Source organism: Ruditapes philippinarum, unplaced genomic scaffold, assembly GCF_026571515.1.
Source record: "Ruditapes philippinarum isolate M1 unplaced genomic scaffold, ASM2657151v2 ctg1698_1_1_1_1, whole genome shotgun sequence".
Lineage (NCBI taxonomy): Eukaryota > Metazoa > Mollusca > Bivalvia > Venerida > Veneridae > Ruditapes > Ruditapes philippinarum.
This window is the reverse complement of record NW_026859092.1, coordinates 1-66,313: the sequence shown is the minus strand read 5'-3', so window position 1 is coordinate 66,313 and position 66,313 is coordinate 1. Positions and strand designations below refer to the sequence as shown.

At 33.3% G+C, this 66,313-nt stretch overlaps 4 protein-coding genes across 6 annotated transcripts; 2 read left to right on the top strand and 2 right to left on the bottom strand.

Annotated features, from left to right (window-relative positions):
- The first annotated feature begins 715 nt into the window (after window positions 1-715).
- LOC132755177 (WW domain-containing adapter protein with coiled-coil-like) lies at window positions 716-31,329 on the top strand. Of its 2 annotated transcripts, none has more exons than XM_060745983.1 (13): window positions 716-885; window positions 1,051-1,084; window positions 3,502-3,658; window positions 7,554-7,681; window positions 8,701-8,828; window positions 9,287-9,354; window positions 9,749-10,060; window positions 22,562-22,630; window positions 25,201-25,269; window positions 25,989-26,451; window positions 27,064-27,238; window positions 27,985-28,112; window positions 28,522-31,329. In XM_060745983.1, exons 1-13 carry the CDS (start codon window positions 845-847, stop codon window positions 28,619-28,621), a joined length of 1,872 nt encoding a protein of 623 aa, XP_060601966.1. In that variant the 5' UTR covers window positions 716-844; the 3' UTR covers window positions 28,622-31,329. The 2 variants fall into 2 exon arrangements, with proteins under 2 accessions (XP_060601966.1, XP_060601965.1); XM_060745982.1 differs by having other exon boundaries at window positions 22,562-22,741.
- On the bottom strand, window positions 13,215-14,833 carry LOC132755178 (uncharacterized). The gene is made up of 3 exons (XM_060745984.1): window positions 14,477-14,833; window positions 13,636-13,923; window positions 13,215-13,404 (listed from the first exon to the last, which is right to left on the bottom strand). The coding sequence occupies exons 2-3, from the start codon at window positions 13,898-13,900 to the stop codon at window positions 13,220-13,222; spliced, it is 450 nt and encodes a 149-aa protein (XP_060601967.1). The 5' UTR covers window positions 13,901-13,923; window positions 14,477-14,833; the 3' UTR covers window positions 13,215-13,219.
- A 5,346-nt stretch (window positions 31,330-36,675) lies between the features above and the next one.
- Window positions 36,676-46,864, bottom strand: LOC132755175 (LETM1 domain-containing protein 1-like). Of its 2 annotated transcripts, XM_060745980.1 has the most exons (9): window positions 46,748-46,864; window positions 43,045-43,199; window positions 42,422-42,534; window positions 41,549-41,631; window positions 40,548-40,734; window positions 40,053-40,154; window positions 39,269-39,403; window positions 37,500-37,596; window positions 36,677-36,883 (listed from the first exon to the last, which is right to left on the bottom strand). In XM_060745980.1, exons 1-9 carry the CDS (start codon window positions 46,798-46,800, stop codon window positions 36,711-36,713), a joined length of 1,098 nt encoding a protein of 365 aa, XP_060601963.1. In that variant the 5' UTR covers window positions 46,801-46,864; the 3' UTR covers window positions 36,677-36,710. The 2 variants fall into 2 exon arrangements, with proteins under 2 accessions (XP_060601964.1, XP_060601963.1); XM_060745981.1 differs by lacking the exon at window positions 43,045-43,199 and having other exon boundaries at window positions 36,676-36,883; window positions 46,748-46,860.
- A 1,911-nt stretch (window positions 46,865-48,775) lies between these two features.
- On the top strand, window positions 48,776-51,634 carry LOC132755174 (protein transport protein Sec61 subunit beta-like). The gene is made up of 4 exons (XM_060745979.1): window positions 48,776-48,915; window positions 49,737-49,834; window positions 50,214-50,315; window positions 50,886-51,634. Exons 1-4 carry the CDS (start codon window positions 48,913-48,915, stop codon window positions 50,971-50,973), a joined length of 291 nt encoding a protein of 96 aa, XP_060601962.1. The 5' UTR covers window positions 48,776-48,912; the 3' UTR covers window positions 50,974-51,634.
- Window positions 51,635-66,313: the final 14,679 nt, after the last annotated feature.

Below are 66,313 nucleotides of genomic sequence, written 5' to 3'. Positions count from 1 at the left end.
ACGGATTTATATTACAATAATAATTATCCGTGATAACATCTATGTCTCTGAAAATGCTCAAAATTAATATCCATTTTCAAATATAAAGAGACATGCAAAATTGTACATAAATGGTAAATGAATAAGTAGATCTACTATATCTTGTTCTCTCACAGAAGTAGAAGGCTGGCTTATATAGTATAGAATAGTATATACATGTAGTAGAAGAAATCTTATTTCCAATCACGAGCCTTTAAATTACAGGCTATCTATCTATCTCTGGATACTGCGAGGATTTCCTGGATTTCTTACCATATCATATCATATTATAATAAGATATTGTATAAGATGTAAAGAACTAAAAAAACATATTCCGGACCTCAGTAGTTTATTTGGCTTAACATATTATAATAAAACTGCTTAATTGGGTAATGTACAGTATAGCTTTTGAAACGTATACAATACATATACGTTGTACAATTAATGAATCCCTATGACGTTAACAAATGATTTAACGTGTACATCCTTGTACAGTGATGATTGGTGTCCTTGTTCTATTTTAAGAATCAATGTGACCTTGATTATTATTTTTTTCACAATTCATTTTATTTCGATTAAAGCACTTTCTCCGAATTATATTGTGTAACAAAGAATTGATAGCAAATAAATTAAAAGAATTTTTAGTTTTTGAATAAAAATAATATGAAAACGTACATTACCGGAAACGTACGAACAGAGCAAGTGCCCGGATAGAATATGGCGTCGACTGAACTGACCCAGAACTGCTAACAGTCACAAATTTCAATCCAAAACAGGTCCATTTTAGCGCTAAATTGCGTTAAATCAATCCCAAACGAATGCATTAATGGTAATGCATGCAAGGAAACACCCCAGAATCGATGATGGGTAAGATATATATAGAAATCCCGTTTTCCAATGTAGCAAAAGTAAGCCGCCATTTTTGTTGTTAATTTCAGAATTTTGTTACTTTTTCAACGTAGTTACTACGATATAAAATAAAGAAATACAACATGTAACACAAATCTTATGGTTTGTTTTATCTGATTTCAGGTATCCTGACAAGCGAGAGGCCCAGTCATACCAGGTACACAGCTGTCTCACTTTGAAAGCTCTGAAAATTTTGCAAGACTGAAGGGTTGAAGAAGTGTTTTGCAACAGTGACAAGATAGCAATCACATCAATTTACAATTCTTATTGATAATTGATAATCAGAAGTTTAAGCATATCCTATTTTAATGTCTATTTTTTTTATTTTTTAAGTGTTGCGGTCATCTAGACTAAGGGCTATATACTGGATAAGACCCCGGGGTCTAAACCAGGAATATATATTGTCGGCTCATTCTGTATTAGTAGTTTTTATTATATAACATATAGACATCATCAGAGTCTATTCTAAAAGATTGCCTTTATAATTATTGGTTCTCATTACAGGAGAGTAGAGTCTAAATAACGTACAAAATTAATACTGGGACATCAAACGCGGGCCCAGGCTTTCGCTTGCCCGGCAAAAGACTACATTTGTAAACATAATGATAGAAACTATACTAAAAAAAATAAAAAATATATAGAGTACTATACTTGACAGTGAAAATTTCTGCCAACTTTTCGGCTTAATATAATCATTGAGGTGTTTGTATTGAAAAGGGAAGTGGTGCATGAAATACCAAATGACACCTTAAAAAACGAAAATTGTACAATGAAAATTAACAATTTTTTTTTATCTCACCTTCCCGTTCACAGGCTTTGCCTCTTTCCTGTTCATAGGCTTTGCCTACTTTCATATTAGAAAATTGATATAGTTATATCAAAAGTAATGATAACTATTTTTGTAAACCAGATAAATTATTTTTTACAAAGACAACCACAAATAATGTATACATTAATAGCATGTAACTTAATTTTACTTGGAAGAACAACAATAAAAGTTATGAAATACCTGTAATGTCTTCATAAATATTGCCTTATTAAATTTAAATATTCATTAATATATTATCTCAACTGTCAGTACTGTCAAGTCTGTATAAACTGCATATCCTTGCAAAATCATTGTTAGATACTAAAGAAATTACTCAAAATTGAATAAAATCACTTGGGAATGCTTCATCACCAGCAACTGTGAGTGTTTCCTTTCAAAAGCACTGATTGCAACTAAAAATAAAATTGTGGGGGTATTATATAATTATTTAAATTTTATATCCATATGATATTTTAATGATACTGTACTGACAATAGTTAATACATGACTGTTTAATAAATCCATTTATACAATTGAAATTCACTTACTTCTACCTCAATTTCAGTCCCATAAAAAATGTATCTTCAGCCTGCTGGCTTTGATCAAAACCATAATTTATTTAACCATACTTGTATTAGTGTCATGTTTGCTGTGAATAGAGCTGTCATCCATACAAACAATATTGATGCATCATTGGTATTTTTGTTGTTGATCAGTGATCTTAGACTCTATATACATTTGAAAAATTTGATAATGTTGACTAATTAAAAAAGAAATGAATTTTCACCAAAAAACATATACAGAAGTGGGTATCCTTGTCTAAAACTGTGCTGTTGTTAAGTAATGAACATATTTTATAGCAGTGATGAGGAGAAAAATCATACCATTGACATTTATTAACAAGATACATCATAATTGTATGAACCATTTTTTTTTCTAAAATCATTTAAACAGGTATGAAATTGAATAATAGACAAGTAATAAGTTATTATTGATACATAAGTGTATGGTTGATACCTTTTTATCCCCTTTTGATATATTGTTGATATGCTTTGAACTAGATCAATGACAGCTTAAGCTATGGAAGATATAATGTAATAAATGAATATTGCACATTTATTTGAACAGAGGGCTTAAGTATCAAGACTAAACTCTTATTTTATGTTGAAGGCTCTTTATTTTGGCAAAAGACTGAACATTATTTTTTCTTTTAGTACATGATACTACATCCAGGGTTGTCAAGAGACTATTCGATTAACAATCATGAAAAATTGTTGATTTTCATTAAATTGCTGTCAGTTTTAATCTGCAAATTACTGTTCAGTTTTAATCTGCAAATGACCATTCAGTTAAGTGATAAGAAAATAAATTGTGAATTACACAAGTTGCTTAATGATGGACATTTCTTGAAGCTGATTTATGTGATATTGGTGTAATGCACTGTATTATGTATATGGTTTGAGTTGTGTTACATAGTACATAGCATTTCTGTTATTTTCACAACAATAGAATGTTTTATGTCAAACTTTAAAGAATTTTATGCATTTCTTTGTACTTTATGCATAGAGTCCTCAGTGTATAGATTTTAAATCGCATCATAAGTTTATATACAAAGTTGATTTCCCATTTTGAGATAACATTGTTTTTTCACCTAGATCCTTGAAGAAGTTACAAAGTTTGAACAAGTATCACAGTAAAATTACTGACTTTATTGTTATGACACCATATGAAAGGTTTAGTGCAACTATTTAAAATGCATATTTCAGTCCTCCCAATACCCATCAAAGACCGGTTACAGTAACCATAACGACAGATATGAGAGACGTCGGTCACCAGGGAGAGACAGTCCCGCATCTCGTGATAGTCCCAGATATATCAACAAATCTTCATATATTGAGAGAAATAAAGAGAAATATGAAAGGGGTAAGTAATATATTTTTTTAAACATTAACTTATTTCTTTGCTTTAGGACTTGGTAACCAATGTATTCCCCTCAACGTTTGACTGGCAAGGGGTTTGTAATCTTGGCTGTTGTAAATTAATACTTAGTAAACAGGCCATCTGTTTGGCATGCATGTTGGGCATTTTTATTAATTGTCAGCTCAATTTTACCATTACCTTGCTGGTGAAGGCTGTATTTATCCATGACTATCAATACTGTCTGACCATTGTTTGCACCGGTCTCTATTCTGTCAGTACATATTTTTAAATTTTTCCTAAAAATGATAATGATTTTGTCAGAATTAAAAGATGGGACAAGACCATTTCTGATACTTAACAGGGTAAAAGTTATGGTGTAGAATTTTGGATTTTTTCCGCTTGCCACGGACAAGTTGAACTAAAATTTCTTCCTGTCTGCAGTTGAAGTTCACCTGCCAAAATATTGAAAAACAGGTTTATTACAATGGCTTTATTTAACCAGTGAGTCTTTGTTACTTGGGTTTTTGCCAAAACTTGTACTAGGACACGCGTGACACCTTTGGACAACATCTAAATTCTAATGCTACGTAAGACTTGTCCTTTGACTCCTTTCTTAGTAATGTGTAGCAGATTTTCCTATGGAAAGGGCCGCGGTCGTTTCCATGGTTTGCTTGAAGATTCAACAGTAATCACTGTTTGCTGGAAGATTCAACAGTAATTTTAAAAGTAAAATCTGTAAACCAGCTTTCTTTAAACACACTCATGAGTTTGTGGACACATTCTTTGCCTCTCTGTGCTTAAGCTTTACGCAAATCAGGTTCTTTGGGTGTTTCAGGCAGCTTTGCACCTTCGGACCTTACAACAAATTTTGTATCCAAACAATTTACAACACACTCGTCACTGTCATACTGTGCATTATTTACTGAAGCACAAGTCGGTTGCCTCAAAACGACCATACGCCAAGCTTGTTGTTTTTAGCTCACCTGTCACAAAGTGACAGGGTGAGCTTTTGTGATCACTTTTCGTCCGGTGTCCGTCCGTCGTCTGTCCGTCGTCCGTAAACTTTTATTTAAATGACATCTTCTCATAAACCACTAAGCCAATTTCAACCAAACTTCACAGGAATGTTCCTATGGTGGTCACCTTTGAAAATTGTTCAAAGAATTTAATTCCATGCAGAACTCTGGTTGCCATGGCAACCAAAAGAAAAAAACTTTAAATATCTTCTTCTAAAAAACCCAAAGAGCTAGAGCTTAGATATTTGGCATGAAACATCTTCTAGTGAGTGTCTACCAAGTTTGTTCAAATAAAAGCCCTGGGGTCAAAATTGGCCCCGCCCCAGGGGGTCATTGATTTTCCCTATATGCATTTAGTAAAAACTTAAAAAATCTTCTTTTAAAGAACTCAAAGATCTAGAGCTAAGATATTTAGCATGAAACATCCTCTAATGGGTGTCTACCAAGTTTGTTCAAATAAAAGCCCTGGGGTCAAAATTGGCCCCGCCCCAGGGGGTCATTGATTTTCCCTATATGTATATAGTAAAAACTTATATAATCTTCTTTTAAAGAACCAAAGAGCTAGAGCTAAGATATTTAGCATGAAACATCCTCTAATGGGTGTCTACCAAGTTTGTTCAAATAAAAGCCCTGGGGTCAAAACTGGGCCCCGCCCCAGGGGGTCATTGATTTTCCCTATATGTATATAGTAAAAACTTATAAAATCTTCTTTTAAAGAACCCAAAGAGCTAGAGCTAAGATATTTAGCATGAAACATCCTCTAATGGGTGTTTACCAAGTTTGTTCAAATAAAAGCCCTGGGGTCAAAATTGGCCCGCCCCAGGGGGTCATTGATTTTCCCTATATGCATATAGTAAAAACTTAAAAAAAATCTTCTGTTAAAGAACCCAAAGAGCTAGAGCTAAGATATTTAGCATGAAACATATTCTAATGGATGTCTACCAAGTTTGTTTTAAATAAAAGCCCTGGGTCAAAATTGGCCCGCCCCAGGGGTCATTGATTTTCCTTATATGTGTATAGCAAAAACTTAAAAAAGTCTTCTTGAAAAAAAAAAAAAGCTAGAGTTTAGATACTAAGCATGAAACATCTTCTAGTGAGTGTCTACCAAGTTTGTTCTTATAAAAGCGCTGGGGTTAAAATTGGTCCCGCCTCGGGGGTCATTTTTTCCTTATATGTGTATAACAAAAAATTTTCTTTAAAAAAACTCAAATAGCTAGAGTTTAGATATTAGCATGAAGCATCTTCTAGTGAGTGTCTACAAAGTTTGTTCAAATGAAAGCCCTTGGGTCAAAATTGGCCCCGCCCCGGGGACATTCATTTTCCTTATATGTGTATAGCAAAAACTTAAAAAATCTTCTTTGAAAAAACCCGAATAGCTAGAGTTTAGATATTTAGCATGAAACATTTTCTAGTAAGTGTTTACAAAGATTGTTCAAACAAAAGCCCTTGGGTCAAAAACTGGCCCTGCACCAGGTGTGTCATTGTTTTTAACTATATGTGTAAAAGAAAAAACTTGACCAGCTAGACCTTAGATGTTTAGCATGAAACATCTTCTAATGGGTGTCTACCAAGTTTGTTCAAATAAAAGCCCTGGGATTTAAACTGGCCCCGCTCCGGGGGCCTATATACAGGTGAGCGACTTCAGGGCCATCATGGCCCTCTTGTTTCAATAGAAGCAAGAGGCCTTGTACACGTTGAAATGGCTTTGTATAGTATCGATTTATTTGTGCTGCTGGAGATGGTTTATTAATGAGATTTACATATGTAAACACAGATTAAACAACAGCGGTAAAAAATATAACGTTCACGATTAAGTACGGTTAAAATAAAAACAAAATCGCTTCTTTCCTGAAAGAAAAATATTCTTTTTTTTCCCTGTTTATTATGTGAAAGTACAAAGATGTTTAATGCAAATTGCAGAATAGTGACTTTGTATTTATAATGACTACATAAAAGGCACAAAAAATCTTATATGTCTTCAGTCTATACTACCCTCTTGATTCCGATACATGATTTAGTTGTAAGTGTTATGATTACAAAGAATTTCCTTAAAATGAGAAATTTTACATGATCTTTTATCACTGTTAACTGAATGCATGATTTTGTAATCTGACTCGTGTGATCATACATGGCAGTGATTTTTTTTCCAATTTTCAAAACAACCTGTGGCTTTCTGCAGGGGAAAATATAGCGCGATAAATCAGAAAAGGGGGAAATCAAATTCCAACAACTGAGAGTGGAATACCCACACATTTTATAAAAATTTTAATTTCAATTCAATTTATCATGCATGGTACATAGCAGAGGCTATAGGGATTCTAGCTGATATAATAAGTCAGATGCTGTTATATAATGGTTCTGGTGAAGTGCACAGGGCATTACAGGGGAAAATATTAGCTTTTTTAGGGGGAAATATACCTATTTTTAGCTAGGGGAAACAGCCTTTTTTTTCGGCTGTAAAATACAGGAAAAAAAATCACTGCATGGGTTCGAATAAGATGGAAATAAATAATTGAACAGAATGAAAAAGGTCATATAATGATAAAGTAGTAAATTAATGATCAATACTGGTAGACAAAGTTTATTACTTTATCCTCTTAATAACAAAAAAAGGAAGGAGTCGGGGACTTCTTATATCTGACAGGGACTTCTGAATTTTAAAACAGATGTCTCGTCAGTATTTCTGACTGAAAAGTTAGTGTCAACCCCTGGTCTGTTTTGTCCTTTGATCAATTGTTGTCCTGTCCTGGCATAGTACCAAACATTTTAAGTCAGATTTATTTACTTGATTTAGTTGCGAGTTTTTTGAAGATTATTCAATGTATGATGATACTGAATTTCTTTTAGGATTTCAACTAAATTAATTTCTTTGATGTTAATAGGGAACGAAAATTCCCCTGGGGGAAAGAAAGCCAACCATAACTATGCAGGAGGGAGTAGTAATACAAATGGTGGAAGCCATGACAGACCAACAACAAGGAACACCTCAAATGCCAAGGACAAAACAGAGGTATGTACTTAAGTTTTCATCCAACTTTGTGTAATTTATTAAGTATGATGTTACTTAACATGGATATTATTGTGACTTGAGAAGGGTTTTCATTATTAACAGATTCGTCTGTTAAAATGCTATAGAAATTCATTGGTTTTTTTTAGCCTGTAGATAAAAATATCCACCTTGACTAATGGGAAAATTGGTTGTTTTAGTTATCACTTCTGTAGCCTCAGATAAAAATGAAAACCCTGCTTTTAAAAGTGTATATGAAATTGTATGTAATTTACAGATATTGATAGGGCCTAAAAAAAAAAATATTGACAATATGATCCGCCATTTTGTAACTAAGAGCGGCGATAAAACCTGTACCGTACCTCAATAATACGGTATTTTTTTTTTTTTTTTTTTTTGGACACGAAAAAAACGGTAGGGTCGGCGTATATTATTAGGTAGGGTCGGGTGACCCGAACAAAACAATTTTTTTTTTTAGGCCTAGATACCCAGGTTACTTATTGAACTTTCCTTGTCTAATTGCAAAATAGATGACACAAAATATATGAATTATTCCATCCTTTGAGCATTTCCCATCTTTTGAGGCATATAAAATTGTTAAGGAGTGAAGTAGATAGCATTGATTAAGGTGGAAGTGTTGAAATTTAGAAATTCTGGAAAGGGGATATTTCCTAGTGAAGTAAAAAATAAGAAGTTTACTCTGTTCGTGAGATTAAATGGAAAGTGCAATATTGCCAATGAGCACTAGCATTGGTTTTCAATCCTAAGCAAAAATAAGAGATCCTGAAGAAGCAGAAAAGTGTAAATTATGTATAGAGCAACATATTTTATAGCTGCTATATACTGCATGTAAAAACCTACTGTTGAGAATATGAAATAATTTATTATAAATCATAAAAAAGCCTCAAGTGCAATGAAAAAAAACCCACCAAATAAAGTAGTTCAAATGCTCTTATTTGAAAGTTAATGGATATAAATTTATCCAAGCTGTTTAAACATATATATTTTCTATGACTGAATAGGTGCAAAAAACTGCAATACGTTCATGTGGAGAGTGGTCAGAGCACCTCAGTTCCACGGGGAAGAAGTACTACTATAACATCAAGACGGAGGTGTCCCAATGGGAGAGACCTAGAGAGTGGAGTGACTCGTAAGTTTTATTGCTTTCATTCTAGAATGTAGTTTGTATTCAATAATTCTGAAGAAGTAAAAGACATGTTTAAAAATTTGTAAAGCAACCTTCCTTTAAATGTTGTAGATTTTAGCAATCTTGCATTGACTGCTTTTTTTCTACTCCAAAATTGTTAACTTTTTGCTGACTAGAAATATGTGAATAAGTGGTCTGACTTGTTTCTAAATGATCAAGAAAAAATACAGGCCTTCTAGCAAGATTTAACTGAATAAGTTATAATTTTGTCACTTGGAAATGTTAGCCATTTTTTGCAAGTTCATAAAAATCATGAAAATTTCTTCAACCCAAATCCTTATGTCTTTCAAGATTTGTGAGCATTTCCATTCTGGAAATGTCTTAAAACTTCTTAAATAGTGATATCTTTGTCCTTTTGATTTCATACAATATTAATAGTGGAGGTTATCATTATATTTCAGATCGGCAGTTCGACCAGACAGACATTCAACAGACTCACGAACCAATAGTGAAAAACACATTTCTAAAGGTAGCTTTTTTTATAAACGCTAAATTTATGAAATTATGTCCTGTTTAAGAGATGTCCCTGTCAAAAGTGTATACTGAATTTTAATTTCTGTTTCTAAATCTCTGAATATTATTAACATTCTGTTCATGATTTTAGTTAATTTCAAAGTCTTTTAAATGGTAGCATCATCTTAAGCTAATCATCTTAAGTATTTACGGTAAGTGTAATTAAAGAGTTGGAATATTCTGAAGCTCGTATTTCGTTTAAAAAAAATTGTGTTTTGTGTCTATAGCGAGTATAGCTAATTTAATTGAAAAGAAATATAGAATAACTTATCTTGTCCTGTGGTTCTCTTAAACTCTTAAAAAGTCATAGACTTGTATTGGAGAAATGTAAAATGTTTCGCCTGTTTCAGATGTTAAAAATAGACATTCTAGTGGTGGAATTGAAAAACGTGAAAAACATTTGGGTGACTTACGGCACATGGTTGCGGATGGCAACCCAAAGCCAGACAAAATGTACTTGTTTGAAAAACTGCAACAAAGTCAGTCGAAATTGCAAGCGGAAATGCGTGCAAACAAACAGCTACACTCATCGGATACGAAAGATATACATAGACGTAGTGATGACAATTCAACTAACGATTATCCAAATTCTTCAAACTCTAGTCGGAGTCGAAGGGATAGTGAGAGCTCACGGACGTTGGCGAGACAGACTTCAAGAAACGGTGAGTTTAAATAAAAAAAATGGGTATAGAGCTCTTAATGTAGCTCTTATATAATGAGAGAAAAAAATAAGTGTTGTTGAAAGTGATAAAAAATGTGGATTAAACACATAATGATATGTGGATTAATGGAAGAGGATTATTGCGGTGGTGAGTAGAAGTTGGTTTTTGAATTACCGTATTGATTCCTAAATAACACCCATCCTGTAAAAAGTGTCCCCATGATATGTTTAGAGATAGTAATGTTCCAGACATCGTGAATCTAAATTTTTATCTAAATGTATGTTACCATTTTGCATTTAATTCCACCATGTTCATCAATATTAAGTCATTATTTGTTTATGACCATAAAGGGCTGTTATATATGTCTTTTCTGCTAAGATATGTCCTATGATCCATTTGAAGTTGTAAAGACAAAGTGCAGATGACCTGTCTTATATTTGTGAATGATATACTTCAACAGCATAATGCATTGTCTACATTCAACAACTGTTCATTTAATTGGACACAAATAATCTTAATCCTTTGTTGAAATTGTGTCATAATTGACCTGTTGTAAGCCCCTGAAAATCAGGAAATGCACACATATAACTTGTCAAAAGTCAATTTGCCACAGTGAGGAGGTTTCCACAATGATGTCTGCTGCTTCATACATAGCCCTGATGGGGTCTTGGCTCAAAACTGGTTAGTAATGAAACAGACGATTTTATGGCAGGATTAAAATTGTTTTTGTCCAATTGAGTAAACGTTATAGATGCAGACAACACACAGACTTCTGTTGAAGTATATCCAGTATACAGTGACTAAAACTTATATAGATTATTGATGATTTGTCTTTACAAATTTAAAATGGGCCAAACACATAGCTTATCGGTCTGTTATTACATAAATAGCATTGTTTACTTGTAGTGATAACCACAGGGAATCTTAGGAAATTTCCACAGACTGAGGCTTTGGCCAAGAGCTTGCTTATAAAATTCATGTTAAGAATGTGTTGTATGGACTGTAGTTTGAAAACCAATTTAGAATAAACAAGCAATGCTGAAAAATACATGGATTTTACATTGTGATTCATAGTAATTAATGATGATAATATTGGCTTCATTAAGCAGTTTCATTATTTTAAATATACAGGTGTTTAGCAAACCAATTTGTGCATCGTTCTTCTGAATCTTGTCACTTGCTGGGAGATTCACAGCACTATTTTGCATGTAGCATTGTCCAATAGTCCTCTAATGTGAGCAATCTAGGGCCCTTCATGGCACTCTTGTCCTCCCTTTTGAATTACTCAAGTTATTATTAAATTGAATGAAAGATTTAAGATTGAAAAATGTTATTAGAATAAAATTTGTATGTATATTTATTTATGAAAAATTTAGTTCAGATTATGTTGCAATTTTTTCCGCTATATAGAGTAGTGGAAAAAGTAGCAGGCTGCCTTAGAAAAAAAGAAAAAAAAGAAGCTTTTGCTATATATTGATATATCTAAATGCCCTACCTTAATCTGTAGCATTGTCTTGTGGACCTCTACAAACGTTACAGGTGTAAGGATGAAAATGCCTTTAAGGATATTTTTGGCTTATTTTATAGCAGATATTCGGTCATATTTCCAATTGAAAATAGTATGTTATTTTCCCAATCCACAGAAAAAAAAATCCCAATTGAAAGTTACAAAATAAAAATAGTGAACAAGGTGTTTACTAGCCATGATATCCTGAGGGTCATTTTGACTAATTTTTACCGACTACAAGGTCAAATCCCCATGATTTAAACAAAATTTGACCCTCCAGTTAAAATCCTGAGGGTCAAATCAGGCCTTTTGGAAATTTGAAGGGTGTGTCAAAGAGTCATTTCAAGGGTGAAATGGTCACCCTGATTGAATAACAAATTCTAAAAATCTTTGAAAATAAGGGCCTCTTCACTGTTGTGGCGCTTAAATGTTTGAAGATGCCATCCTAGACATTGATTCTTTGCATTCATTTAATCACTGCAAAAATAAAGTCATGCATTTTTTCCCCAATTTTTAACAAAACATCACTGAAGTTCATATGGGTCATGTTCCCAAAATCCTGGGAAAAAAGCCTGGCCCTGAAAAGCAATACAACGGTTATAGAAATCATGCCCTGAGTGTAAAGAATGGCCTCACTCCTTGGGTCACATAGTTTATATAGACATAGCAAAATCAGTGATAACGATATAAGATATTGTAAAATCAGTGCTTTTCAAATCCTACAGTGCAACATCTGGGACAACTCTTAAACCATTTCAAAAAACAGCTGGCAATAAACAGTATTAAAGTTAGTTGAGGAGGACAAGTCTAATTTGGACAGATTCTTATCTCTGATAACTATTTATTCCATCCCACACAGCATGGTGCATCTGTAATTTACACTTGATGCAGGGAATTCCCCAGGATTTTTTTTAAGTGCTACATTTTTTTAATTAGACGGGGGTGGGTGCGGGAGGGGGTCTTGACCCCCATACCGCGTGTCGAAAATTTTTGCCATTTTAGGTGTCGCGATACTGCTGTGGGCTGTTTTAAAACAAATAATGAAAGCTTTTCACATGATAAACATTTTCTTAATTTTTATTATTTACTTTTTCCATTTCCAACAATTCAAATAAATAAACAGTTATATATAAACACAAGATCACAACATGTGATCAACATTTATATGTATGTGTGTGTCCCATTTAGAGCTGTCATTGATTCAGTGCAAAGCATATCAACGATATATCGATATCAAGTGACTAAAATCAACGATACACCGATATATCGATAATATCCTATACTCACTTGTTTGTCATTCACTTTCATACCTGTTTCAATGATTTCAGTCAAAAACATGTTCTGTACAGTGTCTTGTCCACTGCATGATTTTTTCCAGACAATATTTTTTGTCACCATTGCTATGAAATAATTCCACTATATAACAAAAGCATACCATTAGATATAAATAACTGCTTCTGTATATATTTTGGGTGAATTGTATAATTTCTAGACATTTAATATATTAGTCAAAAGTATCGATTTTTTAAAATGTGTATCGATTATTGATCGGCAAAAAAATATCAACGATACATCGATATTGTCGATATCGATGACAGCTCTTGTCCCATTTAAATGAGTATATTTCAGTTGTTTTTTCTTCATTAACATCATTAAAAGTGGGCCTGTCTTCTAGGTTTTTTGTCCTTCCATGCCTTGACTGCCTTCTCAAAGTTGAAAGATTCTAATGGGGGTCCTTGAAGGGAGACGGCAAGAAGATAGTTTAGAACTTTAACAGAGAGACAATTCCTGTTTTCAGTCTTAACTCTCTTCAGGCAGCTGAATCCTCGCTCACAATCTGATATTAATAAATGAAAGTAATCATTTATGTTAACCTCATGTCTTTTATTTATATTGTTTGTTTGCTGTGAATATTTGAAAATTTAAAACTTCCAGCCTGTTTAAACTTAACTAAGTAAAAAGATTTATATTTGAAATGTTGAAAAACTTCTAGCAAAGTGTTGCACATCTGCAACTGTCATTGGAATTTCATTTATGTTCAAGAATGAATGAATTTAATAATAATTACCTGCAGTAGTGGTTGGGAGGAGGAGACCCACAGCAGCAATTCTGTAAAGAGCTGGATGACTGGTAGAAAGGTTGCCAGTAATCCAGGTCATGGTCTGGTCGGCTGACTGATCAGTCCCCTCTAGACTGGCATGTACCTGGTGCCAGTGGCTGCGGCACTGCTCCATATCTACACCAAAGTGCCTGGCCAGCTCCTGTATGTCCTGACAAACAAATGCTAAGCCTAACGGGTAGGACAGTACATTGCACTTCACAAAGCTGTCCATGAACAGGCTCGATTAAAGAGGGCCTGCAAAATTAATATTTTTTTCATTTTGGGGATTCAGTGAACAGAGACAGATTACAAGATATTTTTAATTAAAAAAGAAAATGACCAATTGGCTGTCACTAAGTGGGATTGTTGATGTCAAGTTTTCGTTGTTGTTTTCACTCAGTTGCAAGTTGATAATGAACAGTCGTAAATGTTTTCAATGTTAAAGTAGCCATCAACCAAATTTATTTCTGAATATCTATGCAGTTTAATCCAAGTAAAATACGATTATCATGTATATATTAAAAAGCAAAATGATCCTGAGACAGTTGCAACGACATTGCTCACAAAAAAACTCTTAAAATTGATAGTGAACTAGGCTTCCCTTATTCATGTTAGACTTATTATTTTTTTAAATCTTAATACTACAGTACTGTTTAGACGTAACGATCATAAGAAAGTGAAAGATGAAATTGAACATTACACTTATATCAAGACAATTAACCCATTCATCCCTAAATATCAAACTGTTATATCGCATGTCAATTAATGCCAATTATATTATCAAAACAATAAAAGTTATTACACCTACCTGAAACATGTAAATATCACACATGCCGCGGTTAAATTGCACCCATCTCAATACACTGTAATTGACAACACCTGAAAGTGCGCTAACAGTCGTCTGCAGACATCGATGACAGGTGTCTGTGACGTCACACAGTCTAAAGGCAATCAGTGTATCGGGTTGTGTATACGCCTCGGGTAATTATCTACACAGGACATGTATATTGGCTTGTTTATTTGGCTAATTGGGGTTAACTTATAGACACAATAGAAAGGAATATCGGTCATTTTTAAAGCGCTATGATAATTTTAAGCGCATCGGGATTTCTTGTTCTGAAATTTTAGCGCATCGGTGCCGATGCGCTAAAAGCGCCTGGGGAATTCCCTGCTTGATGAAATCAATTTCAGCAATCTGTAGGCTGATATGATTTGCATTGCCCAGGAAATAAATAGTGATAAAACACATTTGTCAACACTTTTAAGACATTGTCCAACATTATTACAACTAATTAGTCACAGACTTTGATTGAAAATGATACAGTTGCTGATCAACCTCCAATGAAAGGCCTTGAGTCATGCTTGAGTGTCAGGGATTTATAGGTGCACTGGTGGTTTTTCTATGAAAAAGCAGAGTTATTGTCATGACCCACTTCACCTTATTGATTAAGTTTTTTGTTTATGGTCATAAATTGCAATACTAATCAAGCTATTTTATTGAAACTTTTATATGTGGATGCACCTTGATGAGTTTCACTTGCAAACCTAATATCAGGTCAAAAGGTCATGTTCACAGGCACCTGTTAAAAAAATAAATATATAATTGGCCATTAAAGCAAAGTGCAATGATATTGGACTTGAACCTTTGAATTAAGATGTACCTTAATGAGGTAAAGTTTACCTGGACCTTTAATAATAAACATTGAAATTTAAGCTAAGCGTATTGACTTAAGAACTACAAACTTTTAAGCTCACCTGAGCAGGTCACATTTTTGTCAGAATGTTTGTCCAAGTAATTGCTCGGACGTTGTTGGATGACATGGGTCATCTTGGATGAAAAACGTCATAGGAGCAAAAAATAGAAAAATCTTGTTAACGCTCTAGAGGCTATTGTTTTGGTAGAGGTAACATTTTCAGCTTATATATTCAGAGAATTGGTCAGAAAGGTTGTTTTGCTGATTCTTAGCTCAAGTTTGAATATGGGTCACCTGGGGTAAAAAACTAGGTCACACTGCCCAAATGGAAAAACCTTGTTAACACTTTAGGGGCTACTGTTTCTGCTCAAATACCGAAACTGGTTGTTTAGATAATTTCTAGGTCAAGTTAGAATATGTGTCATCTTTGGTCAAAAACTAGATCACACAGCCCAAATAAGGAAAAACTTTGTTAACACTGTAGAGGCTACTATTTTTGGTCCAAATGTTTTGGAAATTGTTCAGATGATTTTTAGGTCAAGTTTTGCAACACTCATCAAAAAGGTAAAGGAATTAATACCTGTAGTTTTTAAGCATTAAACTGGCAATTCAATCAAAGTGCATTGACTGAGAAGCTTCTAACTTTGTGTGTAGGTGCACCTTTTATGAGTTCTATCTGCTGTAAAAAAGTCAAGGTCAAAATGACCTTTGTTTACATTTTGGATAATGTTTTAACTGTTTTTGTTGTGGTCAGTGGCTTGAATTTTGACTGAAACTTTATATGAGGATCCATCTTGATAAGTTCCGCCTCCATCACCCACTTTTTGTGTCGCCTTGAAAAAGGCAACATATAGGGGCTACTTTTGTTGTTGGCGTCACAGTCGTCGTCGGCGTCTCTTTAAGCTTGTCCGGAGCATAAGTCAGTCATTATAAGTCGGATTGACTTAAACTTGGTATGCATGCTTCTTTTAATGACCTGAAGTGCAGTGCACAAGAACCGGTACTCTGCATTTCTTATTTTTTGAGTTATTGCCCTTTGTTAATTTTCATACTTTATTTTTGTCCAGGCCATTTCTCATAAAGTATAAAAGCTATTGACTTGAAACTTCATAGGTTGATAGATCTCATTAAGAAGAAGTGCAGTGCACAAGAACCGGTACTCTGCATTTCTTATTTTTTTGAGTTATTGCCCTTTGTTTTTCATACTTTATTTTTGTCCAGGCCATTTCTCCTAAAGTATAAAAGCTATGGTCTTTAAACTTCATAGGATGATAGATCTCATTAAGAAAAAGTGCAGTGCACAAGAACCAGTACTCTGCACTTCGGTTGTTTTGATGATTTCTAGGTCAAATTCAAATATTTGTCACCTGGGGTCAAAAACTAGGTTACACAGGCCAAATATGGAAAAACCTTGCTAAGACTCTAGAGACTACTGTTTTGATCCAAATATCTTGGAAATTGGTCAGAAAGGCTGTTTTGATGATCTCTAGGTCAAGTTTGAATATTGGTCACCTGGTGTCAAAAATAGGTCACATAGTCCAAATATGGAAAAACCTTAAGACTCTAGAGGCTTCTGCTTTGATCCAAATATCTTGGAAATTGGTCAGAAAGGCTGTTTTGATGATCTCTAGGTCAAGTTTGAATATTGGTCACCTGGTGTCAAAAATAGGTCATATAGTCCAAATATGGAAAAACATTGTTAACACTCTAGAGGCTACTGTTTTGATTCAAAATCGAAATTTTTAAAAAAAAATTGGTGATTTGAATATATATGGGTCATCTGTGGTCTTAAACTAGGTCACACAGCCCGAATATGAAAAACACTCTAGAGTTCAAATATACTTAAAATTGCTCAGAAAGGTTGATTTGATGATTTCTAGCTCAAATTCAAATATTTGTCACCTGGGGTCAAAAACTAGGTTACACAGGCCAAATATGGAAAAAAACCTTAAGACTCTAGAGGCTTCTGCTTTGATCCAGATATCCTGGAAATTGGTCAGAAAAGCTGTTTTGATGATCTCTAGGTCAAGTTGGAATATTGGTCACCTGGTGTCAAAAATAGGTCACACAGCCCAAATATGGAAAAACATTGTTAACACTATAGAGGCTGTACAGACACGTGAAGATTTTCAAGAATTAACTATGTAAATATCATACGGACAAGTTAAAAAATACTTCATATAAAAAGGACAAGTGAGTCAAAATCAGATTTTGCCGGCCCTGATTAGCTTGTGTTTTAGGTTATGTATAAGTCGCGCACTTTATAGAGTATTGTCAGACACATTCCAGTCACACCCGTATCCAATTAACAATGCGTTCAGAGCTTTATAAAGTGCGCAAATTATACACAAGGTTTGTATCTGGTTTTCCACAAACTGATTTTAAGAATTCTAGCTTTCTATTACATTGGCAAATTTCCACTCGTCCTGAGCAAACAAGTGGAATTTTCGGACCCTTGGTTATAATCTAGGCAGGGCCTTTTTACCCTTCTTTTATGTAGCTGGTATCCGGCTACTTCCCCAAGCAGACTTACTACCTTTTTTCCCCAAAAACAGTCTAAAATTCCCCTTCTTGCGAAGATTTCCCCTTTCAAAGAAATGTTAAATTGAAGAAAAAAATTTTCTTGTTTAAAAATAGATCTTTGTTTTTGTCCAATGAAAGCTAATTAATTACCCACTAGAGGGATACCTAATGATTCAATACAATTGATGTTAACTCACAGCCTAGGTCTGAGTTTGCAACTTTCTAAAAGCAACATGGGAAAACCCCGCTGCCTTATTTTTAGCTCACCCAGGGTGAGCTTTTGTGATCGCTTTTCGTACGTCCGTAGTCTGTCCGTCCAGCGTCCGTAAACTTTTACTTTAAATGACATCTCCTCATAAACCACTAAGCCAATTTCATCCAAACTTCACAGGATTGTTCCTTTGGTGGTCACCTTTGAAAATTGTTCAAAGAATTTAATTCCATGCTGAACTCTGGTTGCCATGGCAACCAAAAGAAAAAACTTTAAATTTCTTCTTCTAAAAAACCCAAAGAGCTAGAGCTTAGATATTTGGCATGAAATATCTTCTAGTGAGTGTCTACCAAGTTTGTTCAAATAAAAGCCCTGGGTTCAAAATTGGCCCCGCCCAAGGGGGTCATTGATTTTCCCTATATGTATATAGTAAAAATCTTCTGTTAAAGAACCCAAAAAGCTAGAGCTAAGATATTTAGCATGAAACATCTTCTAATGGGTGTCTACCAAGTTTGTTCAAATAAGAGCCCTTGGGTCAAAATTGGCCCCGCCCCAGGGGACATTGATTTTCCTTATATGTGTATAGCAAAAACTTAAAAATCTTCTTCGAAAAAACCCGAATAGCTAGAGTTAAGATATTAAGCATGAAACATCTTCTAGTAAGTGTCTACAAAGATTGTTCAAATAAAAGCCCTGGGGTCAAAACTGGCCCTGCCCCAGGGATGTAATTGTTTATAAATATATGTGTAAAGAAAAAACTTAAAAATCTTCTTTTTAAAAACCCAACGAGCTAGACCTTAGATGTTTAGCATGAAACATCTTCTAATGGGTGTCTACCAAGTTTGTTCAAATAAAAGCCCTGGAGTTTAAACTGGACCCGCTCCGTGGGGCCTATATACAGGTGAGCGACTTCAGGGCCATCATGGCCCTCTTGTTTATTGCACACGTGATTTTTGTGTCGCCTCTACTAAGTAGTGGCGACATATAGGGATCACTTCTCCGTAGTCTGTCTGTCAGTCAGTCCGTCACAAAACTTGTCCGGACTACTCCTAATAAACTACTGGTGCAATTTCATCCAAATTTACAGGAATGATCAGTACCAAGTCTAGTTGTGCATATTGTCAGCATTTTCCAGTTCAATGATTTTTGTAAGAGTTATGGCCCTTTAATAATTTTTATTCTTAAAGTTTGTCCGAACTACTTCTCTTATACCACTAATGCAATTTCAGTGAAACTTTACAGGATTGATCTGTAGCTCAAGTCCTTGCGCATATTGCACGGGTTTTCCAGTTGAATGATTTTTGGCCGAGTTATGGCCCTTTGATAAAAAGGTGTTTTTTTCTGTGTGTTGCCAGATACACAAAAGCTTGTCCGGACTACTCCTCATAAACTATTGGTGCAATTTCATCCAAACTTTACAGGAATGATCAGTACCAAGTCTAGTTGTGCATATTGTCAGAATTTTCCAGTTCAATGATTTTTGTCAGAGTTATGGACCTTTAATAATTTTTATTTTTAAAGTTTGTCCGGACTACTTCTCTTATACGACTAATGCAGTTTCAGTGAAACTTTAAAAAGGTGTTTTTTTCTGTGTGTTGCCAGATACACAAAAGCTTGTCCGAACTTCTCCTCATAAACTACTGGTGCAATTTTATCCAAACTTTACAGGAATGATCAGTACCAAGTCTAGTTGTGCACTGTCCGTCTGTCTATCCGTCTGTCACAAAACTTGGCCATCATGAGGCGACACATGTGATCACTGATCTCTCTTGTTTACAACAATACGGCGACCAATTTACGATGTCGCAAATGTAAACAATGTCACAGAACAAGAAGAAAATACAATTGAGTGATGTTTGTAATTGTTTTCTAAAATTTGACGAATATTTGACCTTCCGGTAAGTGCAAGAGAATCCAATACATGTATCCCATTGTGAGTTTGTGTGCCCGAGAAGCACAACATGGCCAAGTGTGGGAAATGTTTTACACTTGGGAAATAGTGAGCCTAGCACAACAGTGCCAGTAATAGTGATACAGTGGTAACTGATTATAATGTTCCCTCTGAATCAAATCAAGAACCCTCACATGTCCTACGTAAATTTTCTATAATTAGGAAAATATGAGTCAATGTACTCTTGGGCAAATATAAAGTGGCAATAAAATGATCTGGAAAAAAATCCCTTTTACTATGTTAACTTATGTTGGACAGAAAGCTCCTTAAGTGTGTTTGGAAGAAAATATGCAAATATATTATGATATTTCCCCCAAATGTGTGATTTAAATAAGTATTTAATATATAATATATCTGGTTATAGAACCACACACCGACTGCCTGTGGAAAATACATTTTCCCCAAAAGTATGAAAACCGCACATTTTTTCCCCACAAAAAGGGCTAGGGCGCCTTCCCCAAAACTAGTGAAAAGGCCCTGCTAGGTCATACAGCCCCACTATGGTAAAACTTTAATGACTCTATAGAGGCTACTGTTGCGGCAAATGTAAAACGTAATTTAATCATAGTCACCATCCGTGTTATTTAAATGGTGAAAAATGGAAACATGCCACAAGTGACATGGAATGTTCCATGATAACAACCACTCTATGAACATCTGCATATGTTTCTTGATTCAAAACTTTGCTATTTTCATGTTTAAGTGTTGAATTGTTTTTAAGCCAGCTTTAGGGGATGTGGACATTGCTTTGCATTTATGATTTACCACTACTGTCCACGAACAGGCTCAGTCAAACCGAGCCTGCAACATTTTCAATTCCTTTCAAGGCACAAGTTGAAAGAAATGGGTCAAAGGTGTCAGAATTTTGTTTTGAGTTTTGGGTAAAATTTTAAACTGATAAGAAATTCATGACCCTTATATAGCAGATATGAGGGCCCACTGTGGCCGAGGTGCAATTGTCCAGATTCTCAGACTTAGAATCAATTGTCGCAAACCTCTGTATGTTCGATCCTTGTATGTATCTGAAATGTCAAGAGATTCTATTGAGGTGCCTCCTGGATTGAGGTTTTCCTTCAATAAAGATGGAAAATTGCAATTGGAAATATATATTGTCAGCATGAAGCACGCCCACACCCTTCTAGAACAAAAACACCCAAAATATTATGCAATACTGGACCATCAGGCCCTTCTACAAGAAAAAAATAAAATATTCAACCTTTATACTTTTTCAGCTAAGTAAACAAATTGGTAGATGTCCTCTGCTTGGTTGATGTTTAATTTTGCTCATGAATTTACCAATACTAAAGAGTTTAAAACATGAAAACCTTTCATTTTAACACTAAGAGATGGATTGTGTCCAAACTTGTTCTAGGGCATTGTTAAATTGACTTCCTCTGTGTTTGTAAATTGTTGAGATAAATTGGCTATGCTTATTTGACAACTACTGTCCCAAACCTTATGTGGAAAAAATGTCATCAAAAGATAAAATAACACAGGTTTTCGCACTTATATGAAATTAATTAACAAGATTATCATTATGTTTCTATCAGCTTATCTAAAATTTGCCACCTTAATCCTACTGCAGTTGAAAACCATTTATATGCCCCCATTTATATACAATATTCAATTATCTGTGGGTTTAGCACTTTCAGTTACTGCCACAACTAAAAATAGATTTGGAAACTGTCATTAAGACCTTTGTTGATGCCTAGAACTATAGACAAATGTTAATACAGCTTACATGGCTAAATTTAGCAATTTGATTTAAGTTCAGTTCTTTGGTTGCCAATAGGATTCCAAGGAAGTGAAAGCTAGGCACTGATTGAAAGGCCACTTAAGAACATGACCTGTATGGCAGATCATTAAATTGTAGCATTTTCAAGGGGATAATTCTAACTAGACTACTAAATTTAGATGTCTATAGTGTAATTTGTAAGTTACAGTACTTATTTTGATGTTTTAGTGAAAATACTACATATCAGGTTTTTTCGCAAGAATCTAATTTTCACAATTTTGGTGTGCAATGAATATCCCTAAAAACTATTTTTTAAATTTTCCATCAATTCCTGGTTTCACGCAGAAAAAATGACAAGTACAGCAAAATCACTAAAATTAGATTACGGCCAAAATCACGAAATTAGCTATACCAAAAATAACCTGATATATGAAATGATGGTGTACATCATTTTATACTATCATCTAACTTGTAAATTTACCTGCAGTGATTTTTCTCACTTAATTGGGAAGAGGCCTTAAGTAGCCACTTGATTTGGGGAAAAATTATCGCTAAAATTGCTAATTTGGGAAGTAAAAAGCAGGTTTAAGTTCAGATTTTTGGGAAAACTGCATGATTTTAAAGAAAATTTCAATTAGGAAGAGGCCCTTTATCGGAGTCTGTTATATAGGTAGGAAAATCACTGACCTGTTTCAGCAGAATTGCAATAAATTATCATAGAAATGATTCAATACTAAATGAAGTACTTAACTTACGTCAAATTTTGTTTATATTTTCAGACCAAGACGACATAGACTCTCCCAGTAGTACACCAACCAGTCACCGGTCAGGAAGCACGCCTCATGGATGTATGAATCCAGTCTCTAACATTTCTGCGGCTAATTTAAACATTTCAAATATTCCTAACCTCATTACTCAGTTAAGTGGTGGACAGAACAATCAGGAACTGACCAATCGAGGTAGTCACAGTTCTTAGTTGTTAAAAACATGTGACACACTTGAGTGCAGGGCCTCAAACTTAAGTCTTATATTACAAATTCTACTAGGTGTTGGCTCGGCACTTTTATTGAAAATTGTCAACATATAATATATTATGTTCAGTGCCTGGGCTGAGGTTAAAAGTTGTTCACTTCGAACCACTTGCCACTTGTGGCTGGGTTCATATCCCACCTGAAAATTTTTTATTCTTCCTTGTGATGGAAGTTACCCAGCAAGCTAACTGGTTGATGCATATACTGTCTGAAATAACTCCTTTGCCAAGTGGTTTAGGTTGTTTACTTCAAATTGTTTGCCCCACACTGCTGTGGGTTTGAACCTTGAGGCAGCTGTCCTGCAACTTGCGTTGGTTTTACTCAAGTGCCAGCAAGCACCTGAAATAATTTTCATCTAATGGCCATTATGGCAACTGTAACCAATAATGAACATATTTTAATATAAAGTTGGTTGAAATTATTTTGCAATATGGCTAGTACAGCGTTTTTTCCCTTATATAAATTATACCGGAAAATGGCACCGTACCCAATAATAAATAGACAGAATTTCCCAAGCTCTGACTTAAATTCCCAGAATTACTTTAAAAAAATCCCCTCCAAGATTGATAAATTAAAAGGTTAACAAAACAGTAATGTCTCCCTGAATTAAAAAAATAAATACTTGGGGGTGTATTATGTAAAATTCCCAATTTTAGTCTAACGATGCATTTTCCACAATTTGTTCGGTACCAGCACCATTCCCAAAGTAGGGGGAGTTAAACAATTTGTAGAAAAATTTCAACTCAAACTCAAAAATGAAAGTATTAAAAGGAATATGAAAGAACTTATCATTTTAGATAGAAACTCTATTTTCATAAATGGTAATACGAAATGGCATTGTCAGGGTTCCCACGGTCAGGGAAAAGTCAGGGAAAAATGATTTTTTTTCAAGGTCAGGGAAAAGTCAGGGAATTTTGAAATTGGTCAGGGAAATTTGAAAAATAAGCAAAAGTCAGGGAAAAGTCAGGGAATTGTGTAGAAAATAATGTTTTTGTGAAACAGCAAGAAGCAAAATCAGTAAAAGCTAAGGCAGTTTCTTCCATCATTTTGGGTATCTTTATTGTTATTTTTGATTATGAGCATCTGTTTTATTTTTATATTATTTTACTCTTAAAATGATTATGCTTCTGCCTGAAGATTCTGGATATTTTTGTCATTATTAGTAACTATCTTATTAAGAAAGAAGCTAAAAGGAGTTTAAGCATCCCTTGTCTCCTGAGTTATTTATGGTTTGTTCGTGTGAAAGAGGCTGATAATCTGCTCAGGAGGCTGAAAAATATGAAAATGAACTTGCTTGTGAAGTAAAATGCCAAGTGCAATGCCTTCAGGGTCAAGGTCAAAGAAAAGTAATAAAAGAATCAAGTAAAGATATTGAGAAACTTGAGAAAAACACTTAGTGGACTTCGATTAAGTACCAATAATTTTAGTGCCATGTTGTGTTTTTGCACACATGCATTAAACCATAACTTTGAAATACTAACTGCCATAGCTAGTTTTATTAGTAGTATTACAAGCTTTTACTGCATTTTGCTTTTAATGTAGCCACTTCATTACCTGTCTTATTGTTTCTTGTCCAACACCAGTTTTCCATTGATAACTATCATATATTTTATTAAAATACAGGCCTGTTTTAGTCAATCCTGCATTGATTACACTGCTTTGCATTTGTAAGAGAATGAACCATCTTTCAGCATAACATGTACTATCAAATACTTTACATTTTGGATAAATTTACTCATACTTGTTGAAAGTAAATAAGACAAGTTGCTTATGACAATTGCTCACTAATATTCATGCATTTTTTATCTTGAATAATTTAAAATAAAGAATTGGAGAAAATAGGTTGGCTTTTTGGGGAGGAGGAGGTCGAAATACATGTATAAAAAATACATTTAATGCTCTAAGATTGTGCAGACTTGACACTGTTATTGGTCAGGGAAAAATGGTTTTGGTCAGGGAAAAGTCATGGAAAAGTCAGGGAATTTTGATTTCTCTTCTTTGTGGGAACCCTGATTGTGTATAGTTGAGGCCCTGCACAGGTTGCTGTTGTTCATTCACAATATACATTGTTTATACTTTTATACATTTTAGCACACTGTTCTCTGTTTCAACTTTTAAACAACATCTTTGTAAAACAACCTGCAAGGCCAATGAACTGATATATAGCTAGAGTTGGTCTGGATGGTTGAACTAATTGGCTGTTGGTGATAAAAAAAAAGTTGAATTAAATACATCTAAAATGCTTCCTAGATTTTAATGAATAAGATTGTTTCTCGTTGTGATTAAGGTGTCTGGCAAAGCTGTAGATAAAAAATGTATCTTAATAAATTTAACATTGTCTTTAGATAACATACAGGATTTATCTTTGCCTGTTTTCATAATTTCAGCTCTGCAGACTTTACAGAAACTGCAGCAAGCATTGTCGCGGCAGATAGCCGCACACCAAACCAGTGTGTGTAAGTATTTCTTATTCTTGTGTCTTAAAAGTCAAGTGTTGCTGTGGGTTGGAATCCCAATAACGACTTTAGATTTTTTCATGTGACGAAGCTATCCAACTAGGTTATGAAAGGTTGGAAGGTTCTACACTGGTACCTGTGGTGCCTAGACTGATGCACCAAGACACAGAGGCATCTTAGGTTTTTTCTCCTTCAGTAAAGCTTAAAAGTCACACAATATGACAGTTACCATGTCAGTGTGACCTAAACCCAACTAGAGAAGATAAAAAGTAACCAAATCTTTTGAACTAACACAATATAAAGCTAGATTCCAACAACAGAACAACAAAAGGGAAAGAATAATAATTTTCTGTAGATAAATTGGCAATGACAATTATGATAATTTGTAGTCTGGGATCAAAGTTTGATTTATCAATTTTGTTACGTCTTATATTTGGATTTCAGAACTCAAAAGCTATAATTTACTACCAACTGTGCATGAAACAAGAAATTAGAAATTGCTGTCTGCTTAAAATTGTTTCCTTTGACAAGAATTTTATCAGCACTGATGTGTAAGGTTTGCCATCTTGAAAATGTATTAAAAACCAAGTTTTCATGGAAAAACCTGGGTTATTAGAAAACTGTTTTTTTTTTTTTTTTTTTAATCACATAATATTGAAGGATTATCGAGTTTAGTGACAATTTCCTGTATTTTGTCAACTTTGTTTTGATATTTTCAGCAAACCAGTCAAGTCAGTCTACGACTGTTCAAGCATCACCGCGGCATCATGTAAATCAGTTACCGGAGGAAGCACTTGCGTCCTACCAGCAACAACTTCAACATCACCAGCAGCTTCAACATCATGCCCAGCAGTCTCTTCATGCTGTCCTACAAGCACCTGCCACCCCGTCTCACCCTCCTCATAGGAGTCCATATATGAACTCTAATAATAGTATATCCCATCCCAATTCAAGTCCTCAGCCTGTAGTTTCCTTAGCGACGTCGGCATCACCGGTGGCAACGACTGCAGGCTCGACGTCAATACCAATAACTCATACTGGGAATCAAGTACACAGGGGTAATACTGTATATGGGAAGTTTTTAGGTTCTCAAAATAATTCGACCCCGTCTTTCCAGAACATGGAGGAGATGCTGGGGGAGAATTCAAAAGGAGTTGAAGGAGGTGGGAGTGATCGTTCATGGTAAGTGCTTCTAATGTATCTTTGTTTGTTTTTAGCTTGACTGTTTTGAGAATAGAGAGAGCTAGTGAACTCAATGAAGTGTCTGCGTCATACTTTGGTAAAGATTTTGCATACAAGTTGGTTACTCCAAAACTATTGAAGGGAATTGGTTGAAACTTCACACACTTATTTGAGAGCATAATAGAGGTCACTTTCCAAGGCCCATAACTCTAACATGGATTTTGACAGAATTATGGCCCTTCTTGAAGTTAGAAAATTCTACATTATTCAGGCTCTTGTTTTGCAATCAAGCACTGAGAATAGTTGAGTACACTGTCCTTACGACAGCTGTTGTTAAAATCTTTCATTTAAGTTGAATCATAGATAATAGGTGATAGTATGATTGTAAATAATCCATATGCTGATTTAAATTAATCAAATTATGTTCAATTTAATAATGTACTTGTATTTTTCCTTTATAATGTGAATTTCAAATAATAAAATGTGTAGAATTAATTTTTCAAATTGGAAATTAAATTGTCAGTTAATAAACTTAAGCTTTAGGGATTGGTGAATATTTTAAAGCATTATTAATAAATAAAACTTATAATCAAGTATTATGTAACTTTATAGTTGTAGCCCTGCCCCGAGTGATACCAGTTCCCAGGGTGCCCCAGTGGACCCGGATATGTTCTCGTCTAGCTTGGGCCAGAAAGATACCAACCTGATGTCATCTTTAAGACAGTATTACAATGAGAACTCGGTGTCACATGTGACTGGCTGGCAAGGAGAATTGTTTGAAAAACAAGTAAGTCTAGCATCTTTATTACAAGAGTTATCTACTCATTAGTTTAAGAATGCTGCTTTTAAAAATGTTATATTCTGGTTACAACCAAGATGTTAAAAGATGTGCACTCTGTCAGTCATTATGCCTGTCAATCCCTAAAATCTGTTTTCTGAGGCAATTGGGGCCTCCTTTTACCAGTAAAGCTGGAAAGTTTCCATATGACCTATACTGTGTTGGTAGTGATTAGCTTTTGCTACCAGTATAGACCTTTGTATACTGTTGGCTTACCAATGTCAACTTTTCATCTTCATATCTCTAAATTTGATAATGGACAGTTTCAAAAATGAAAACTGGGCAAGTACATTATGGAAATCAGTTAGATTAATGATTTACGTAGTTTTACGTATTATTCTTAAGTAGATGTGTATTCCATTTCACGTATAGTCACATCTTGAGGTAAAGAAGATTCCTCTCATTAAAGCTGCGTGCCTCCAGATAAGCCAAAAATTTACAAGAAAATCAACCTTGGGGAAAATGTTTTTAGATTTTAAGAAAAGTAAAAATATTCACAATTGAAGAAACTTTTTACATGTGATATGCAATTAATGACTGATTTTGTGGAATATATCACCATATTTCTACTGTGTAAAAAAAATTGTGAAAATTAGCAGGAGTGTCTAGAATCATAAATGTAATAAAACTCTAAAAACAACTGTTTTCAGTTGATAACTATAAAGAAAAATAAGAAATTTGTATTTGTTTTTCAGTCTCGCTTTTATCGGGATGAGGCTCTTAAAATTGGTAGTTTAATTAGCAGTCAGGTATCTGTAGAATTAAAGCGGGCCAGGTCATTGGTGCGGGTAGAAGAGATACAAGCTACGTTACACGAGCAAAGGTAGGTACAGCTTGATATTAATGTTGTTTAAAACAGAATACAAATAATGGCTCACGCTATCTTCCATCCAGATTACCTACATGCTGAGCTGTTACTTATATTATTAGAGATATTATTTCGAGATAGATAAAAGATTCGGAAAATGAAATGAAAAATTGTTCTTTTGCACTTTAAACAGTCTTTATTTTTGTTATTTGATAAATGAAATATTATATTTGTGTAGGGACAATACTAAATTTATTGAACTCGTTGAATAAAATAATATTTTGCTTGCCAGGTGCTCGCATTATAATATAATTTTATTCAACTCGTTCAATAAATTCAGTATTGAACTTGCACTCATTCAATATCATCTATTTGTTCTTTCTTATGACACAGATTAATTCATTTGTATATTTTGTTATTGTAGGAACTTGTTCCTGGCACAGCAGATTACGGAGTTAGAGAACATGAAACCAGTGTCATCTGTGTCATCGTTTCTACCTGCGTCGTCAACGAGTACGTCCTAGTAGATATAAAACATTTATGTAAAGAGTGTGTTAAAATCTTATGTGATACTAACGCTGGTTATTATTTAAACCAGTCCAAGTGTGACAGCCGCCTAGAAACAGAATGTTTTTACTTTCCCCGAAGGCCGTTTTAAGAGATGGGTCAACGTTCCGGCTGCCTAGAAACAGAACGTTTTTACTTTCCCCCCGAAGGCCGTTTTAAGAGATGGGTCAACGTTCCGGCTTCATCTGTAACCTGGAAAGTCACTGCAGGATAACGGGATTGTTTCAAGGGAGAATTTGTGTGGTGCATAAAGGAAAATGACAGTAAAAGGGACAAGTATAAATTATGGTTTAAGTAAAGATAAAAAGTATGTTAATGTTAGGTTGTATAATGTTTCAGTTCTTAACTCATTGAAGGACGGAACTTGCATTGTTGTAATGATGGAGGCATGAAATTCTGTTCATGAATTTCTTAATTTCAGAGTAGAGAATGGTTCAGATTAGAAATCCTGTTTGGTGGAGAGATTGACTAAAAATAAGTCTTCATTAGCCTTTTAAGTCCTTGTGTTTGTCCTTGACCAAACTACTACTATCATAGGATATGACATATATGTTAATATATGAGGCATGAACAAAAAAAATCATTAATTTATGATAGTATAGTCAGAGACTTCCCATCTTTGAAAATTGTTAAAAAAGAACTTAAAATTATATATTGATTTGAGATAATAATTAGGGAAGTAAATCTTTCCTACCAGTTCCTTTAATTGTTAAACTGTTTCTCCATTTGTTTACAAATTTCTTCATTTGTTTACCAATATCTCCATTTATTTACCAATTTCTCTGATTGTGTACTAGTTTGACTTAACGAAAGTTTCAAATAATGAAGTATAGAAAGTTCTACGTGAAAAGTTTGCTGATTTATATACATTGCATTACACCATTCAGAAAAATATAGGCAACACGGAAAATTGTGAATACCAGGAAAAATGTGTATTAACTATTGTTAAAATCTGCTTTTCTATGAATCTCATACTGGCCACAGCTTTCACTGTTGTCTGTTACTTTATAGTGCTATGATGATATTGAAGAAAAAAACAACATTTAATACTAATAGGGCATTTTCTGTTGTACCCCATTCCCTGTTTGAATTTTGTTGTTGACCTCTTTTTTTAAGTGAACTTTAACAAAAAGTTAAAATTCATAGCTTTTATGCCTGTTAGAATTTGTATTTTCTTGAATAATAAGGAGGTTATAATAATGAATATTCACATTTCCCATCAGGCTTATTCAATGTTTAAACATTTCAGTATTCAAGTTTTGTTTAACAATTCTTTTAACTGCAGAGGTCAGGGGCCACAACTCTTTTTATTTATTGTCAATTTTTTTTTATTACCAAGTCTTTATAGAAGTTATATGACAATGAAGGAACATGTTGATAAGCCAAGCCCAAAATGTTTTATCCATCATCTATGATCTGTTTCTAGTGTATAATAAATATGATGTGCTTTATAATTTTTGTTGTGATAAAGTTTATTAACTTTAAGCTTGATGCATTTAGTAAGCACATGTGACTATTTCTTAAACTCTGTGCAGAAAATTTACATTGTTAGAATGGTAGATTAGATGGGTAAAAAAAGTCAGGGCTGTTCGTTAATTCTGAAAAAAAACTGTCTTTTTTCTATAATAAAACTACAAAAATGAAAAAAATTATCACTAGAAATGGAATTTTGAAGATTTTTTTTTAACATTTTAACTTTCACCCTTGTTATTGTAAGTAAGTGCTTAATCATATTAGTACACAAACTGTAACATAATATATGCTTAGATTTACTTTGTAATATAATGGTAAACTTTAAATGAGGAATTTTAGCTCTTAAAGTTCTCAAAAATTTCTCAAAAATCTCAAGTGGATTGTAAATTTTTTTTTCATCGACTAGTGAAAAGCTATATTTTTTAAACAATCTAATACATTTTTATATATCTTTAGGCATTAAGATGTTACATAACTAATACTTCGTTTTCTTGTTTAAAACGTTCTTAAGTAGATCAGATCTTCGAGATAATATATAAATAAAATGATAATATATATTCAACTATCTGACTAGCTTAATTAAGGTTTTTGTTCTTCTTGGGTGTTGAATTTTGCTTGGAAAAGAAATTCATCTCAACAATTAAGCTATAATGTTGTCATATGTCCTTGACCATGTTTAATTAGACAATAAAACCTCTGATAAAAAAAAATATGAACTGTAAAGTATCATAACGTGGCTCAGCTGTGGAATATATTGAAACCATGTAGACACAGGGTAATCAGTGTAAGGTTATAAATTTTTATAACCGTTTCATTATAATAATTCCTCTGCTATATAAAACATTAAAAAATGTTTCCATCTCGAAAACCATGTGCTTATTATATGTCATTTGGTGATGCGTTTCCACGGTGACATTCTGTTGATGTACTATTTTTTTTCGTCTTTTTTTTTCTCGTTTTTAAATTTTTCATGTATCACTGTACATAGGTCATAGTTGATAATATTAAAAAAAGAAAAAGATTTGTAAATAATATTTTATTTCTGTAAATATTTTGTTATTGAAGTATATCAGATGTACATAACACTTCAGTTTAGTATGAATGCAATAAAAAAAATTAGCGTGTAGTAGATGTCGTGTGAATGAAACTCATGTAAACTATCACTACCAATATGTATTTTTATGTTCTTAAAGAGTTGACTGTGTGTATTCCAGAGGTATTGCATTGTGTTTAGTAACATACCGTATTTCTTCTAATATAAGCCCCTATAAAATTATATAATGCCAACAGGGTGCTTCTATTTGAACATGTATTTCTTTACGGTAAAACTTTTACTGTAATTCTTATGTAGACAAGAACATAGTTAGATACTATAGATTTTATATTTTTGATAGTGATTAGTGAACACGAGTGTTAAGGGTCTTTTCGTCAAATTAGAAACAACCTTAGTTTGTAGTTTAAATGAATATCTAATGTTTGATAAGTTATAGTTAAAATAGTTATGTTTTGCTGATAGTTTGTTATTACATTATTTCATTTTTGAGGTAATGTGAAGTTGACTTTGGGCTTAAACTTATGAAAAATTGGGCAGGGGGCCTTATTTTAGAAGAAATACGGTACTGTTATTAAGTATTTCTTGCACATGTAGGGGACAGATATAATGTGATTTTTGTTAATTTTAAAAATCTTGGGAGTTGTTCTCTAGGTATGTAATTAAAACCGAAGGATTTTTGCACAAGACTGAATCACACTTGTGTCTGTTTCATAAATTAAACTACATGTGATTTGTTTGTAATGCAATAGTCTATGTGATCTGTGTGTAATATGTAAGATCATGTGATATGTTGTGTGAAATGCACATGTATTTCTGTGTGTAACACATATGCCATGTGCATTATGTGCAACATGTACACCCCATGTGATTTATGTGTAACATAGAATGCTGTGTGATTTTTATGATGTACACATATGATTGTGTATTACATAACACCATGTGATTTGTTGTTTGTAATGCACATGTGATTCATGTGTTACACATATGTCATATTGCAAGTTGAGGTCACATGACTAACTTGTTGTGAAAGCAAAGGTCACATGGCTAACTTGCTAAGAAAAGTCAAGGTTCAATGACTTACATAAAGTAGTCACATGACCAGAGTATGTGTTTCTGTCCTATCTGTATCTTTGTCACTTTATTTGCAATATTCATTTTCTGTGTATCAAAACCAAAACATTATTTAAGTGCTTTTTTCATGCTGCATCACAAGTTTTGTCTCGTCCTCGCGTAGACAACATGTTAAGAGTTGTCGAGCAAAATTTTTTTTTAAGTCAGACCATCAAAAGTTTTTGTTTTTTTTTTAAATCCCTGTTTTTTACTTAACGTTACTTTTGTATAGATTTTAAGAAAATTTTATTAACAATTATTTGACTTTCTTCTATGTTGTTCTTTACTCGTAAATTGTTTTTAGTAGTAAAAATGTTTTTTTTTCCTGTAAAAATTTGTCGAGTAGAAAAAGCGGAATTGTTAAATGTGATAAATGCAGAAGATAAAAAAGTATTTGGAGTTGCAAGTGAATTTATTTTGATTAAATCTTTAACAATCAAAAGTTTTATTTTTCTACAGAAGGTATAAAGCAGTTGATATTGAATATTAAACAGGCATTCTGAATGGTTGCATTTACGATTACAGTCTAAAAATAGAATATATTAGTACATAGAAATTGACTGAAGTGGATGCTTGTATAAGGTAAAGGTTATGTATGAATGGACATTTAAATATTTTATCATTTATAAAATTGAAATTCCATAGAATTTCTATGTGTGCTTTGTACAAACTGTTTCATTTAGCTGTGTAATTTATATGTACAAACTCCAGAGCTAAATAAAAGCTATGAACAAGTAATGATGGTTTTACTTTTGTGTTTTTAGTAGGAAGAGCACTGGATAATAAATCCAGGGGTCCCTGGTTCAAATCCTCTAGTGAAGACAATTGATCTAGAACATATGAGCCACGTCAATGACAAAACCAACGTAATGTGTTTGCGACCAGCATGGATCCAGACCAGCCTGCGCATCCGCGCAGTCTGATCAGGATCCATGCTGTTCGCTTACAAACCCTATAACAAGTAGAGAAACTGATAGCGAACAGCATGGATCCTGATCAGACTGCGCGGATGCGCAGGCTGGTCTGGATCCATGCTGGTCGCAAACCCATTATGTTGGTTTTGTCATGGCATGGCTCATATGTTACTGAGTCTCATGGTCTTTTGTCTCTCACTGCTGATTTAAAAACCATATGGGATTAGTTGTCTGTCACTTGTAGAGAAATTGATAATAACTGGTTGGTTATCTAGGAAAGCTGGTTGAGTTGCCTCGTGGCCGAGTGGTTAATTGCTCGGACTAGTAATCTAAGAATTGCTGACTGTGTGGCTTCAAAACCTGTTGGGGGCTAGCCGTGGTTCCTTCAGTAATTAACTTTACGTTTGTTGCTTAATACTGGTTAGTTCCAGGACACAGGTTTGAGAGTGTTTCAATAAGCTTAAAGCATCCAACACAATCGAATTAAAATGAATTTGTATTAACTAAGGACCAATAACCGTGTTAAAATCCAGAAAATTAAAAAATGCTTATTTCACGTGGACCTTTGTATATAAGGTGTTGACAGTTGTGGACCGAGGAGAGGAACTTTTCTGCCATGTGATTAAGGTCACAGACTTCAAATCACTTGATCATCATCTTTACCATCATCACTGGGTTTTAAATAGTGGGTGAGCGTATTCTTTCATGATAGAAAGCTACTTTAAATGACATAAACAAAAGGACAATCATGTTACCCGGAACTTTGCTTATGCAAGTTTTTCGGCACAATCAAACTTACCATTAAAGTCCCATAAAGCACTGCTGTTCACAATAGATTACTAAACACCCGTTTCACTTATTCTCTAAGGTGTAACTGTAAAAATTTGTTTGTAGCCCTGCATGAACTTGGAATATTGTAACTGCCTTCCAAAGTGGTAACAAAGATCTTCCTTAATCAGTTTCATCACCGTGACTGAAACCCCACAAAATCTCAACCTGTGCTTGAAATAGAATACTGTACTAGGGGACAAAGAATGTTTTGGTAATTAATCAGGTAGTTATAATTGTGACCTTGACCAGAGTAAAAAAGGCACATTTTTCCTGAGAAAAATCAGTAAATTTTTCATTCTGCAGAAGGGTTAAAATGTTGAAATAATGGCTTTAGAACGTGTATGAAATAATACTGAATATGGAATAATTTGCCATTAAGCTAGAAAATGCAAACAAATTAGTATTTTGACTTACATACAAAATAATAAATCACCATAACTGTACTAATTGCTAAAACACAAAAGAAGCGAAAGATGTCTCAGCTATATGGCCAATTAGTAACTTTTTGGCACCAAAAATGAAAATGATAGCATTTAAGATAAGTTGAATGAAACTGCTGAATAAAAATAATGGGCATCATAAACAATACAAATCTTCCTCCAACCTGAGATTACAATACATGTAGACCTAAGAACGCTTGTGAAATATAATAAAGAGACTTCAAACTAAATATCCTCTTTTACCTAGTTAATACTTCAATTTTCAGTACATGTACTTTAGGAATTATAAAGGAACTATTTCCTGCATTCTATGAGCTAGAATATTTACTGACATTCATTTCATCAGCAGACATTTACAAGTATAACAAAGTGCAGTTATTTTACATTTTGTTTTATTATACTTTTTAAAAGCATGAACATTGCATAATTTTTTTCTACAAAATCATGATAAAATATATCTATAACAACACAGGTATATCACATTATATACTAGTATATGATTTCATGATCAATCGTAATTAAAGTGATCTGCATTGTCCGGGAATCAAACCTGAATCGCACAATTTACAGTCCAGTGCTCTACCAATTGAGCCAACTGGACAAGTGGTTTCCCAGGCTCTATACTGTTGGCAGCTCAATTTTTGTATTTTGTCTAGCATTATATGGACTGTTCCAAATTGATATACATGTATTGAAATTCTTGCAACGTTTCTAAAGACAAAATGGAACATAATTTTTGTTTGTTTGATTTTACATCGCACATGGTCAATATTCCAACTGTACTGTACTGTTGGAGAAAGACTTCAGGTGCCCCTCCGTGCATTATTTCAGTCACAAAAGGGCACCTGACTACAACCACCGACATTCTGTAAGCTAACTGGACTGCTTCCTCACATGAAAGAATCAAAAGTCCCTGTTGGGATTCTAACCCACAGCACAGAGAGGCATGACTTTAAGTGCTTGGAAGTCAGTGGATGAAAGATAAATAAAACAAGTTACAAGTTAATGATACAACTTCTCACTGCTTATAAAATCTAAATACAAAACAATAGAAAAATAATGTAAAAAATAAACAAATGCAATGTACATCTAATGTATATTGTTAACAGGCTGAAAATAAAGGAATTTGCATAAAGTTCATGAAAGAAATGGTGGTTTTATGCCCCCACATATACATTTTCCCTCGTCTGTTTGCCCTGTTCTGCTGTACATCCATGAAGAAAAAGGTGGAATGTGCGAGCATCAGTGTCCTATGAACACATTTTTCAGCTGTTTTTGTCAAAAAAAATATATTCGGATATCTTCACCACATTCCCCCATGTTTGAATTGTTGACTTTTCACATATAACAGAGACCTATATCACATCATATAACAGAGGCCTATCAACTTCCTTTTCCAATAAAAGTTTTTTACAATAATTCAAACTAAAACCAGCTTTTTTACTTCCAAAATCAGCAATTTTAGCGATAATTCTTCCAAAAATCAAGAGGCTAAGGCCTATTCCCAATGATATAGTATATACATTTTTCTTCATCATACTAAATGTTGTTTTTTTTTAAAATTATTTTCAAATGTTAAATTCTTAATCATTTACACATATGTGTTATCTGATCATGATCTATACCACATCCCAATTACCGGTAAGTCAATACTGTTACATATTTTTAAATTTTTCCCAAAAATGATAAATGGTTTAGTCCTGATTGAAAGATGGACAAAGTTCATTTAAGATATTTAGGGTGGAAATGGTTTGTCAACAACATTAAATTAAAATGAAATATAAGAACAACAACATAACACATATTAGAACATTGCAATAATTGCATAAAGTTCACATTTATCATAATTAACAAATAACAATTATCTATTTAAAAAAGTTCACTACAATTTTCATATAGACATAAAAGCAGAACGAAAACTGTTGCAGAGATTTTATTTAAACTTTGCTTGATCATCATCTAAGAGTATAAAAACAAAATCATTTAAGCCAACAAAAGATGTCGGTTGACACTCTCTTATAAGTTATCTGCTCTTGAATTTGCAAAAAAAAAAAATTAAAGGCAGATAACACTCACAAAAAAATATTTTTCCCCCTTAGAGTGTCTCTTTTATTAAATTTCAAAATCCTTTGTGGTTCAAATAAATTCTATGAAACAATTTTCATTCTGCTAGAAATTTCATCAGATGTCCTCACAAAAATTTTTTTAATGACAAAATTTCAATCTACACTTTGTCACCATCTTTTTTCTTTACTTTAGATGATAATATTTTCCTTAATTTTAAACCTCCTCTTTTACGATGCCACTTATATTTTTTGCCTTTCATAAGCTGAATGTTTGTAGCACTATTATACGTTAAAAATACAGGGCAATGTAGTAATAAAGACACATTCTTCTCTGAAAAGTAAAAGAAAAAATCGTGAAAATTAATTTTATATAACATTTAAAGCAACATGCCTCCAGATTCATCCTAATTTTCATGAACATTTTGAAAAAGGTATTAAAAAGTAAAATATTGTGATGTGAACAAAGAAACTGATTTACACACTGCAAACGCAACTTACAATCCATGCAAACTACAAAAAAAGGGAAAAATATGCAAAAATAGTGCATAGAAATTTGGTAAAACATACTACAAAATCAGTCATCAATCACTTGTAAATTATTAATTTAACTTTGACTTTTTTATTATTCTAAAAATCTTAGTACATTTTTCTCAAGTTTGATTTTCTTGAATTATGAGGCTCATAAATTCTACACAAAATGTATTATTTTTTTGGCAGATTGGTCATTGCTTAACGTTCACCTGCTTCCCAAATCACCCCCTCTCTGACACCACACTATGCTATTGCTGTGGGTTTTAATATCCCAACAAATACACTATTTCTCAAAGGAAGAGCTTTCAAGCTAACATAAGGTTGTTACATTTACATTGGACTGTTGCATTGGACTTATATTGGATATGTATTCAATAAACATGAACCCTGAGTGGCTTTTGCATTGAAATATTTACCATCTAACTGTTGTGACAACTCTGTCCACATCTGTAGAAACTTTATTCTCTCTTCTCTTGTTATACCATATGGATTCAGACCCCTCTTCAAACATGACTGAAAAATGTAATATAAAATGTGAACTACAAGAAATTATACTGCAATACAGCCTGGTCAAACAGCTAACAGCATATTATAGCTTATAGTGTCACCTTGTTGCAATAACAGGTTAACTTGTGATATAATTTCATAAGAGTTAACCTGTTACTGCACTTAGGTGAGGATTTTCAAACAACTTTGCATATTCATTGTGCAATTAAATATTTGCATGGTCATAAAACCAGGTTTTTTAGGGTAATGATAATTGAATCTCAAAACCCTGAAAAATATCTTATATACGAGGGGTTATCCAAAAATTTGTGGACTTTTTAAATATCTTTTGAACGTCAACGTGTATTGTAATGAAATTTTATCAGCATACATTGTAGAATATTATCAACAGGTTTTGAAACGAACAGTTAACTGGGCCAATAAGTAATGATTTTATATTGCTTTTAAATAAGCACATACCCGGCATCCGGCGTATCATATTTGTATCGTATATTTTTTGCTAAAAAACTACTAATTAACATAGAAAACCCGCTAAACATTGCAAAATTTTTCTATGATGTCATTTAAGTAATTATGGATGTCATTTCCGTTATTTTTTGTTGAAATCGCCAAAAACGCCAGACCAATATATTGTTTACAACAGGAAAATGATGGACACGCATAAATTAGAAATAGTGTGATCATAAAATTTTGTTGTAATTAGGGAATGACACTAACAAAAACATTTAAAAAAAAAACAGCAGGCGAACAGAGAAAATAAAATTTTACTATAATTAGTGTTTAAGTGGCATAAAAAATTTAGTGATGGACATAACTTTGTGAAGCAGTTATGGTTATTGACTGCGTAACATTGAAGCATAAGTTGTACGTTAAATGTTGTGACGTTGACATCAATAACTTTTTGGAGTGTGCCGCTGTCGCCGACATGTGTTTATGTAAAATTAAATATTGCTGTAATATAAGAAGCTACAAATATAAATTTTTCTGTGTTTAAATGTTATTTATTCTTCTAAGCAGTGTTAGAATTTCAAATCAATATCTCAAATATATTTTACGCAACAAAGAAAGTCCACAAACTTTTGGATAACCCCTCGTACATGTACCAGCTGATTTACAATTCAAAGCAGGATAAATCCATTACACAAATTTCATGCTCCCCACCAATTTATAAACACCCCTAAAATTTTTTTCTGAAATTCTTCCAATAGGCACCAGTAAAAATCAATCCGTATCCAAGTTTTCAATATTTTTATAATGAATGTTAAACAGGTACTGACAATATTCAGACTTAACTTGTTTTTGCAAATTGCACAATCTCCATGGAAGTACAGTGCAACCTCTACCAAGCAACATCCCTTGAGACATAAAGATTTTGGTTGTTGAGGAGAGGTTTTGTTCTCGAGAGGTTTTAAATCTATTGTGAAGTCTTACTTTGCGACCAACTGTTACTGTTGTTGTAAAGAGGGAACCTCTGCTGCAGAACAACACCCTTTTGGGACATGATGATTTTGGTTGTTGATGAAAGGTATTGCCTTAGAGAGGTTTTAAATCTATTGTGAAGTCTTACTTTGTGACCAACTGCTATGGCTGTTATAAAGAGGTTATTGCTCCACAGAGGGTTGCTTTGTTGAGGTTTTACTGTACACCATAAAGGTAAGTAAGTAGCGTATTTTCATACCTTACACATTTCATACTCAGTCAAATTCTCTATACCCTCTCTCATCATTGCACGATCTATATGTAACAATATTAAGCCGTCTTGTTTTAGCTGTGCACGCCTTTTTGAAAAATTACAGACCAATGCTAAATGTCTCTGAAATAAAAACAAAATTGATTAATACAAACATTATAAAAAGTTATAAAAACTTTATGTATACATTTGTAAGTTTGATGCTTCCAGCATAAAAGTGACAAATAATTCAGTGCTGACCAATGTGCATGAAAATTTGGATATGTTTGTTTACAAGCTGGCTGATCGACTGTTATATAAAGTTATATTTAGATATGTTTTGTACTTTCTGAACGATGAAAATAATTCAAAGTCTGATTTTAATTATGCAACTTGAACAGGGAGCAGAAATCAGATGTGCAAAATCATTATCATTAGTGGGACACTTATTCTCATTGTTTTCGTGGATAGGTCAATCCACAAATATTTATATACGCTTTTTTTATCACAATATTAGAATTTCAATCACGGCTTCCGTTAATGGAAGTTTGGGAGTCATTTACTCCCCGATTTGGACTTGTAAATTCCAAAATGTAATGGTTTTCCTACTTTACCTAAATACATGTAATGTGACTTCCAATGTCAATTTTTTGCAAATACAGACAGTCCATGAATCTTAGGACCCACAATAACGTGCTAAATTTTCAAAATTCCCTATTTGTTAACCATACTAAATTTTCCCTATTTACCAGACATCCGTTGTTGCAAAACAAGGCATAAATAAATCACTTACAAAATAAACTGTTGGTACATCATCTACACTAAAGGGGAACGACTCAAATTGTGTTTTCACTTGAAGAAGTTCGTCTACAGTAGGATGGCTAGAACATGCAATCTGAAATCATTTATCAATGAATATCTGATATTCAATTATTAAAACATTAGTGGCAACATTCAAAGGGTATAAAACTTACAATGAAATATTCTTATAAAATAAATGAACAGTAAAATAATAATGTTTTTATAATCCTATAGTCAATTCTCAAAAGAGAATGATGTAACACAGCAGAATATACCTAACTCTTTCCCTTATGTTCAGTTTGACCAAGCCCTATAATGCTAATAGCTTATTTCTTGTTTTGACATTGAAATCCCTTAACATTGAAATGGACTATTTCAAATTCAAAGCTGGGCAAATCCATTACACAAATTCAGAAGATTCAGGGTTAAGATCTTAACAAACTGTAGAGATTTAGGAAAAAACATTTATACATAAGTTCTTATTTACCTCATCTAGTATAATTCTTAACTGTTCTTGTGTCTGTCCATCTGTATGTCTCTCTACTTGCTTATCAAAATGTTCCAGTAAATTATGATAGTGGGATAGTTTGTGTTTGTGAAAATACTGCCCAAATTCTACCTTTTGTTCCTCATTCCATAGATGATGTGTGAAGAACAGTCGTGGATACATATACCTAGAAATCAATTATGAATCAATTCATTTAAAGGACCTTAAAGTGATCTTCAGCTTTTATTTTTTTTTGGAAAAAAACAATTCTGTGCTGTTTCAAACTAAGTATTTCAGCAATATTACCTAGAAAAGTACATCATATCTTTGTTAAGCCTTATTCAAAACAGGGCCCCTAAAGCTATTTATAGCACACAGTGGCATTCATTTCTAAAAATAGAAGATAAGGAAATGAATTGTCGTACATATAAAGAGTGCACTGGTAAATTAGAATAGAGGTATCGAGGGGTTTACTTATTGTTTATGTATTTCAGCTACAAATGATTTCATTTTACACCATAATTTTTTTATTTGACAATTATATTTGTATATGAAACGATTTATCTAAAAACAACATATTTAACCTTCAGAAAAGCTGAATGCCGCTTTAAAGGAATTGTCATATCATATAATGGTAGATCTTTATTCTTTATCAATTACATGTACTTACATCTGCTTCTGAACTGTATCACATGACAGTCCAATATAATTATTTCCTGTATTGGACACTGTGATATCCAATATACCATATATTTAGACAGATGACCCTTACTATGTAATGTCAAGCATAAAATCTCTTCATGAATGAAACTTCTGAAGAGCATTGAAAGTTTCCAGCCAAAATGGAATTGACCCATCTTTCTTATCAAATTATATAATCTAGTCATAGTTTGTGTTTACCTTAAAATCTGCTATCCAAATACATGTATATAACTGTATCGCATCACACTGTTTTTGTGTATTATACTAACATAAATTTGATAAACAGCAAATAAACTTACCCAATAACTATGAAACCATTGCCAATAAATGGAATAGCAGCCAGGAAAAGCAATGTCACAATCTTTGTAATGTCCTTAGGAAACTGAAAAAATGAAGTGCACATAACATTGTTAAATTGTATGTCTGGATTTTGAACTATCTAGGTAGAGGTTCATTCAAAAATGTTTGGTGCCAAATATCTAAGCTCTAGTCCTTGTGGTTAGTGAGGAGGAGATTTTTGAAGCATTTTCTTTCGGTTACCATGGCAACCAGAATTCGTTGACCAACTTTGAAAGAGTTGCTACATGCTTGGAACTTTTCAGCCAAGTTTCAGCATGATTTATAACACTTTTGTATATGACAACAAGGTATTAAATGATACATGTAGCATATCCATATTAAAGTACTTTTTGTGATCTTAGTGGGGTGGAAAACCAATATTAAAGACCAGTTCAGGAGGCATTTTCTTCATTCTTTCATTACTTTTTTTAATACTGTATCATTTTTTATGGGATAAACAAGTGAGTTACACATACTGACATACATACATGGTTTCTTGGGGAAAAATAAAAAAAAAATTCATAAAAAAAACTTTTTTTGTTGCTGTGTGAAACTGTGTTAGAATTTCTGACATTAAACAAGCAGCAAGCCTACATGTAGTTTAATAAATAATTAAAATGAATCAATTTTTTACATTGATCAAATGCACCTTGGCCTCAAGATAAAACTTTTTTTCTGAGTTCTGTTTTGAATTTTAAGATTTTCATTGGACAATATTTATTCTGTGCTGGTTTCTGGCCAATCAAATACATGTAAACACTTAAGACCTGAGTTTTGAGCCCAGAAAAATTCTTTATTACCTTGGGCCTAGAATACTAAAAATATGCGCAAACCTCTTGGTATATTTCAAGTTCTCTTCTTGAGAATGTATGAAGTTCTCTCCCAGACCACATATCTTTAGAAACTGACACATAGTCTTTCATATCTGAAGTAACGTATCTCACACCTAGACAATAAAAGACAGATTATTCAATTTTTTATCTATTTTCCTATCCATTACTAATGATATATGTACCTCAAAATGTTACAAAAGAGTATAAAACTTTATGTTTAACATTCCATTAATTATAACTGTAGATGTAAACTTTGAACTGACTACTGAAGTTAAAGTATGACCAAACAAAACCCCAAACTTGAAAGTTATTTGCTTACAACAAGAGCCACCTCTTAGCTAGGGCAAAGCTCAAGTTTTTCTTATTTCTAACATCATACACATTAGAGAAAGAATATCATAGTAAGAATGCTCCTAAAAAACATCTATTTCTTGTACAAATAAAGAAATGTAACCAAAAAAAAGACAAATGTTTAAGTTTTATGGGCTGCAATTGGAACAGACAACATGACTGTAGCAATAGCTCAAAGTTTGAAAAAATGAAACAAAATTATGCCAATTACATTTTCATATCATGATGTGCAGCAGAAAAGTATCTCAAAAACTCATCCATAGTGTTCTTACTTTTCATGGTCTTGTAAACTTTGAAAGCCTTCGGGGATTTATTTTCTAATTTATTTTCATATTTGGTCACAAAATTGGTGAATTTGTTGAGAACATATCGCCATGCTTTGGTTGGAGGGCCAACTGTGTCCTGTGGGTCTGTTGAATATAAACACCTGAAATGATACAAGTTATCTCCCTTTATTTATACTGATAGACTAATGATACTGGTTATAATATAATTGTTATTCAGGCCTATTTAGGTTCATATAAAGCATGTTGTTGTTTTTTTGGAAAAAAAAATATCAAAAAAATCTGGAAAGAAAAATGAATTGCCAATTTTAAAGAAGTTAAAATTAGGCAATATTTGAAGGATTTTCATGTCTGAAAGTTTGTTGTTAACCACTTTTTTTTACATAAGTTTACATAACTTATCATACTTTCACTTTTTATTTAAAAAGTTTGAGAAACTTTAATAAGAAGAATGAGGAAAGTAGCCCTAACACAAAACGCAACATGTATGGTTTTTTTAGGATAAGCTCGTGTCCCTTGTTCCACTTTTTCCAGCAAAATTAAAGAAAATGTTCATGTTAACATTATCAATTTCATGAATAATTTAAAATGGTTGAAATTTTCATTTCTATAACCTTAAGATGCCAAGTTCTATTTTACAAGTCTTTTCATATCGTACGGATATAGTTTTAAAAAATGTCCTATAGATGTCTTTTTTTAAAATCCTGAAAAAAAAAAGAACATTTTAAGGAGTTGTCATTACAGCAATTTAAATATTTATTTTTTATGATCTTCAACAAATCACTCTTGAGGCGTGCACGTTGTGGAAAAGGCACACAGCAGGTTAAAGTCAAGTCATCTCAAGTACTAATGGGTGGCGCTAACAATAGTCATTTTTATTTGCCTTGGATAGTAATTAGTATTGTCAACTTCTTTCTCCAATGATTGAATGGAATTACAGTCAACCCGGCCCCAAGTCAACCCGGCCTCAAAATTGGTCAACACTGCCCAAAAATTGGTCAATCCTGCCCCACAGTGTTTTTATTTGGTCAATGCGGCCCCAAAATTGGTCAGTGCAGCCCCAAAATTGGTCATTCCGGCCCCAAAATATATATTTTCAAAGAAAACTATTCAGGTCATTTTGTTGTACTGCAGTATGATGGAATAAAAATGGTTTATTATTAATTGAATATTATTAACTAAAGAACAATAGTAAAAAAACAACATGAACTGGCATAAAAATGTCAGTAAATTTAATTGTGCCGATTAAGACTTTTACAGTTTAATAGGCAATAGTGATAATGAATAATTATACAACATCAACATTATTTCAGATGTGATAATCAAACAGTTTAAAAATGTATAAATAAGTTAGTAGTATCTTTCATGTCTTTATTCGATGTAAATTAAAGATAGTTTCGTGAGTGTTAATTAATTAGGAAGAAATGCATTGAATTTCGAGTTAAAAGGTTTGTATAAATTAAGTTTCCAACAATCTTTTTTTCAGTTCATTTGAATGTTCTATTGAATATGTTCATCAGTATAATTAATATTTGTTTCGTTTTTTATTAAATTATTTTCAAAGAATGTTTACTGTGTAAAAAATTATTGGAATATTACTAAGTGTTTGAAAAATTAATAGTGTTTTGTGTTAACCCATTATTTCATATACACGCCTTTTAACGCCTTTTTCACCCCCCCCCTTTTTTTGTTGTCTCAAATGATGAAAAATGCCTTATTTAGGCCCCCAACACTTGTTTTTGTTTGAGAAATGTTGTTAAAAAAAGTGACCTCTTTTTCGGCGCGGCCCCCAACCAAAAGATACATCAGGGGGTTGCCAGAAGGGGGATGTGCCCCCTTCTGTTTGGGGGGGGTTTGAAGGGGGGCGGAGTCCCCCTCATCGCCAAGAAAATTTTGGACTTGTGAGAGGCTGTAAATGACCCCAGATTGATCATAAGGTAACATGTAACCAACGTTGAAAAGCATTTGACTCTATCTCAATCCATTGAGAAGTTGCAGCACTTTGAAATCAATTTTGATGGAAAAAATCAACGCAAAATAGTGATTTTTGGCAATTTTGAGATGTCCCCTCGTTGCCATGGTAACAGAAAATTTAAGCCTGATCATGTTGTTGCAAGGGCAATGGTCCAGTCAACATTTGTGCCAAGTTTGATTAGTGTTGAAGCAGTTTTTATAGTATTATAGCAATTTGAACTTGTAACGGGAGACTTTTCAATGAAAACAGCCATTTTTCACAAAATGCTCATGAAGTAATGGGTTAATGAAAAAAAATAAAAAAATCTACAAAACAACAATTTTTCTTCAAATTTATATGACAGGCCATGTTTAAACATGAAAAAACGCGATATAGGGTAATTTCAAGTATTATCATCATTTTCTGTTAAATCACTTTATGTCATCATGACTGATAACTGTATTGATTGTTGATATATTGTGCGTGACAGACATGAGGCAGTGACCTGCGATAGATGGCAGCATCTCTATAATTAATCTTACTTAAAAACTGTTCATGGAAACACTTTAGTGTGCTTTTGGTCATTTCTTTTTTTTTTTACATACAATAACATAATAATGCTTGAACACATTTAAGTTTCTTTTCCATGAAATGTCAATAACAATGTTTAATTTTTTCTAAATACTTCTAGCGTATTTCTATCATTTCTTGATAAGTGTATTCTATCATTTCTTGATAAGTGTTTACATTCTAAAGCAAAATAAATAATAAAAAAATGGGGCCGGGTTGACCAGAAATAACATTGGTTTGGGGCCGGGTTGACCAATTTGGGGCCGGGCTGACTTGGGGCCGGGTTGACTTGTACCTATTGAATGAATAGGCTACAAAAAGATGTGACAGGCACCACACTGATAAATCTTAGGACAGATGTTCAGTCAAGTCACCAATCATTTACTGCTACTTGTTTTTAATATTGTGCAATCAATGAGAAAGAATATGTTTCAAGTCGGTAAAACTCGCGAGTGTTAGCATCGGCGGCACGAAATACCCAAATACACCCAAATATACCCAAATAAAGCAAAATTTATTTTTGTTTGTATAAAATATAGATTATAATGAGAAATAAATAAATATTTATAAAATGACATGACTAAGCCTGCTATAACTTTCATTCATTCCGTTGAAATGGGCAGTTAAGATGTTGTAAGAAAATAAAGTTGTGACATTTGCTTATCTACAATATCGCTTCTTTATGAATGCAATTTTAATTCAAGATATGATATTTGTTGTCTACACTTACATTTTTAAGGAGTAATTTTGTTGAAATTTCATATCATAATAGAGGAAGAAGTCCATGTTATTAAAAAAGCTTTAATGGAGTACATATACTGTATCTTGGTTCAAAACACAATGATAGGAAAATGTATATTTGGGTATGTTTGATTATATCTTAGTGAAAGTTTATATTGTATTCATGATTAAAACAGCACTTTTTTAGTATAAAACATTTATTTTTAGTATAATTGGACAATATTTGGGTATATTTAGACAATATTTGGGTATATTTGGGCAATATTTGGGTATATTTGGGTGTATTTGGGTATTTCGTGCTGCCCTGTTAGCATAATAGCGCAGAGATATACCGCGAAAACATATGACAATATGTTTTTGTGCAATTATTTTGCTTCCTTTTTTATTTAAATGTACCACATATCAAAATAAATAACAAATCACAACCTTAGGCAATGCCGGTGTTTTACAATCACCCTTGAGCACAAGGCAGACGTCATATTTAAGCTTCACTTTTGTATTTTGTCATCAAATCAGTCAAATGTTTTGACAGACGCTTGCGGGTAATTGGTTGACCACCACTATATATTTTCTTTCCTCTATGTAAAAAAAATGATGTCACCGCTGTTATTTCATGTCCATGACTTTATGTTGATTTTATCTGAGATACACGTATGTCATATTAATATTTGCATAACGTCTAGAACCAGTAAATAATCTCACATCCCGCTTAATCTAAAACCGTTCATTCATGAGAGTTTTAAGTTCCTAATTAGTTCAGATAAAAGCAGTCCATAGAAACAGATATTTTCCTACTTTGTGTAATTTGATACCTGCTATAAAAATACCATTTACATATATGAAAATGAACGTTTATAAATAACAATAAAAAAGCAATAAAAATCACTCAAGGCACTTTGTTTCAAGAGGCCATGACAGTTTCACAATAGAGGGTCGTGTTTTTTCCAATCCAATCAAATCAAATCAAATTTGATTTTATAGGAAAAGCACGACCCTCTTTCCCAATATGGAAATGAAGCTTTTTAAATTGATTAAGTGCAGCCAACAAAATGCAGTTTATGAAAAAAATGCTTTTATTTGTAAAGAAGTACATATATTATTGTAAAATGAATTATAAATAACCGTCTTTAGAGGTTGGTAAGCATTATATTAAGAACCAATACCAAATTAATAGAGAAACACAAAAATAATTAACAACGTAAATATTTTTGACAAACATTGGAAAAGTCTGAAATCTATTTTCAATTCTTCATTTCATAATTAGTTTGCGAGTGTTGACATTGTGTTATTGATTATGTATTAATTATTTTTAAATAAAATATGACTAGAATCAGTTTTCATTTATTAGACTACATGCTACAAAACTATTTAAAGAAAAGTTAAGGGAGATTTAACATTAAGAAAAGACCTCTTTTATTTATTTATTTATTTATTATTCATTTATCTATTTATTTATTTATTTATCTATTTTTTAATGTAGCTTGTGTTTTTGTTTATTCGATTTAGATATATGTACCTTTATTTGTATGTATGTATTTATCTATGTTTAAAATAAACGGGGTTACCCTTTAAGGTCCTACAAAAAATAACATATACAGCAATAATAAGTTCGAAAAAGATGTACCAGTGACGGTAGCTATATTATGTAAGTGATATAGGTTATATCTCACTAAAAAACCTCAGTATAAACTATTTCATAGATTAAAAAATGAATTTTCTTTGTAGATACATTGTATTTGAAACTGATTGAAGAATGTAATAGCTCTTTGTTTGTTCATAATATTTTAATTTTACAATTCCATCGCTTAGTTTTTTATATTTCATTTTCTCTAGAATCTATCAAAATATAATTTTATGCAATTTCTTTTTTTTTTTTTTTTTAATTAATATTAAATTGAGAGATAATTCACCAGATGCAAAATGTCCATAAGTAGTATTATGTAGTGCTCAGGAATGAAATGTCATGTAAACTGTTCTTTTTCTCATATGGTTATAATTTATTTTTACTGATTTAAGCCTCATGATCTGTAAAATATGACGTCGTCAAATCATAACTTCACAATGTTTGTGTTGAGGACTAATTCTCTTTTATTTTTGCTTGTTATTATGTGTATTTGTTTCCGATATGGGAGTGCCTAAGATTTACGATGAAGCGTTGTATTTCTGCAGAAATCTCACTAAAATAATGCATTTCACCTTCATTAATTTTTGTCACTTTGTGATGGAACGACACTTTGATAATTTCATTATGACATTATTAGAATATCTAGAAATCATATAAAATAAACATGTACAGTATCACATGTATAAGAAATGGACATTTCAACAGAAATACACTCCATTAAAAATATGTTGCATTCTTTAAAGTAAAAATATCATTTTTATGAGATTTTCATCTAGTCTATATAGAATTTATTTATTTGTTAACAAGAAACTGATTATCTTTATATTCGTACCGGAAAAATATTTTAGGGGTGTTCAACTTATACGGTACGGTACGGTATGAAAATTAAAAGCCGTATTGCTGACCAGTGACGTCACTTCCTTCAAACTTGACACGTCGAATTCACCGGTAGACAGACAAACGAAAGATGGTAAGAAAAGTTCGCTTTTTTATAACTTTTGTTTAAAATAATCACAATGCCATAATTTAAATGATAATTTATATTTAATTATATTGACCGTGCTGTTATATTCATCGGGTAATATCTGTCGTCGATTAAATCATAAATGCAAAGTTTTGCTCACCATATTCCAACATCATAAATTTTATTGACATAAAGAAAAATACTTTTTTCTGGCGAATATTGATGTTGGAATAGCTTGTGAATCGGTGAAAACTGTAGATTGTGTGGAAAAGTGTTTACTTTTATTAATTCAAATGTTGCAAATAGGTGAATGAAATTTTAAGACAAATTATTTGTCAATTGTTCGGTGTTTTTTTTTTTTAATTAAAAATTGTGGTATTGTTCATCCATGTATGAAAATCAAATATAATAATTAAGTAGAATTGGGTGAAATAACTACTCATAAAACGTTCAGACATTAAATGTGGTTTACTTACAAAAAGAGTAAGTGGTTGGCAAAAAGGCCTTAGAAGTTAGATTTGAAGCTGAACTTCGCATCACGTTATTGACAGATTGGCCTGAATAACTAGAAAGATAGATGAATGGTTTGCTGCATAAAGATGCAGTAGTCAATATAAGTAAAATGAGTCAAGAAAGGGCTTATTTCACAATTAGGCAGAGTGACCCTTCCATTAAATTTGGGGAAAATTAACTCTTGACAGTTTTTTGCATAAGGAAGTACAAAACTGCATTCATGGTTTCATAGAACTTTCCTGTTGGAAAGATACTAGTATACGAGCCAGCCCTGCAAATTGATTTAAATTATAACTTTGATTTTTCTTTTACAGCCAGCACCAGCTAGTGCAACATCAGTAGGAGGGGGCAGGTCCCCATCATCATCTAAAACAGTCTCACCAAGATCTGGTGGATCAACTGTCAGACAAAGGTAAACTATTTTAAACTTTAATGTCTCTCCAGGCGTAAATGAAATGGTCAATGCACAATTTCCATTGGAAGAAATGTCATCACTCTTATGATCACATCAATCTTTACACCTTTTATATGTTTAAAGATTTTTACACACACCATAGTTTGACAATAATTTAAGGCTTAAAGGATCTCCCCTTACACAGATTTCTGCATATTTCCCCTGAACTTAGGCTTAAAACTCTAGGGATTTCAAACTCTGATTTAAGCCAACAACTGTTGGGTGGTCAAAAGTAAAAATTCGCTTTTGTCATATATTGACTTTAATAATTTGCTTTTGTTTGTTCATAAAAGTAATCATGGGGAGGATTATAACATTGTTGTTATTATTATTGCAGGAAAACACCATCATCAAGTAGTGCTGGGCGTGCAAAGCCTGCTGGAGGTGGCAGTGCTGGTATGTGGAGATTCTACACAGAAGACTCTCCAGGAATTAAAGTGTAAGTTTATACACCTAATAGAAATCATTTACCTGGGTTCCATTAGGATTGATATATTTTGGCAAGTACAAGTATATACAGTTAAAAAAATTCAGGTTTTAAATTTGAAAGTATATACATCTTAATGTATATTAATTATCAGTGTATAATACACTGGTAGTTCTTGCAGGTCAATTTATTTAATTTAACACTAAAATCTCAATGACTGTGGTTAAAGTTTTTGACTTCACACCACAGAGACTTGATGTTTTCATGTAGGAAGCATTCTAGCTAGTTAAGAAACATGGAAACAAAACAAAAAAGAGTTATTGGGTCAGTTAGTTTGGGAAATTATTATCTTTGGAAAATAACTTTTTTTCATTTTGAAAGTGAAAGATAAAAAAACTAGTGATGAAAATGGATATATATAAATGATCCATAATTGATTCCTGTCATTCAAATGAAAGTCATGTTTGTTGGAAGTAAATAAAACATTGCCGCTAAGATTTGAGTGTTGAAAAAATTTTAGTCAGAAGTAACTGTTGTAAATAATAATTATTATTATATTCTTTTTCTGTTTTTTATTTTCAGTGGACCAGTACCAGTATTAGTTATGAGCTTGATTTTCATTGCCTCTGTGTTCATGCTTCACATCTGGGGAAAATACACCCGAGGATAAACAACAACCAGTTTAGGATATATAAACTTTATAAACATTTTTAAAGATAAAACAACTACATTATGGTGCAATTTGCTTTAATAATAAATTGTGTAAGAAAAATACAAAAACACAGAAAATCAATTTTATATTGAAATGTGAAAATTTTAAGATTTTAATAAAAGAGAGAAATGAGAATGTAATTTATTGTAACAGCGATGTAATCAGTGTGATGACTCAATTTGCACCAGCATGAAGGACCAAAGAAAATTTTCATTTTGGAATGAATGAAAACAGAGTTTAGAAATTGCTGTCCAATTATAATTTTAAAGAAAAGTATTGTGAAGGGAATTGTATTCCAATTTTGCTAAAGAAATATTGTCAAGTTAAATTAATATTCTTCCACATTGATTTTGAAATTTTCATTGTTACTAGTTGTATTTTAAGGCTCATTTTAATAATGCATTAGATTGTGTTATTCCTGAAGAAATACATTCATCACATTTACAATAGGGTGAATCAGGTCCATTTTTGTCATGAAATAAATGATAATTATTTCACTGTCAGTCGTGTATGTATTAGCTGGTGAGAGGTGAATTGTCATTTGTATTTTTATGAAACTTTGTCTATTTTATGCTGTAAAATATTGAGAAAAATATGAAATAAATGAACTATTTATGAAGAGTGTTTTATCATCTGTAAGATACTGTTATGAGGACATTTTCAACAACACTTAAGCATTTTTCACTGGATTTGCTTTAAAAAAAACAAGAAGAAAGAAAAAAACAACACTACTATGCTGGAACTGGAAGTGATTAGCTTTAGGCATTAGCCACAAGTATCCACGCAGTCTGACCATACTCTTTGCTGGCCTATTGATATCACCAAGATTGATATGGGGCTGTTCCAAAATAATGAAGCTGGACAATTTCATTTCACTCTCACCTTGACGAACCTTAAAATGACTAGCATATTTGAAGCCAGGAATACTTTATTTGGAAATAATTATATACATCATAGGACATTCTTTGCCGGTTATTGAGATATTCTACTTAGTTTAGCAAGTGCTGGCATCACTTATTAGATATGGTCTGTTATCTATTATAATACAGACTTTGAATGTAATTGTCAAAAACAAAATGTATTTTTGTTGACATTGGTTTAATAACTGAACTTCGGCAGGTTGTACTTTCGAACCAGTAAATTATTCCTTGTCAACAGTAAAAGAAAAGACCAGCAAAAATCTAAAAATATTTGCAAGCTACCAATATTTTTACAGAACAGAATTTTATTTACTAACTTGTACATATATACAGCGTCTTGTTAACAAAAGATTTTTACAATTGTTTCCCGCCCGAAAATTCTTTGTATGGAACGAACGGCGTCCGTCTGTCCACAGACAATTATTGGTTTTCGGGGGATAACATTTGATGGTAAACAATGAATGTGTTTATATTTGAGATGTAAGTATATTATATAAAACGCAGGTTTAAAACAAAATAATGCTCCTTTTTAACCAAGTTTTCTGTTAAATTATTGGTTTCCACGGGATAACTTTCGAATATAAAGAACACAGCTTTAGCTACAATCAACTGATAATTGAGTTATGTCCCTTTATATGCAAAATTTCTATAAAATTATTGTTGATTATCCAAATTTTCGAGCTGTGAGAATTTTCTCTGTGTGTGCAAAACTTAAAGGTTGTGCCTTTGGAAGATTATATGTATAATGGATCATTCTTATTAAAGTGTTCACTGACGGGAGTATTTTAATTTTACTTTGTTTTATATCCTTATTTTCTAAGGTAAATTTGAACTTGTTGGGGCAAATTTGAAAGAATTGATTTTTTGTGCAATAGTTTTTTTGATAAGTCAAAATAAAATCAAGTTTAAGTAAGTTCAGTTAACTTATCTTCTGTTACTAATATTTATATTTTCACTTGAACAGAACAAGTCGCCAATTGTGCCATTAACAATCTATGTTCTTTGGCCATCGGGTGTTAGTTATTGCCTTGCCTCAGCGCAAATTTTGTTTGATATTATAAGGGATGATTACTAGTATTATATAATTGTGGTAGGAAATGGACACAAGAGAGCATAAATCCCGGCCGTCACCGTTCCTGACGAGATTTAAGTGTATAATCTCTGATACATGTATATCAATTCTGTTGGGAAGCAAATTTTTACATGTGACTGGAAAGCCTTCCTCATTTATATGAATAAATTTTGGGGATATCAAGAAAGCTACAATCGAGGGGCATATTTTAAATAGTGGTAACTGCAGCGCGTTTTTTCCGTAAAAAATGATTAGTAGAGTCCTTCAAAATATTCATTATGGACCTCTACACAGCCCCAGAATCCATTCCGAAAAAAAGAGAGCATTTTTAACTGTTCTTTGGGTATACTGATTATACACTAGTAGAGAGCGCTTCCGACGGCACTACGGGTTTCGAACCGGCGACAGCGAAAGCATGATCTGATGTATGAATTTAACCAAAAGTCACAAGGAGAGAGGTCAGGGCTATAAGCGGGATGTAGTTAAACCTGTGCTCCTCTAATCAAGCTTGAGCCAAGGCTGACCGGTCGCAGGTGAATTATCATGGAGGTCTTTGATCCTGCGCGCCCCGGAACTTTTGTTCTTCGTAATGTAGTGATTAACTATATCAGTGGGAACATTGTCACGGTAAAATGTTCCAGTGACACTAACCCTCTCAGACGTAGCGACACGGGCCACTATTCCATCACTGTCAAAAAATAGAGCGTACGTACATAACTATTTCAACGCTCCTACTACGTCGAGCAACAACTGGGCGATCGCTGTTTTCACCTAAGGAATTATTGTCGGGTTCAAAAAATAAAGCCACGTTTCATCCCCTGTGACAACTTCTCCCAGGCGTCTAGGATCTTGATCTTTGACCCTAGTTAATAGGGCAGAGGCTTTTTCAACCCGCTCCCTTTTCTGGTCAGAAGTTAGCAAATTCGGGATCAAATTTCTTTAACTGTAACTTTTCTTTCAAGATGGAAAACATATATGACATATGAAAACACATATGACACACTAAGACCCGACATGTTACTTATCTCCTCCACGGTATATCTTGCATCTTCATCAACTATGGCTTTGACAGAGCTGATGCCTTTTTCAGAAGTAGCGGAAATTGGCCGCCCACGGCTGCCCAGGATCATCCTTAACATTAGTTCTACTTTCCCTAAACATTGACACCCTACAATTGTACGATGTGGAAGGGCATTTTCTCCATAAAGTAAATCCAGATCCGTTTTCATTTGTTTGGGTCGTCAGACCAAAACAAATAATGGTAGCAAAATTTCAGACCCTGATGCTGTTAACTGCATATGCCGAAAGAATTCCGCTTTTTTTGAAGCGGTTACTTCCCTTTATATGTACACTAACGCCGAAAATTTCAGGGGAGACCACTGCTTAAAGATTGTCAAATGACAGGCGCATTAATTTTCAAGCACAATAGTTCCCGAATGGTCGAAGATTTCTAATATTGTTTTATTCTTTATAGATATACATGCTTATAGTAAGCTCCATGATTATTTACATCTGTGTTAAACAACAGGTTTAACGTCGAAATAATAAGTGTTACAAACCCTAACTTAGAATGATATGGTTTTCTTCAGGCCATAAACATATACCTTCACCGTGGCCGAGGGGTTTGCACGCTCGCTTAGAATCGAGAGGTCTAGAGTTCAAATCCCATTTAAGGCAACTCCCAATTTTTTTAAAATTGTTTAAGTCAAATAAACTTGAATTGAATATCAGTGTTGCAATCAGTCTTATAGCCAATTTACTACAGTTGAACACTGGAAAGCATTGGTGGCACTGTACAAAAACAAATTGGTTTATAATCTCACAACCTTCACCTTTCTGACATTCTGAGATCCAAACAAATTCAGCCTTCTGTGCTTTGATTATTTCTGACGTGCATTCTACACAATAACCATCGAAAATTTTGCAAAATATGCTCTTTACACACAATACAACTCCGGCCATGTTTACAACCAGTAAACAAAACCACATGTATTTAATGACCTGCTAAAATTTTATTGCACGCGCAAATCGTGCGAAAGTAGACTGTTGGCTAGGAAAATCAATAATTTTTCCAATGCTATATTATACATGTACTTTCACGTGCAAATTATGGTTTAATTGACGTTGCCGCTAAATAAGATATGCCCATCGTAACACTTCAGAGCCTTGTCATAGATGTGCAGAAGGTCATCCTCTAGCAATAAAGGTCAATCAGTTCCGATCACAGCTAGGTAAGACATAATTAATTTTCACGATTATTTTCTGAATTATATTGCAGACGACATGCGCATATATACATAATGGACATGTGTATATTTCGTCCCAGCTGACGTTACATTCACAGGGCATATACGCTTACAAAAATGTTCATTTATCGCTTATTTGATTTGAGAATAACATAGACAACCTGTTGCTATACCCGCATCCAGTTGTTCTACTCGCAACCGGTTGCTGTACCCCGCAATCAGTTGTTCTACCCACAACCAGCTATTCTACCCGCAATCAGCTATTCTACCCACAACCAGTTGTTCTACTCGCAATCAGTTGTTCTACCTACAACCGCAGCCATTGCTCAACTCGCAACCGGTTGCTGTACCCACAACCAGTTGTTCTACCCACAACCAGCTATTCTACCCGCAATCAGCTATTCTACCCACAACCAGTTGTTCTACTCGCAATCAGTTGTTCTACCTACAACCGCAGCCATTGCTCAACTCGCAACCGGGTTACGGGTGTCGTCCAAATTACATCATAACTACGATGTCGTAGACTTTGTAGCAGGAAGTCCTGCCCTTGATAGATAATTTTATCATAGATCTATACCTATAAATAATTTTTGGGAAATATTGATGAATTAAAATTCGTATTTTTATTTTCCGTATTTTTGCTGTAAAACTTTATTATACCCCTACAAACGGAGTCAGCTTGTCGGTCGGTCGGGATAAATATTGTCTTTGAAACACATGGAGTCATTTAGAATAAACGTAACATCTTAAAATTACATGTATTTTTATTTTCAAACTAAATGTAAACTGTTGTAAGTTCGTTGAACATAATTTAATCTATATATAAAACTACTTATGAATTCTCTGTAGTTAATGTTAACAATATGTATGTTATATATAAATTATAGAAAAATATTATTGTGAATATGAACATTGATCTTGAGAGAGCAATAAAAACAAGGCAAACGCACTTTGGAGGTGTCCGTTTATAAATGATATGAAATGTGTAAGATCTCGACTTCAACACTAAAAATTGAATGAATATTTCAGAAAGGACATACATATATAACGACTTTGATAATAAGAACAGGTTACCACACAGCACTTAACAATAAAGGGTGGTGGGGCTGCAGGTTTCAAAATTTCTCTATCATACTATCTCCTTACAACTTACAATATTTTGAGTAACAAGGAAGGATGGTGGGGTGGGGGGGGGGGGTAATTTCAAAAGCCATCTTTTATACTAAATAGTGGTGGAGGGGGGTAATTTCAAAAGCCATCTTTTATACTAAATAGACTATCTCCTTACAATATTTTGAACCAGAAGTAAGAATTCCCTTTTAATATGGGCATTTAGAAAATAATAAATGATGGGGAAATATAAAATGCTACTCATTGCAAATGGCTGAAGAATATAAAAGCTGATCTCGGGAATTTTCGTGTAATCCGAGATTATATTCGTTAACATCAATGGCAACCAGCAAATGATAAAAACAACAGCCATGCAAATGTGCTGTTTAGTGATCCTAATTTCTTTTACCCAGTGAATTTGATTTGGCCGCTTCTTAAGGCCGAATAATGTAACTGATTGAAGAATAAATGCAATTAAACACGGTATAACCACCTGCATACAAAGTAACACTGTGTTATATATAGAAAAAGAACCGAAAGAAGTTTTTGAACTGAAACAAACTACGGGTATATCTAATGCACTCATATTCTGTTGCTGATGAATCACATACGATATGTTTTCACTCATAGATGTATTTTCATCGTTTGTTGTTGCGTCATTCAAACATTGTTGTCGTAAATTAAGGATGACTGTAAATATATTTGTTGTATCTTTGTTAAATATATATGGTACACTAGTCGCTAAAGTAAATACCCAAATGAAGACGATATTCTTAACTTTGCCTCTGTAGGTGAAATTAGCGTTCCTAAATCGCTCCGATATCGCCAAACACCGTCTTACAGCTGTTGCCAGCATACTATATGACGTCACACCAATACAATAGCAAATAATGACATCACACGCGATCTTTTTGCCTTTACTATCGTCATTGGTCACGTGAATAAAAATAGCCAATGGAATAACGGTAACACAAATGATGACATGTGAGATGGAAATGCTCGCTGTAAAAATATATTTTATCCTCATGAACTTACGGGTGAAAAGTAAATAATTCAAAACTAAATTTGACGTCAAAGAAAACAACATTGTAAGTACGTAAAATATAACAATAATGTGAGTATGTGTTGCTTCATCCGTCTCTGTCACTTGTTTTCGCGATGGTATTTTGATCAATGGCGAGCCTTGTGACGTCATTTCCTCCGTGGCTATAGCAACGCTTTCTATCATTTTGTTTCTTTTTAATATTCACTACTTAGTATCATATTATCCAATAAGAAACGTCACTTATAGAATATAATGAACAAATTATTTACTTAAATCCGATAATATACGTGATATCAAATTGTATTGACCTAGTTACATTCAGAAATATTCAATATACAGAAGTATATACATAGATAATTAAGTTCCTTCAGATTAACGCCACATATTTCCATGTTGTCTGATCCAAAATTTTTAATAATCACTTTTCAAACATTTGTAAACGATTGTATCACCTGAATAAATGTTATCCAAAAACTGAGAAGATAGAAATATTATGTGTATCGGAAAAATCTCAGTGTAATTTACGATTTGAGTTGGTGTTGTTGTTGTTGTTGTTATTTCACTCTGCCACCTTGTGAATGATCGATATCGGCGAATCAGCGGAAAAATAGAAGTGTTGAAGTTCCTGTCATATATAGAGACACTAACACATTACTTAATTTATTAAATTATATTTCATATGAAAATGGTTTTATAAGTAGTTGTACGTCACTAACTGGAGTGCTATGTTTATGCTGGATTTGTTTTAATCTTATCAAAACTCGTGTTTCTTTCACGTAGATTCTAAGTACTGTCTCAGTAAGTTAAAAGCAATAAATGACACTGATGTTGTTCAGCGTAATCAAATCGTATTCGTGAATAAATAACCGCTTATTTCGATTCATTTGGGTTTGTTTTAATTTATATCAACGCTGCAAAGGTCATATGGCAGACAATCTGGTGGTGGTGGTAGTTTTCACTCCGGATCACGACAGTGAGCCACATTATTCACCAGAGCACAGTTCAAACTCCGCGTCGTTCCTGGACAGTCTGTCAAGCAGTTTACCAGTACTAGTCAGACGCGTACCTCGGCTTATTATGAGTGTACGCCGAGTGCCGGTTTTTGGAAGAAGGATCGGCCAGGTGTCTCTCTTGTAAGAAAGATGGGTTTTATTTCCTTTTTAACAAGTTTAGTTTTTTCTTTGTTATTTTTCTTTTGTTTCACCATAACTTAACGTGAGATACAATCAAGGAAAATGTAGTATCGCACGATTATTTAGCCAGAGGCTCGCATAATATAATTTATTCAACTCGTGCAATAAATTCAGTATTGAACTTACACTCATTCAATATCCTCTATATATAAAAATAATAATTATAATGAATGAGTATTGTGAATGGAAGTCACAATACAACTTTGTTTACATTTTGCTACCTTAACGGCACATTTCTGCACATTTAGCGCTACTTTCCTCATATGTTACACATGTAATCTGCTCTTAATCAATTTTTATAATTAAAACATTTTAAATACATCCTTAATATTTTTAAGTTATTTAATAAATATGGATTTCTGAGGCAGACTGTATCTTTAAAATATTATAATCGTATCTATACAATGCACTCATTTCTCAGGACTTTGCAAGACGTATAGACGTTATGTAGTGATAAACTACAGCAGTGGTAGCATGGTCACGGTAGAATGTTCCAGCGACTCTACCTCGACACGGGCCACTATTCCATCACTGTCAATAATAGAGCGTACATAACTATTTTAACGCTCCTGCTTCGTCGAGCAACAACTGGACGATCGCGGTTTTCATCTATCTACATTTTGTTACTGAGTCTATTTTCGGACTGAAACAGTAAAACCACGTTTCATCCCCTATGACAATTTCTCCCAGGCGTCTAGGGTCTCGATCTGTGAACCTAGTAAAAAAGGCCGAGGCTTTTTCATCCCGCTCACTTTTCTGGTCAGAAGTTAGCTTATGCGGCACACTTTCTTTTACTGTAACTTTTCTTTCGAGAGGGAAACCACATATGACATATGAAAACATATATGACATTATGATACATATAAAAACTCATATGACGCACTAAGACTCGATATGTTACTTATCTCCTCCACGGTATATCTTGCATCTTCATCAACTATGGCTTTGACAGTGCTGATGTCTTTTTCAAAAGTAGCGGAAATTGGCCGCCCAGGGCTGGGATAATCCTTAACATTAATTCTACCTTCCTTAAACATTCACACCCACCTGACAATTGTATGATATGGAAGGGCATTTTCTCCATAAACTAAATCTAGATTCGTTTTTATTCTGACGTGCATTTGCCCAATAACCCACGAATTTTGCAATATGCTCTTTGCTCACAATGCAACTTATTTTCTAAATTATATTGCAGACGACATGCGCATATATACATAAATGGCCATGTGTATATTTCGTCCTAGCTGACGTTAATCCTAACAAATGTTTTCATGTATCGCTTATTTAAATTTAAAAAAAAACTTTCTAATTGTACTAGCAACCAGTTGTTCCACTCGCAACCAGTTGTTCTACGCGCCACCAGCTATTGTACCCGCAACCAGTTGTTTTACCCGCAACAAGTCGTTCTACTTCTACCTACAAGCGCAGCCAGTTGCTCAACTCGCAACCGGGTAACGGGTGTCGTCGATATTACATCATAAGTACGATGACGAAGACTTTGTAGCAGAAAGTCTTACTCTTAATTATTATAGATAATTTTATCATATACCTATAAATGAATATTGTGAAATATTGATGAAATAAAATGCATATTTTTATTTCCGTATTTTCACTGTAAAAATTTATTATACCCCAACAAACGAAGTTTAGGGGGGTATATAGGAGTCAGCTGGTCGGTCAGTCGGGATAAATATTGTCTTTGGAACACATGGAGTCATTTAAAATTAACGTAAAGTCTTTAAATTACATGTATTTTTATTTTCAAAATAAATGTAATCTGTTGTAAGTTCGTTGAACTCAATTTAATCTACAAATGTATATATAAAATCAGGAACATGGATTTAAGTTCTTATGAATTCTCTATCAATATAAAAATATAATATTAATTATATAAAAACAATTATTGTGAATATGAACATTGATCTTGAGAGAGAAGTAAAAACAAGGCAAACGCACTTTGGAGGTGTCTGTTTATAAATGATATGAAGACCTCAGTATCTCGATCTCAAAATTGGAATAAATATTTCAGAAAGGACATAGATCGACATGAAAATAAAGAACAGGTTATCGCACAGCACTATACAATGAAGGGTAGTGGGCTGTTGGGTCATTTTACAATATTTTGAGTAACAATGAGGGATGATGGGATTTGGGAAAATTCAAGTCATCTTTTATACAATCTCATAAACAAGGAGGATGAGGGGGGGGGGGTGTATGTAATTTCAAAAAGCCATCTTTTATACTAAATAGTCTATCTCCTTACAATGTTTTGAACAAGAATTGAGAATTCCCTTTTAATATGAGCATTTAGAAAATAATAAATGATGGGAAAATATATAATGCTACTCATTGCAAATGGTTGAAGAATATAAAAGCTGATCTCGGGAATTTTCGTGTTATCCGAGATTATATTCGTTAACATCAATGGCAACCAGCATATGATAAAAACAACAGCCATGCACATGTGCTGTTTAGTAATCCTAATTTCTTTTACCCAGTGAATTTGATTTGGCCGCTTATGAAGGCCGAATAATGTAACTGATTGAAGAATAAATGCAATTAAACACGGAATAACCACCTGCATACAAAGTAACACTGTGTTATATATAGAAAAAGAACCGAAAGAAGTTTTTGAACTGAAACAAACTATATCTGATGCACTCATATTATGTTGCTGATGAATCACATAAGATATGTTTTCACTCATAGATGTATTTTCATCGTTTGTTGTTGCGTCATTCAAACATTGTTGTCGTAAATTAGGGATGACTGTAAATATGTTTGTTGTATCTTTGTTAAATATATATGGTACACTAGTTGCTAAAGCAAATACCCAAATGAAGACGATATTCTTAACTTCGCCTCTGTAGGTAAAATTTGCATGCCTAAATCGCTCCGATATCGCCAAACACCGTCTTACAGCTGTTGTCAGCATACTATATGACGTCACACCAATACAATAGCAAATAATGACATCACACGCGATCTTTTTGCCTTTACTATCGTCATTGGTCACGTGAATATAAATAGCCAATGGAATAACGGTCACGCAAATGATGACATGTGAGATAGAAATGCTCGCTGTAAAAATATATTTTATCCTCATGAACTTGCGGGTGAAGAGTAAATAATTTAAACCAAATTTGACGTTAAAGAAAACAACATTGTAAGTACGTAAAATATAACAATAAAGTGAGTATGTGTTGCTTCATCCGTCTCTGTCACTTGTTTTCGCGATGGTATTTTGATCAATGGCGAGCCTTGTGACGTCATTTCTTCCGTGGCTATAGCAACGCTTTCTATCATTTTGTTTGTTTTTAATATTCAGTAGTTAGTAACTTAGTATCCAATAAGTTACGTCATCAATAGAATAATGAACAAATTATTAACTTAAATCCGATAATATACGCGATATTGAAATGTATTTACCTAGACAACGTAACAAATTCAGAAATATTCAATATACAGAAGTAAATACATAGCTAATTAAGTTCCTTCAGATTGACGCCACATATTTCCATGTTGTCTGATCCAACATTTTAAATAATCACTTTTCAAACATTTGTAAAACGATTGTTATACCTGCATAAATGTTATCCAAAAACTGGGAAGCTGGAAATTTTATGTATATCGGAAAAATCTGTGTAATTTACGATTTGAGTTGTTGTTGTTGTTATTTCACTCTGCCTCCTTGTGACTAATCGATATCGGCGAATCTACGGAAACATTGAAGTGCTGAAGTTCCTGTCATATAAAGAAACACTGACATATTACTTAAATTATTAAGTTATATTTCATATGAATATGGTTTTATAATGTAGTTGTAGGTCACTAACTGGAGTGCTATCGTTTAAACTCGAATTTCTTTCACGTAGATTTTAAGTTAAAAGTACTAAATGACGTTGTGTAACTTAATGAAATAGTATGCAAGAGCATATCCGCTTATTTTGATTCGTCTGTTTGTTTGGAACCATATCAACTCTGCAAAGGTCATATGACAAACAATATAAAAGGTTTAACTGACCTACTAATTAATCAATAATTTGTTTCTTTAATTTCCTTGTCGATTACTATTATTTCTTTGTAATTATTATTTAAATGATTATCTTGCCCGTGATCTGCCTTGTGCCCTGTCCTGTTTTTTGTTTGGGGTCCTTCTGGGCTCCTTGTCTCTGGTTGTTGTTGCTATGTCATGTTGGGGTTGCGTTCATTGAACGCCGCCTTTCCTTGATATTTGTTTATCATATTTTGACATTGAGCTTTAACCGTCATCGTTAAATTATTGAACGCAATCAAATCATATACATTAGTAAATAACCGATTTTCAGAAATTTATTTTGGTTGATTTAATTCCTATCAATGCTGTAAATGTTATATTTCATATTAGTAGAGTAATAACCTACGTTCGTATGTGCAAGGTGTCTTCACAAGAGCTGGCAACCGTATGGAACCGCCGATCTTCCGTAAGTAATTGCATAAAAGAATTAAATGTCCCTGAAACGCTTTTCACTCAAAGTGGATTACAAATAGCACGATACTATTTCAATTTTATTTCTGAGTACATTTCTTTTCTGTCTTTTGAATATTTTACCGTTTTAAGTTTCCCAGGTGATCTATGTAAGAAGTTCAAATTTTATGTGTTTAGGCTTTTGGACCTCAGTGGAGTTTCTTTAATATTTCTTAAAAATATGATAATATGGATTTGTGAGGCTAAATATGCCTTTAAAATATTATGAACATATTAAAGTTCGATTCATTTTGATCTTGTATGTATATAATGCGCTCATTTCCCAGGACTTTGCAAAGAGATATGAGCCGCGTCACGACAAAACCAACGTTATGCGTTTGCGACCAGCATGGATCCAGACCAGCCTGCGCATCCGCGCAGTCTGATCAGGATCCATGCTGTTCGCTATCAGTTCCTCTACTTGTAATAGGGTTTGTAAGCGAACAGCATGGATCCTGATCAGACTGCGCGGATGCGCAGGCTGGTCTGGATCCATGCTGGTCGCAAACCCATAATGTTGGTTTTGTCGTGTGACGCGGCTCATATGTTTCAGTTAAGGTAGACCATCCCTAATGAGCACTATTAAGAACCGTCAAATTGACAACATAGGACAGTTATATGCATTAAAGGTCACCTGTATGTAAAATCTAAACAAAATTTACCGTGGTTTATGAGTTATAGAGTCATGGACATTTTTTCTGAACTAAAATTTGCTATTAGAAGGGCTTTTTTCTAGAAATTAGGAAACTTAATCTATAGTATCATCATTATGAAAAACGTTTTCCTATTGCTCATTGTTCAGAAACAAATAATATCACAAAAAGTTTTTAATATGTATTAAAAATGTAACACTATCCCACCCACATTAAACATTTATTTGACCATTTCCCTATCTAAAAAGCCTTATTCAAAATATCGCTAAAATTAACCACAATGAGTGGAGTGAATGAAAAAAATGCCCCTTCTAAGGTTTGAACTCGCGCCCCTCAGTTTCAATGCGCGGCATCCTGATTCTATCACGGTCTCACTACGTTTGTTTTGAACATTTCTAGACCATACCACTCTCTCAGTCTCTCATTCGTGCTAACTGTGTTCTTTTTCTTGCATATCAGACTGGTGTTTCCGTTAGTTTTACCCATGCCGGAACTTTCATTTTGAAACAAATCCGACTAAACTTCAACAGATTGGCATTTTGTACTTTCGGTTTCTACAACCATAATAGTAAATATATAAATAATGTATTGTTTGCTTTTGTATGTATGAATTCACTTTTAGGAAACAAACAAGTTTAGTTTCTTAGCGTAGGTTAGATCGAAATACCGCATCCGTTCTGTGTATTGATACTATTGTGTTCGAGGTCCTTTATAGAAGACTGACGGAAAGGGCCGAAAAGTTGCGATTGATGGGGGTGTCAGATGAGTCGCATGCTATGCAATGGCATGCTTAGGATGACGTAATTTCGCCGTTATGAATGAAGTTGTAAGAAAATAGTTACGAATGTAATGATACCTTGTATAAATTTCCATGGAAAGTTGTTTTATTAAGGTAAAGAATTTAAATATGGTGGAATGCAAGAAAAAATAGCTGTTGAGATTGGAATATCCGTCACTCGGGGAAAAACCCGCCTATGAGCGGATCCCATCGGGACGGATAATCCGAAGAATAGGATCTAAATCAATACAAGTCAATATTGCATATATTTAGGAATTCTGTTCCATTGGTGTACTGTTCATTATATTCAATCGGCATCCACGCTCCTTGACAGTATACATCAAGGTTCAAAGATAAAATAGGGAAAAAAAAGATTGAAAACGCAGAAAAACTCATGACAGTATCGCCATTGATCAAATTAGCATCGCGAAAACAGGTGACAGAGACTGACGTAGCTACACCTACTCACATTATTGTTATATTTTACGCACTCACTTTGGTGTTTTGTTTGTTTATTCACATTTTTACGGCGAGCATTTCCATCTCACATGTCATCATTTGTGTTACCGTTATTCCATTTGCTATTTTGATTCACGTGACCAATGACGACAGTAAAGGTAATAAGATCGGTTCAGTAAGACTAAATATGCAATCATTTTCAGTATTTAAAAGCTTTTAATTATCGGTTATTGGTTATAGTTTCCTAAAGCAAAAGGCAACAATTTCTTTTTTTATTTTGGGCCAAAATCAAAAGTCCAGTAAGACTGAAAATGATTCATTTCAGTATTTTAAAAGCTTTTTATTATCGGTTATCGGTTACAGTGTTTTAATTTGCAGCAAATTTGCTTGAAATTAATTGAAGTACACAGTGTCGGTAATAACCGACATAAAGACAAAACAAATTCGTACTAAAATCAATGAAATGTTTCCTTAACGGTAACAATAAGGGGATGAATTGCTTGAAATGATACATGTGCAACAAAATGTGCTTGAAAATGGGAAAACGTCCTTAAAAGTGCTTAAAAGTGCTTAAACTTTTCATTAGATGTCTGTACGAACTATTCCATGTTGCTTCCTTTATCACAAATAGTTTCACATTCAATGCAATTGCAAGTCTTCAGGTGATAAACATCACACGTGATCTAAATCTATAATAAAAACACGTTTGTAGAAGGAACAAAATTTGTATTCCTAGGCTGTAAAGTAATTTATTTTATTATATTATCATAAAATAGCTGCAATCCCATATGTTCAAATATTTCGCGCGGCCAACATTATGGAAGGGTATTAACGCAAAAATTACATCTTGCTTTCTTACGTTACATCGTGCTTTCTAACTTGTACATCTTGCATTCTGACTTGTACATCTTGCATTCTGACATTTACATCTTGCTTTCTTACATGCACATTATGTTTTCTGCTGTGTGCGTCTTGCTTAATTGTATGTTGATATCGTTATTTAACTATCAATAATTATTCATTTGTTGATCTGGTATATTAATTCAATAACTTAACCTGCAACTGTTTATATTTGGGTCTGAATGACGAATGGCATAAGGTAGAATGACGCATAGCCGAAAGCCGAATGCAGCAAGCATAATACGACGCGACATCTGGTGTAATAATGTGTGACACCCAAATTATGCTAATAGGTGGCGCCACAGTTATATTCTCGGTAAAGTCCGTATTGCGGTTCGGATTCAGATTACCAAGTTACTTTCGTCTTGTCGCTAGCGAAGCACGCCAAACGGCGCGTTGTCGTGCGGCGTGTTCC

Bases quoted from the DNA above. Each gene is read 5' to 3' on its own strand.
- LOC132755177 (XM_060745982.1), top strand. From the start codon at position 845: ATGGTAATGCATGCAAGGAAACACCCCAGAATCGATGATGG. The intron at 3,659-7,553 runs GTAAGTAATATA...TGATGTTAATAG, and splicing joins TAAAGAGAAATATGAAAGGG to GGAACGAAAATTCCCCTGGG. The intron at 9,355-9,748 runs GTAGCTTTTTTT...CGCCTGTTTCAG, and splicing joins TGAAAAACACATTTCTAAAG to ATGTTAAAAATAGACATTCT.
- LOC132755178 (XM_060745984.1), bottom strand. From the start codon at position 13,900: ATGGACAGCTTTGTGAAGTGCAATGTACTGTCCTACCCGTTAGGCTTA. The intron at 13,405-13,635 runs GTAATTATTATT...TATTAATATCAG, and splicing joins CCTCCCAACCACTACTGCAG to ATTGTGAGCGAGGATTCAGC.
- LOC132755175 (XM_060745980.1), bottom strand. From the start codon at position 46,800: ATGACGTCTGCCTTGTGCTCAAGGGTGATTGTAAAACACCGGCATTGC. The intron at 40,735-41,548 runs GTAAGTTTATTT...ATTGATTTCTAG, and splicing joins AATGGTTTCATAGTTATTGG to GTATATGTATCCACGACTGT. The intron at 36,884-37,499 runs GTAAATATTTCA...TTTACTTTTCAG, and splicing joins GTTGTCACAACAGTTAGATG to AGAAGAATGTGTCTTTATTA.
- LOC132755174 (XM_060745979.1), top strand. The intron at 49,835-50,213 runs GTAAACTATTTT...TTATTATTGCAG, and splicing joins GGATCAACTGTCAGACAAAG to GAAAACACCATCATCAAGTA. The intron at 50,316-50,885 runs GTAAGTTTATAC...TTTTATTTTCAG, and splicing joins GACTCTCCAGGAATTAAAGT to TGGACCAGTACCAGTATTAG.